Consider the following 72,089-nt stretch of genomic DNA (forward strand, 5'->3'; position numbering starts at 1 on the left):
GAGTGCAAACTAGATAAGACAAGTTAAACACTTTCCCCTAAGGCATTCAACGCAACAGAAAGAGGAGCTTACAAATCTATCTCTTAATGAGATATGAGTTATATTAGGAAAACCTAAATGGGATCAAGGGATGCCTATGTTAAATCCAAATCTCATCAAAAAAGTGTGCAAACAAGGCCTCTTTCATGCAATGTTTATCAACGTTAAGATTTGCAATATAACATAATTAAATTGAATTGACCAAATTGTTAAGGAATTCATATCTAATGCACATGTATAGTACAAATGAGACACATAATAATATCTAAAATACCAAAGAAAAAGGAAAGAATTGACTTATCTCAAAATGCAATGAGGAAATTGACTTTTATTTCCAAAAGCTGATGTTTTGTAACTACGATTATAATTTTTTAGCATGGATCTATCAACAAGATAGAGACCCATTAAACTCTATTTGTCACATATCTCTGGAAACATATTGAACTATAGGAAAAAAAAATTCAAATACTTTATGAGAATAGGTGGACCCACAATAATGGGTTAGACTTTTTTGCATAAACTGACACTAAACTATGAATTTTCAAGAAAACTTTCACATTCTAATACAAATTTTTGTTTAACCATTAGGAATTTTAAGATGTAGTAAGTTAGAGTCTTTTAAGATTTTTTGTGTAGATTCTAAATAATTTTTTGAATTGATTTGATTAAATTATTTTTTCTGCCATGAAAATTGGTAATTTTATCAAAAAACTAAATTTTAAAAAGCGATATTCAATTTGACACACAAATTTTTTCTACAATATATATATAAATGTGATTCTTTCAAATTTAATTTGTTAATATCCATACTGAAACCATGGAAGTGATCTGATGTCTTTATCCTAAGTATTTCATATTTATTGGAGTTTAAAGTTAGTCTAACACTAATATGGACATACATGGCTTTATATACTTACCCGATTTCAAAATTTCTTTTTTTATTGAAAAGGGACTCAAATATGGAGACCATATTTATTTTTCAAAATTTTTATTCTCTTATTTACTTATGAGCATCCAATATAGAGTTCTATTTTTTATGATGAACCTCTATTCAATTAATGTAAAAAAATATATAACTTAGAAAAGATTCAAAATATATCAAATCTATAGTCATTAGAAAGATCATTCCAAGTACATGTGTAATGAAAAATGAAATGTCTTTAGTGCTCCATCTAAACCTAGTGATAGAGCCTAGAAGCCATGAAAAGAATTGAAAATATTATAGAGTTTGTAAAAGCCATCTACTTTACCAGTTTTGATAGAAACTAACTTTCTATCGAAAGTTTTTTAATATTTTCAATTGAATCTATTTTTAGTTCTTTTCTATCAAAACTATTAAGGTCAGGTTATTTATGTTTAGTTAGTTTCGATATAAACTACTTGTTAGTTTCTATAGAAACTATTTAGTTTCCATCGAAACTATTTTTTAGTTTCTATAGAAATTATCCAATTTCTATCAAAACTATTTAGGTTGGATTTACTGACACTTTTATAGTTTCTATCGAAACTATGTGAGTAATTTCTATTGAATGTATTTGGCCCAAAAAATAATCTTCTGCATTTTTGGAGGAATTTCTTCCTCTAGAAAAGTGTAACCCACTATTTTGGGTTCACCCAAATATGGACATGTTCCCAAGGAACTGTAGAAAAATCAAGACAAGTTCTGCAGAAATATTTGAGTGAATTGATTTCAAATTTGAAGTCTCAATTTGGATAATGTACAAATATGTTATAGATTTTATGTGCGTGAGTGGATATATAGGAGTTTCCTTGGTTAACCCACTATTTTTTTGATTTTGACCTCTACAAATAGTTTTAGTTAAAAATTCAAGCATTTATATTGCGCAAATGTATCCTAGATTTTAGTTCTAGAATCTAAGAGGTAGAAAATGCTAAGAATCTACTCTATGAGTGAAACCTTTACATGTATATGTACATATAAGTTTAAATATATGCAAGATATGAAGATAAAAAGATAAAATATGAACATATAATAGAAAATATATTAAGGCCCCAAGGCTAAAGTGTTTTTCACATCTTCATGATGACATGTAGTGTTTGAATTCTTGAATTGGAAATTGTAGATGGAAAACTTCACTTGGAAATCAATGAATACGATCCAAACCTTATCTTCCACCTTCAAATTTATATATGTTATATTGGGATGTACATGTGTAGTTGGACATTACTTCCATTCATTCCAAATTATTAGATTGGTGTCTTTTTATAGTGGATTTCTTAGATTGCCCCTCCAAGAGTTGATTGCATTGAATATGAAACACTTGAAATTTGAAATAGGACTAGGGCCCAAAACCCAAATTATAGAGAAATGGTAAACTTGGGTTAACCTATTCTAGAATTCATTAAACTTATCTAAGATATTATGTCATAGGTTGACCTAGGTCAGCCTATTTCCTATGAGAATAGAATTCAAGGTTGTAACTTGGGATTACATGACTACAAAAGGTCTAGTTGTAATGTGCATTTGAAATTAATAAATCATTTAGAATCAAGAAATTGGACCTAGTTAGAGTATCATACCTATATATTAGGTCTTATATTAGTTGTAAAGTGAGAGAAAAGAGGTAAATCAAGGATGATGTGTTAGATCCTGCCTCAAATTTTCCTACAGGAAAGAAAGAGAAAATAAAAGTATGCATTCTGAGTGCAAGTGTACAATGCAAACACACTAAGGAGGAGATAACAAGTAATAATTCAAAATGTTTCTAATTTAAGATGGTCCATATAGAAAGGAAAAATAAATTACCTTGAAATATGCAAGGGAATATGTTTGTAGATCTAAAATTGAGGCTAGAGTTTTGACTGCGAATATGTGACCAAGATAGAAAACCCATAGAACCCTATTTTTTTCATATCTCCAAGAACACATCGACCTTGAGGAAAAATTTCCAGACACTTTACATGATGATGGAAATATTCGTAAGGGACTAGAACAAAATTGACCCAAGTTCTCTATAAACCTCCGGGTGAATAGTTGTCTAGTCTATAATCATAATCTATACATCTTTCTCTTACACACAAGAAAAAATGGTTTTATTTATTGGGAAAAGACTTGCCTTGGTAAATTCCTAGATTCAAGAATCAACCTTGGAATGAAATAAAATGTATAAAATAAAAGGAAATAAGAAAAATATAAAATATATCATCTTTCTTGATGAAAACTTTGTTAATAAGGATTTTGCAATCATGGAGTCATAGATGTAAATGTCAAAGAAGAAGAAGATGAATTATAAAATATAGATATCCTAGCTTGATGTCCAACAAAATGCTCATGAAGAGAAAATGTTCACAAAGGAGCCTTGAATCTTGAATGCTTGATGAATGTTTTGATAAATCTGCTATATCAAATGTCCTTATATGAGTAATAAATATCTTGTAAATTTCTAATGGATGATGTGTTGTATAAAATGAAGTGCCTAAGCTTCCTTTTATATTAGTTTTTGGGCACAAGAATAAAGAAAGTAAATAAGGTCACCCAAATTTCAATTTTGGAACCCTAAGAAAAAACTATCATCGGGAGTCAAAATCCATGGGGAATAAGTTGACCTGGGTCATCCTATTTTAGAATATGTAAACTTGGTTCAAATTATGTAGATGAAAGTGGAAGAAGCGGGACTAGATGGGAGAAATCATTTATTGAGAAAAAACCATCCATGGTTCGTAAGGTCACTAAAGGGTAAGAGATAAGAGGTCTAAAATGATGGGTGCTTCCATTTTAATACAAAACATTAACTATTTTAAGTTGTGCATCAATATTTAAAACATTAACTTTATAAAGCTTTGAAGTCTTAATTGGTTCATGACTAGAATAGAGATAATTAAAGATATTGATATTATCATTTTTTTCTAATGAATCCTTAAAATAGTACTTCCATTAATGCATCATCTCTAATACGAGTTAAAAATGAAGGAAAATTGGCATTAACAGAAAAATTATAACATCTTCCTATTTGCCTAAAATATCCTTAGGATGGGTGTATATTTTATGAGAAGGAGAAACATAGAGAATTTAATTTTGAAAATAAATGAAAGAGTATCAACTATTATATTATCTTTTTGGACTAAGTTTATTTCATGAGGAAGAGAGTTATCCATGTCATTTCCCAAGGGTTCATCCCAAAGAGGAGAATAATCAAAGGAAGGAATATCTCTATCAAGAAATCACAAGGGGAGAAAAATTGAAAGAAGGTATAGTGTCATCCTTAGCAAAAGTGTCCCCATAGATAAGGCTTATGTTAGGAGAAGAATTAACATCCTCCCTCAACACTCTTTAGAAAAGAGGAAGACCATTGAGAGAAAACTTTAAATCATCATCTTGGTCTAATAGTTCCTTATAAGGTGATATAAGAGAGAAAAGTAACATAACATATATATTAAAAATGACCCTATTTGGGGGGAACATATTATAAAGAAAATTTAGTAGGAGGATGTTGTTTTATCCCAAAGGTGATAGAATGGTGGTGGGAGAGTAATTTTAAAGTCTTTACAATACAAGGAAGAAAAAAGTGCATATAAAGTAGATCTAGACATATCAAAATACATACAAAAGAGAATCTAACCACTAATGCACATAAAAAATGATCTAACACAAAAATTTAAATAAGGTAATACAAGGAGGATATAAATACCTAATCAATAGATATATAGGGTAAAAGCTACGATTTTAGCAAAATAGAAGTAAACCAATGCATTCAACAATGACATAAAGTAGAGATTAGTTAAGAAAGGAATCTAACACCAGCTATGAGAATAGAGGGTAATAGATTGGGTTCACTAAAATGTAACATTAAAATTAGTAAGAATTCAATATTTGAGATAGGTAGTTAAGGCATCACATCAGGAAAAATAATAACCCTGAAGTATTAGATGTAAAGTTGATTATAACTACCCAAATGGATATAAGGGTACTAATTAGATATCTAATGACTTTCAAGGATGCGAATAAAGTGATGTATTCATATATGATGTTATTTCCCTTTATTTGTTATGAGTTTAGTTAATTAGATAATGTATGTGTAAAGTGCAAGAAGATTGAGCAATAGAAATGAAAGAGATAAAAAATTATGTATGAAAGAAAGGAACATGGAATAATAAGATCAAATACATAAATATGAATCATTTGAAATCCAAAAAAAACTAATAATTAAGGCCAATTAGGGAGGTCAACTTGGGTCTAAGAAATTGAAATCAAAATCTATTAGAGAAAGGAATTGTTTTAAATATGGAATCAAGGGGTCTAAATCTACAAAAGCCAAGAAATTTGAGGCCTACAGTCAAGAGTGACTTCCCAAGTTTAGGTCAAGATGGGATAAGAAATTAATTAGGTCAAGATAAAGGTTGACCTTAACCTTCTCTACAAAAATCCCAAAACCAAGAAGTCCAATAGAAAGAAAAAACCCTAGTTCTAAATTTAGCTTTATTGCTTTGAAAACCTATAGATCCACATCTAAATAGAAGGAAAATGGACATTTTTAGAAGGAGGGGCTTTCCTTTCTCAATACCTAGTTGAGGAATCAACCTTGAACTGAAATAACATTAAACTAAGGAATCCTAACATGTAGTAAAAGTAAATCTATTAATGGAGAATATCATATTAATGTAGATGTAATAACGTTGAATTAACATAAAAATACCATAATATAATTTAATATGAGTCTCCAATGTTCCCCAATGTGTATGGATTATTTCAATATGCCACAAAGATAGATAGGATAATTTGAATGCTATAAAGTCTTGAATGCTTCAATAAATGATAGGAATACCTCAGTTACTTGTGTTGAGAATAGATTGATATAAGTGTGATCAATATGCTTTAATCATGTTTTGTCACTGATATCAAACTAGCTATTTTCTAGTAAGGCAACTATTTATTTGATTGATGAAGAGGATTTGATCAAAAGATGTAACAATAGCACCTAGAGGAAAGGTTGAGTTATGATTATGAAAAGAAGTATAAGAATCAATTTAGACAATGATAGCATGATGCATTGATAATCTACTTAAGATTACAAAGGCTAGTTACACTAAGAAAGTTTAGAAGGACAAGTTATACAGAGTTTGTCTACCAAGCTTGACTAATTGGATAGTTGGAGTTGAGCAAAGTTAGTGCAAGCCGAGCATAAAATTAGCTAGAGTCAAGTAAAAGTCTATTTTAGTCTATGCTAAGAAAAATAGTGGATGCCGAGTAAAGTTTAGTTGATGTCGAGCACCAATAAACTTTAGTTCATGTTGAGTCATTTTATAGAGGATGAAGAGTAAAGTGGTATATGTTGAGCATCAAAAACTAGATAGTGTTGAGTGGTTGCATTATTTGAAAGATCGTAAATTCAATTGATTTGAGCTAACAAGTTTTTTTTCTTGAATTGTGTGAACCAAGTGGAAGATAAGATTGATGAGATGATGGCAAAAAATTCAAGGTCTAGAGGACATATGAGATATTGGGTAGATTAATTGTATCCTACCTAATCTGTCCTAACCATAAATTGGATGATGGAGAATGAGCAACAAAAGATCTTAATTTCCTATTTATAGGAATGGTTGGTTACAAGAAAAGGTTTTCATGTATGAGAACCTAAGGAATACAAGGAGTCAAGGGTTTTTCTTCATCAAGTGACCTAAGAGAAGAGTTTGCATTGGCATTTTAAGCAGGAAGGCTTAAGGATATGAATGTTTGAAGAGTGAACAAGCTATCAAAGCTGAAATGTATGAAGAATAAGCAAAATAAATTACTGAAATAGAGATCTATAATCTAGGAATGGAGTTGTAACTTGTTATCAGATCAAGGCTTACTATAACTCTTTAATAATTATATCAGTCTAGGGTAAATCCTTTGGATTAAGGTTGACCTAATAGTCATTTGTAAACTCTTTAACTAAGTGACATTCCAAGTGAATGGTCTAAAGTCCTCTAAAAAGGCTCACTCCTAATAGGGTGATTAAAATCATTTAACAAGGTATTGTAACCTTTAACAGGGTTGTCCTTTCATAGGGCATCACTTCAGAAGAGTGAAAAAGACTATCATGTTACAAGTGGTTTTTCCCATATTGGGTTTCCACATAAATCATTGTGTCAAATGTGTTGTTGAATCTTTTATGTTTCATGTTTACATTTTTGCAAGTTGATTTGATAGTAACCTACAAGTTTTTTAGTGATTTCATATCTTATGGATGCATGCATGATGATAAATGTTTTATTGCTTCACTAAGTTGTGAAAATTTTTAATTATACATTTGGACCTTGGATAACTAATTCACACCCCCCTCCTCCTCAAGTTATTCTAAAAGTATTCCAATAGCTTGATACTCCTTTAGTGAACTTTCTTGATTAAAATATCTTTCAACAAACCTTGAGAGAAAGATAATTGATAGATTCCATGAAAGTGGGATTCTCAAATGAGGGGACAAGGAAGGAATTACATTATATTTATTTCATAGAAAATCATGAGAAGCACCAATGTAGGAGAGCAAGAAAAGAAACATCTGACTTTAGGACCCTAATTTCTTTGAGAAAAATAGCGAGGTAAGGGACCAACTTGTCCTTTACTATTGCAATAAGACCCCTTACTTAAAGGTGGCAGGATCAAGAAATGGGCTCTCAATAAATATTGTAGGATCATAGAAACTATGACATATGTGGGGAAAATGGTAAAAAATGATTTGAATAATATTTTAAATGAACAATAAAATAAATGGGAGGAAAAGCATAGAAATTGGTGTCAACATAAAGTTTTGAGGAAAGTTGGAAGAAAAAAAGGACATTAATTTAACTAATTAAATGCTAAAAGACATCCTAGTATACCAAATCTAATGTAAACACATTAAGGACAATTCATAAATATGTAAAATTAGTCACCATTCCTTTATAAAATTACTATTTAGAGGAAAATCCTATTTCATCAAACTTCCAATCACAAATAAATTATTCACCACATTCTAATATTCTTCTTGTAGCAAGCTTTTGTAAACATTCAACTTTCAAATATCACAATCATTTTTTCTGAGAATATTGATTTTCTCTTATGAAACCAAACCAAATTAGAGGTGCAAATGCTTGAATCAACTCCAATGATAAACTCCAAAATCAGAATTTTACTTCCATAAGAAGCAGTTCCCAAAATAAATGTTTAATTCATCATATTTTAAACCATAAAAAAATCTTTAAATAAGACCAAAAATCTTCTTTATGATTTTTCAAAATAAAGCAATACCATTTCAGCCCATGCTTAAGCTGAATTTTCTTATGTGCATAAATCTCACACACATTAGTCTACTAGAAAATACCAAATTTGTATCCACATTAAAATAATTATTAAATTCCTCTTATGTAGCAACCACATACCTCCTTTCATACACCCATTTCCATGTATGAAACAAGATCTTTTGTACTTGTCGTAGGCAATATACTATTGCATTCAGTTGCTCCGATTTTCAATTAATTTGTACTAATCATGAATGAAATTTTTGAATGTAATTGAAATGTTTCTAAAGTTTTGTAATTTATTGATGAATTTTATATATTCTAAACAGTTGCCCAAGTGTCCTATGTTGTGATATTCCCCAATAGTATTTCTAATTTAGAACCCATCCATGCGTAGATAGATATCCATCCACTCACTTTACCACATAGACTGCCCATAGAATAGTAGGGTTGAACCAGGCTTGGTAGTATGCAATTTCATTCTATGTGACATGTCTCCTCCTCTAAAATCCTTGAGTTGTCCTAACCTATCCAATTAATCGACATTATCTTGGTACTATTCCTCCCACATATTGTCCCCAACCCACCCTGAATGGGAAAGGGTTCTACTGAATGGAATTTTCACGATTATGATTGGTTGTTTTGATTTTGTCTTATAGGAACCATTTGTTTGGAGATAGCTCCATAACTCATTTTCATCAGCATGATTTTAGGAATGAATTAGTAAACTATATTATGTTGACAACAAATAATTAAAGATAAACAGAAGGAGAGCTCTACTGACAAAGTGACAATGCAAAAATTGAGACTTGTCTATGCTAGATTTTGTGTAAATGTAGCATTGAATAGAACACTACCTACTGTGGTCACTTTAAAAACTAAATGGGGTGAGAGAGTTCAGCCCATAGAATATGAGAATGCAGGCTTGTTTTTCCAAAGATGTGGGCAATTTGGTCACCTTATCGTGGATTGCAAAGCTAAAATGCAAAAAGATAAATAGAAGGAGAGCTCTTCAGGGATAGTTATGGAGACCATTGGGGAACCTTCAGCACTATCTGAGAAGACAATAACAAAACCTTCTATGACCTTGCTCAATATGACCTCCATGCAGGATAACTATTTGAGTCCTAGGGGAAAGGATACTAAGGAAGATGAGAAGGAACCATAGGAATACCCTTTCAAAAGAGATTTGGAGGATCTTCTGGGCTCACCTTTGGTGAGGAATTTAGTAGAGGAGTGTTTGGAAGATGGAGAAATAGAAGGAACCAACACTCTATAGGATTTGATAACAATCTAGATTGGGGGGAGCAAGCTTGAAACCCCTTCCAAGGAGAAAAGGGTAACCCCCTCTATTATGGGCTCCTCAACAACACAGGGGGGGATCATAAGCCTAAGGAAGGTGATTTAAGGAAGTTAGTTTGCACCCTTGTGAGGATGGTCAAGGCCTCACAGGCTAAGATAGAAGTGAGAGTAATGGCAAGCATTGATAATATGGATAAGGAGATGAGCCCCTCTTTGCCTTAGGAGGAGGATAATGGTGAATGGGAAGTGCAAAAGAAGAAGAGAAGGGGGGGAGGAGAAAACTAGATATTGGAGTATCAGGAATAGCAGGAAGACCATCAAGCAAAGTTACCAGGACAAAGAAAATTGTTAGAGATGTAGCTAGTGGTAAACATCTTACACTGGAGATAGTAACAAAAGGTAATAAATGAAACTCCTTTCATGGAATATAAGGGGATTGAATAATCCCTAGAAGCAGTATGCTCTTAAGCAATTAATATGTTAGGAAAAAATATACTGTGTGTTAATTCAAGAGACAAAAATGTCTAGCTCAAATTTTGATAAAATTGCTAGCTATATCTGGCCAAGGGTGGGGTATTTACATAGGGATTTAGATGGAGCATCGGGGGAAGTTTCTACCATGTAGAGTCTAAACTCATTGAAGCGCTATGAGATCTAGAAGGAAAAAACTTTATAATTACTCATTTCCAATCGAATAGCCACAATTGGAAACTGATTAATATCTATGCACCTAATAGCAGATTAGGGAGGAAGGAAATCTATGAAAATTTGATAAGGATATCTAAAAATATGTTGGAAGAGCAATGGATGTGTATGGGTGATTTCAATACTCCTCTTTACCATTCAGAGAAGAGGGGAGGCAACATAGAATGTCAAGAGAGCTTACAAGACCTAAGTGAATTTATGAGGAAGTTGGACTTCATGGATGTGGAGCCAAGGGGTAACCCATACACCTGGACTAATAATAGGAAAGGTGAGGATCTCATTCAGGTTAGGTTGGACAGATTATTACTATCAGAGAATTGGAATAGCATGGGTAACTCCTACTTGGAGAATCTCAACAAAATGGTGTTTGACCACTCACCCATTTTACTCCATCAGGAGGATGGCTTTAAGGGGGGAAAGAAACCTTTCAGATATGAAATAATGTGGGAGTCACATCCGAAATTCAAACATAAGATTCAAGAGTGGTGGAATATAAGAATAGAAGGTACTGCAATGTACACACTTACCCAGAAACTTGATAATATTCGAAGAAATGTCAGAGCATGGGCTAAAAGTTCATTTGGGGACCTTTTTAAAAGAAAATGAGTGTAGACACTTAAATCTGATTACACCGCTTTGGTAATCCTATTTAGCTATCTGTAAAGGCATCATTAATTAAATTCTTACTTAATTAAAACTTTTCCATCCCCTAGCTGATTAATTTAATTAATAATCTATAGTCCTAATTGATAAATCAAATAACCCATTATTTATCAATTAATCCTATTCTCCTATCTAATTCCAAAAATCCCCATTTATTAAATAAATCTATTTAATAAATCTATCGCTCAAACCTAATAACCCCTAAGACTATCCCTAATCCCTCCATTAGCCTAATCCACCCCATCCACCCATACTAACCTAGCTTAGTCACTAACTCACCCACCCTCATGAATGGCATCCACTTGCCCATCCCTAATCTAATCCTAAATCAAGTCTAACCCATCCCCTAATCATTTCCACAATCCTAAATGAGCTTAAGACTTTCTTAAGCCAAGCCAAAGTCTATCCCCTCAAAATATCCCAACCACCAAGCCATAAAGGCTCCCACAAAGCCATAAATGACTCGTACAAGCCCATTTATTGCTCTTACAAGCCATTATGAGGGTCTTTATGAGCTTTGAGCCTCCTTTGTTGATTACTCAACCCCTCTTGCTATAACCAATGACCCTGTCCCTGATTGGCTATAAGGAAGCACAATCCATGTGTTGTCCTCTCATTCAATCTGAGCCCTCCATAAGCTTTCTCATTTCCTTCCATCCTAGCCATCAATCCCTCAAGCCCTTTTTCTATTTAAGGAATCCCCTCTCAAGCCAAAGAATAACAACCCATCAAGTAAAGTCATAATACCATTTTGAGAACAAGTTTTACATCTACATCCATTATCCACATCCAAAATACAAGAATCTCCATTGAAGAAAATTTGAGCACCAATCTTGAGCATACATTCCTAAAACACAAAACCTTAATTAGACATAGCTAATCAACAAAGAGCCATTCATATTGGGAGAGTCTTCCAATGGCTCATATTCCCAATTAGGAACCCTCTTTTGTCTATCTTGAAGTTTATGTTTGTTTTTAGTTTGTAGAAGCTTTATTTAAATTTGGTTTCTCCTAACATGCTAACAACTCACGCATACAAGGAGAAGTAGAGGAAAAGCTTAAAAAATTCCAAGGGGTTATTGCAAAAGGGAATAACTTAGAGGAGAATATTTAGGAAGAGGAGAAACTTAGAAGGATGTGGAAAGAGATCCTCCAAAAGGAGGAAATTTTCTGGAAACAAAGATCTAGAATTCAATGGATGAAGGAAGGGGACAAAAACACCACTTTCTTTCATAGATCTGCTTCTAACCACACAAGAAGAAACACTATCTCAAAACTAAATGAAGAAGGGGGAAGGGTGTTGAAAGAGTAGGAGGAAATGGGGAAACTTGTGGTAGACCACTTCAGTAAGGCGCTTAAGAAAGATAACTTCGCTAGGAACCAGGTGATCAGGAGAAGTCTGATTAATTCAATCCCAAGGAGTATAAGAGAAGAGGAAAATGATCTGGTCCTTGGTAAGATCATGAAAGAGGAAGTGAAAAAGGTAGTGTTCTCAATGAAAGCTTTCAAGGCCCCGAGCCCTGATGGTTTCCCACTTGCTTTCTTTCAGTATTTTTGGGAGGTGATCAAATCAGAGGTAATTTGGGTGACTAGGGATTTTTTTAGAACAAGTAAACTACTACGGAGCATAAATAAGACGTTTATTTCCCTTGTTCCAAAAAATTCCAATCCTCTAAATTTGAATGAGTTTAGACCTATAAGTCTACATAATACTATCTACAAGGTCTTTGCCAAGGTTTTAGTGAATAGATTAAAGCCTCTCTTGGAAAAAATTATTGGTAGTCCTCAAAAGGGGTTTGTGCTAGGGAGGCAGATCCTTGATGTGGCTATTACAACCCATGAGGTTATCCATTCAATGGAAAAGAGTAGGCAACCAGGAATGGCATTCAAGTTGGATATTTCCAAAGCTTATGATAAGGTCAATTGGGACTTCCTTCAGGATGTACTAGAAAGAATTGGATTTAACAATAGGATTATAAACCTGATCATGTTGATGGTGAGCTCAGTGTAGTACTCTATCCTACTAAATGGGTCCCAATGGGGTAATATAATGGCAGGAAAAGGCTTAAGACATGGTCACCCACTCTCACCTTACTTGTTTATCATGGTAGCAAAAGTCTTGGGAAGGTCATTTTGTAAATTAGTAGATTCGAGCTGCATTAAAGGTGTTAAACTAGCCACTAATGCTAAAGCTGAGGTTATACAACAATTTGTGGATGATACCTTCCTATTTGGGGAATCTTCAATCATGAAGGCTAAAGCCTGGAAAATGATTTTACATAATTATGGAGAAAGCTTAGGGCAATGGGTGAAATACCATAAAAGCAAGATTTATTTCTTTAACACTGATTCTTCACTTCAAAGAAGGATTAGGAAAATCTTGGATTGTCAATCCACTTGCATCCCAGACACTTATTTAGGCCTTACCCTCACTACCAAGGAGGTTTCTAATGAATTTTGGGATACAATAGTGGAGAGAATTCAAAAGAATCTTGTAGGGTGGAAAGGGAAGATATTAAGCAATGCCAAAAAACTACAACTGATTGCTGCTACTCTTCAGGGAATCACTATTTATTTCTTATCCATATTTAAGATTAATCTGAACATGGCTGAGAAAATTGAGAGAATTCAAAGGAATTTCCCATCGTCAAGGACTGAAGAGAAAAATAAATTGAATTTGGTCAACTGGGAGGAGGTGTGTAAACCAAAAGCTAAAGGGGGGCTTGGGATTAGAAGAATGAAAGACCTTAATAAAGCTCTTCTCACAAAAATTGGATGGAGACTGGAAAAAGGAAACATGGGATGGGGAAATATTATGAAAGCTAAATATTTGTCTAATACCTCCTTTTGGTGGAACCTATATAATAATGACCTCCCGAGAGGTTCAAAGATCTGGTAGAACATTGTTAGAAATAGAGGGCTACTAAGAGAAGGATTAAGGTAGATTGTGGGCAATGGCTTCAATATAAGGTTTTGGGAAGATAGGTGGATGGATGAGAAACCACTAGCCTTAAGTAAATATAGTGGTTTAAATGAACTCCTTAAGGAGGACATAGGCATTAAAGTGGGAGACTACATTGATCAGGGGAGGAGATGGAAGAAGCTGTATAAGGAGGACTATCCATGTGAGATAGTTATTCTCATTGAGGAATTGGAAGAACTAATAAAGGAACATAGACTCCCATTATTTCCACAGAAGGATATCATGGCTTGGGATTTAACTCTGAATGGGAACTTCACTGTCAAATCTGCTTATACCTTAATGTTCAATAAGGAACTATGCCCAACTATGTGGAGCAAGGTATGGATCAGTAACCTTATACATAAGATTAATTTCTTTTGGTGGATAGTTCATCATGGAAAATTTTTTACAATTGATAATTTGAAAAAAAGGGGATTCTACATAACAAACTATTGCTGCCTTTGTGAACAAAAAGAAGAAAGCATTTACTACTTTTTCATTGAATGTCAGTTTGCGGTTGATATCTGGACTAAGGTTTGGGAAAGATTGGGGGTGGCTTGGGTCATGAAAGATAACTTGGGATAGTTTGTGGACAATTGGGATTGCCGATTCCATCATCCAAGACTAATCCTTTTATGGAAGATTATCCCACCATATGTATGTTGGCACATATGGAAAGAAACTAATAACATGATATTCAGGGAGGAAAAAAGGATGGTTGAAGTGGTTTTTGGAGTGATGAACAAACTATTGAAGGAAAATCTAAGGGTAACTAAATACAAGATGCCAAAGGAGGAACCCAGAAGACTTGAAGGCATTGTGGCTGAGAATTGGGGTTTTCAAGAGGATTTCTTCCTTTTTTATAACTTCACTAGGAGGAGGAGACAATAGACAATATGGAGACCACCCACCATCACACAGTATAAACTAAATTTTGACGGAGCTACGAAAGGAGGACAGGGAGCGGCTGGAGGTGTGCTGAGAGACATGAATGGTGATGTGCTATTGTTTTATGAAGGCCAGGTGGGGATTGGTAGCAATAATGTGGCAAAAGCTATGATATCATTATGGGGTCTTCAACTCTATAGGGAAAGAAACATTTTAGAGTTAACTATAGAAGGGGACTCCAAACTAGTGATCGATTGGGTAAAGGGGGAGGCAAAATTGGGATGGAAGATTAGAAATATCATCCTGGATATTAAAAATATATTGGAGGAAATGAGAATGGTCCACCTATAGCATATCTACTGGGAGCGTAATCAAGTGGTAGATGCTGTGGCTTCCATGGGGTTTAACATTAGGGCAATCACGTGCTAGGAAAATTTAGTTGATATCAACGAAAATCTAAGGATGTTGATATCAAAGGAAAAAGGCAACAAAATTCAAAATGGTGATCACTAAATTTAAAAGTAAGGCCAAATTTGGCAAGATGGAGAACTTTTTTGCTAAATTAAACTTTAGCATTTTGGAAATAAGAGACAAACGTGGTTGTACAAACGACAAGTGGAGTAATTATGAATTAAGGAAATTGTCTTTTCGTAATTATGGAAACTCACTACAAGCTTCAAATCACTCTCCAAAAGGAAGTATGATAGATATTATGGATTAGGATGTCAGAAATTGATGGGGAGAGAAAAGTAGGTTTTTTAATACCCATGAATCTCATAATAAGATGTTATGGGATTCTAGAGCACATCATACATGGGTCTATAATTTTAATCCCTATTTCCTCAAAGGATTTAAGCAAGAGAGTAGCCATAGAGAATTTGAAAGTGATAAAGTTTTGATGCTCATTTTTAAGGAAGAGAGGTCAGATAGTGGAGGAATTGAAATGGGAGGTGATCTAAATCAGTTGGAACCAACGAGAGTAGAGAACTTCAAGGACAAAATGGTGACCTGGTATCTTCTAAAAGAAGGGCATTTTTTGCCCTACATGATGTCCATGGCTGGGTACAATGAAAATTGTGCATTACAATTTGTGAATAACTGGAGTGATAGGAAGGTTACAATCAACAAGATTACTTTTCAAGTCATGGAGGAGGTAATTGCCATGGCAACAAGACTCACAGTGAAGGGAAAAAAATGGAAGAAAGTCACTAAAGTCTCGAATGAGGCTAGCATGAATAACTTCTTTGCGAAGAATGAGGAGCCTATTTGCTACAGAGGAGGGTTTAAAAGGGATAAGTTACCTCAGCCTTGGGATGATGTGTGTCTGGTCCTGATGAAGTATCTCACTCTAGAAGGAAGGTTTGGAGTGTGCTATTATTATCATTTTCCTTTGTTGAATCACTTTAGAAATAGGGATTTCATTTCCATTCCATTTTTCCTTCTGCATTTGCTTGAGGATATGATTAATGATAGAAGGGAAAAAGAGAGTAAAGGCTTAAACTTCACAATTATTCATTAGGGGTTAATTTTCCATCTGTATCAGTTCCACTTTGCTTTATGTCCCACCAGAGACATTGTAGTGGAAAACCCCCACCATAGTCTGAGTTCCCCCCCTAGCTCCAATATGAGGGCAAAAATCTATACTCCTAGGCCATCTCCTAGCAAGGATACTAAGAAAAAGAAAAAACCTGACATAGCCCTAGAACAAAAGGGAAACAAGAAAATTAAAGTTGATAAGGTGGTTGAGGTTGTTGGAGAGGATTCTAGTGAGGATATTGGTGGAAAAGCAAGAAGAAGGTCTAGTAGGTTAGCTTGGTCCTAGGCTAGGGTTAAGCAGAAGTCCATCAAATACCATGTTGAGGAAGTTGAAGAAGATAGCTTAGGTAATAATAGTGACAGAAGGGAGGAGGAAAATATTTCCAACTCCAAAAAGGATGAAGATAATGAGGAGGGGGAAAAAAGTTTCAATTCTGGGAACATTTTAATGGATGATACTCAAACTCAAGTGTCGAAAGACAAAGAAAGGAATACTGAGACAACCCATGTTTAAGCCAGCTTCTCACTTAAACCTATTACTTTTTGTGATGAGATGAGAAAAAAAGATAATTCCCCAATTACCATTTCTTCCCCTGTTAAGGAAAATTTGAAGATCTCCTCTAACCCACGGGTGCTGCAGGATAAACCATAGGGACAAAAAATGGAGGTTGCTATAAAGAAGGTCAAGGAGCATAAAGAGGAGACTGAGGCAATGGAGGAGCACTACATGAACCTAGAGGAAAGGGTCAAAGCTTTAGAGGAGGGGTTTTTCACCTTCTCCAAGTTTGGACTTAAAGTTACTCATGCGGCTACCACTACACTCCAATTGCTGGCACAGGAGAAGGAGGAAGTTGGTTTGGACATGGAGGACAAAAAATTACTCTTCAAGTTTCTTGCTAATGACTGGGCCTAGATTCTACTTCATACAAGGGGAAAAGGGAAAAAAGAAATATAAGTCTTTTTTAGTTTTGTTTAGTTATGGGGTTCTAATTATCCAAAGACTTTATATACTTTTATGGTAGTTATGGTTTTTCTGGTTATCAGCTATATTTAAGTTTTTATTAGGTCTAGGTGCCTTTTTCGACTATGTGGTTAGTAGCTAGGTTGTTTCCTTTCTGGTTCTAGCTTTCTGGTTTATGGTTTAAGTCTCGACCTGCTGGTACTCTTGTTTTGTTTGTTAGTTTTTGTTACTAGCTGGTAATGTGTTGGTTACGAACCTTTTGATTGTTAAGGGCCGACCCCCTTGTTTTTGGTCGATTTTAAATTCAAAAACAAATAATTAAAGATATTAAGTATTTAATTTTTTAAAAATAATTATTCATTTATTTTTTACAAATGCAATCATATTCTTTTAAATTTAATTTTGACACATTTTATTTTATTATTTAAAATTCATCAACCTTGAGTTTTAGAAACTAAATTTTATATTGAAACCTACTCAATCATCATTAATAAAAGAAATATTATAGAATCATTATTTTTTATTTATTTTTTGATCGGTAAATGTCCAACGCCTTGATAATTTTTATTAAATCAAATCAATAAGTTACAATAGCTTTCTCTGTTAAAACGGGTAGTGGTAGGAAAGAACAAAGAAGAAAGCCTCCAGTCTAGCCTAGGACAAATGTCCTTTTATTATTACAGTTTAAAAGGGGCATACCCTAGTCTACTCATATCATATTTAATTACATCATAAAAGGGGCATACCTTAGTCAAATTTCATCATATTGGATTACATCTTATCAACACACTTGCTAGGAGCTAGTATGCCTATTTAAAAAAGAGTCAAGTGTTGCCTTGCACTGCCATTCTGAAATGTCCCCTTTTCTAATTTGATATGGTATTTCACACCTCTAATCAGATTTTCAAAATCAAACAACTGATATCACAAAGATCCTCCAAATTTCTCAAGAAACCCCAAATCGGGTATGCCAGAAATTGTGCCAAAAGCTTCACAGCTTCACCAATTATTAATAAATCTGAAAGTGGACATTTTTACAGAAATTTTAGCAGCATAACAGCCTACAAAATGAAATTTCCAGATCCGTATAACCTTTACACAACAGTTCTCAAATGTAGGACAAAAACTATGCTCATCGGGCTCCCGAAATTAACACAAAAATGCCCGGAAACACCACACAACACTAATAAACTATCTCAAAAGTTTAATCACGTCCCAATACATATATTCAGCTCTATTTTAACAGCTTAAAGTCTGAAATATAGCAGCAACCAAAACTGATATGAAATGCTCAACTGAAAACACCAAACTCATGCAAAAAACACACCCAAAAACCCAGAAATCTACACTGTTCAGCACAAAGGCAAACTCTGTATGAGCATGCACATGGAATGGCTTCAAACTCCCATCCTTAGCCTTCCTGGAAACCTACAAAATCCCATTCTTGGGTCTCCCTGGAAACCTACAAACTCCCGTTCTTGGGTCTCCTTCTCCACAGGTTTGGCAGCCTCTGAAGAATAACAAAGAATGAGCAAAAATCAAGTCTGGAATTAGCCCAAAATGCCTCCAAACCCCTTAAAAGAGGGCATAACTGTAACTCACATCCAAGAGAGGTTAATGAAACATATTTTAATAATAATTTTCATTTATTAGTCCAACAGTTTCCAAAGATTAACCCCCTTTTTCCGAAACTTCACTTTCTTGGGCCTGCCTGCCTTAGCAAAGATTATTATTTTTTAATTATTTGAAAAGGGGACATGACAAGTCCTCCCCTCCCAAAAATTGCTTGTCCTCAAGCAATGGTTGAACAATAAACCAATCAATCCACTTGGATCCCAAATGTAGTCATGAACTATACTACTACCAATTAACACAGGCTCCTGCAATATCCTCTGCAATATGACCAAGAGGAATCCATAATCAAACTGACAATTATAGCTCAACCAAACTCCGAAATCACCACTACCACAATCAAAAACCCATGAGGCACAAACTCTTAGAACATCAGAACCCAAGCAAAGTGGACAAATCAAGCTACCAACACAGTAAATACCATCAACGCATCCCACTGGCCTATACGGAATGCACAATCCAACTCTGCAACAATGGTGAATGCTATCGAATGAAACTGTACCAAGTATGGAGAATCCACACACTGTACAACTCCTGCAATCAACACAACTTTGCAAATCATTGGCCACTATCTCATAACCATAACTACCATGCACCCCTGATGGTGAAAAGCCATCACAAGATAAATAGCAAGAATTGGAACCCAAACCAAATCTTCCTGCCATCAACTCCTCAACACAAGGATCAAATGCTAACTGATGTACATACCTTGCAATATAATGTTGATAAAAAAAACCAACCTTAGTCAACAACTCACCATGAACAAGTGATACAACCCACTGTGACTGATCACCAGCTAAGTCAGGAGATGTCATAGCCAAAGGAGTAGAATCAATAACAACACCCACTGAAGCATCACTCTGAAACTCCTGCTCTAAGTCATGTATTATCAAGCTGTCAACTGTAGAACCTATCACCATGTCATGCCCATCACAACTCTCATCTTGAGGCATCAAATTGTCCCATAACTGATGATAAGCACTAGGAACCAAAGTACATCTCTGTATCATTATCTCATCAACATGGTCATCAAAGGTAAATTGATGAGCATACCTCACAGTGTAATGTCGATAGAATGCACCAATCTCAGTCAGTGGCTCAGACTATAATCTAGATGAAACTAACTACAATTGATCATTAACCATGTTGGAACTAACTACTACCTCTGAAGATATCACCAAGGGAGTAGTGTTACTAGTAGGAACCATGCCAACTGCCAACTCACCAACATCACACATGATCTTTGATAAATCTCTAGTCTCTGTGCCTTCAGTACTAGAGGCCACCACCCTGTCAGGCATACAATAATCTGCTACAATACCCAACTCAACTAAACCTGACTCTAGTGGGAATGAACCTGATATGCCAATGTTAGTATCAATGATGGATGCATCCCCATCTCCACTGTCTCTGACAATCTCAGCCATGGACATCCTCGAATCACCAAACACCATAGCTTGTGACTGTATAGAATTAGATAAAGAATATAGTCACTCTAACTCCATGGTCACCTTAGCCAAATGAAACTATGACTCCTTGAAAGCCAACTGTGTACTCTCAAGAATCTCAGAAGTCACCTCAAGCTGCTCAGTAAGCTCACTCACCTCATCTTCCTTGGCCAACAATGCATCATATGCTGTACTACCCCACTCCATAAGATAATCTCTGTCAGCTACCAACTACATTTAATTCTGTCTCAAAATCCGAATAGCCTCCCATAAAGAGTGGATCTCTGTCAAGGAAAGATAACTTCCTTCCTGCTCATCACTAGTAGGAGAACCCCATCCATAATCTGCTAACAACTGATGAGCAGCATCAAAATGTTGGCAAGTGATAGCAATGTCTCGGTCACTAACTCTCAACTGATTAGACACATGATGGTACTGGCTTGACTGTCTCCTACAAACCTCCTCTGATGCACTGTCTAAAGGAGTATCCTCAAAGTTACTAGTCTCTAGAGTATTACCATCCATGTCCTGTGAATCAACTCTAAAGCTCATATCAACATACGGAGTATCAAAAACTGTAGCACTGCTGTCCAACTCCTCTGTACCTAAAGAAACTAAGTCTTCAAAATTGCCCACTGCATCCTCCTGGATGTCATCAATGCCAATATGATCCTGGGACTCATCTGTACACACTGCCAAATATGAAAGATCATCAACACATTCCAACAAGTATGGTTGACTGGATATATGAACAAAGCCCAACATCGATGTATAAAAACTAATACCAACATCAGACAAGCTGCTAGCACAAGAAAAGACAACACCATGCAATCTTCTAATCAAATCCATGATAGCACCCAAACAAACATTGCTACCAAAAAGTGTTAAAGATCTCCTGTCAACTGAATCCCAAATGCCAATATAAAAATCTTGAGTCCATATTTGTAAACTAGAATCAGCTGGTAACTCAAGAAAAATCCTCACTTGAGTAATATGACCAATACCAACTAACTCCACATACCTATCATGATGAGATAATGAATTCAAAATACTATCTTCACTCACCTTCAGCTGGCGGGATAAATCATGTGAAGTACTACTTGCCTCAACCTCATGTGATGAAGCATCTAACTGCGCCTGGTACTCTTTCTCAGCAAAGTCATGAATGCTCAATGTCTGCTCATCTCTACTAGGTATCTCACCATCCTGCACAACAACATCCTCATAATCATCATCTGAACCCACTACACTGTAGTCACTGCTTGTTGTAACTATACCATCCTGAATACCTGTGGCATCACCCTTTGACAACCTGTAAACAATTGTCTTAATTTGAGTATCAAGTTGACCGTTACTATCAATCTATGTAATATCCTTTCCCACCAGCTCCTGTGGCAAAGTAGAATCTGAGACCTCTACCTAGCTATCAGCTAGTTTCTCAAACTCCTCATGCAAGTTCTTGGGAATTGTGTCATCTGTCCTGTGAGAAAATCTGCCAAATAGAAATCCAGTCAACTTATCCACCTTAGCTGGGTCAGATAACATGTCATTCATTATACGATGGTGCTCAACCAACTATTTAGACATGTCATGGCTTATTTTCATAAGTTTATCTCGAATGTCTAAATAACCATCCTTTCTACTATTTTGACTCTGGCTATCAATTGTCCAAGATCGTTCCCTCTGAGACTCTGTACTATACCTGTCCATTCTGGATAAAGTAGAGTGTAACCCCAATAGGATATAACTTCTTCAAACACCAAGAACTAACATGAAAATGATTAGAAGTAGCATGCAACCATAGATTTGGACATGCAACTGATTAGAAGCAATATGCAACCACCAAATTATGACATGCAAGATCTGGGTAGTTGTCAAAACTGACATGCAAACTTCTACAACCACCAAATTCACCAAGAACTGACATGCAAATGATTAGTAGTAGCATGAAACCATAGATTTGGACATGCAACTGATTAGAAGCAACATGCAACCACCAAATTATGACATGCAAGATCTGGGTAGTTGTCAAAACTGACATGCAAGATCTGGGTACTTGTCAAAACTGAAATGCAAACTTCTACAACCACCAAATTCACCAAGAACTAACATGAAAATTATTATAATTAACATGCAACCATAAATTTTGACATGCAGCTGATTAGAAGCAACATGCAATCATAAATTATGACATGCAAGATTTGGGTAGTTCTCAAAACTGAAATGCAAGATCTGGGTAGTTGTCAAAACTGACCTACAACTTCTACAAACCCTCAGGCTGGCAAGATCATGGATATGATACCACTGAAATTTCCCCTTTCTTTTCATGTCCCCTTTTCAAATAATTAAAAAATAATAATCTTTGCTAAGGCAGGCAGGCCCAAGAAAGTGAAGTTTCAGAAAAAGGGGGTTAATCTTTGGAAACCGTTGGACTAATAAATGAAAATTATTATTAAAATATGTTTCATTAACCTCTCTTGGATGTGAGTTACAGTTATGCCCTCTTTTAAGGGGTTTGGAGGCATTTTGGGCTGATTCTAGACTTGATTTTCGCTCATTCTTTGTTATTCTTCAGAGGCTGCCAAACCTGTGGAGAAGGAGACCCAAGAACGGGAGTTTGCAGGTTTCCAGGGAGACCCAAGAATGGGAGTTTGCAAGTTTCTAGGAAGGCTAAGGACAAGAGTTTGAAGCCATTCCATGTGCATTCTCATACAGAGTTTGCCTTTGTGCTGAACAGTGTAGATTTGTGGGTTTTTGGGTGTGTGTTTTGCATGAGTTTGGTGTTTTCAGTTGAGCATTTCATATCAATTTTGGTTGCTATTGTATTTCAGACTTTAAGCTGTTAAAATAGAGCTGAATATATGTATTGGGACATGATTAAACTTTTGAGATAGTTTATTAGTGTTGTGTGGTGTTTCCGGGCATTTTTGTGTTAATTTCGGGAGCCCGATGAGCATAGTTTTTGTCCTACATTTGAGAACTGTTGTGTAAAGGTTATATGGATCTGGAAATTTCATTTTGTAGGATTTTATGCTGCTGAAATTTCTGTAAAAATTTCCACTTTCAGATTTATTAATAATTGGTGAAGCTGTGAAGCTTTTGGCACAAGTTCTGGCATACCCGATTTGGGGTTTCTTGAGAAATTTGGAGGATCTTTGTGATATCAGTTGTTTGATTTTGAAAATCTGATTATAGGCGTGAAATACCATATCAAATCAGAAAAGGGGACATTTCACATTCCTCCCAATCTAAGCAAAAGCACTCATCCCTCCTTAGCTTATCAATCAGCATGGTTAGTGAAAATTCTAAACATCCGAACAAATTTATGGCAGTCTCGTGAAATTATCAAAAGATACAGTTCTTTCTATAATAAATGAATTATATCTTCTAATATTATTAATATCAAAATACTACAACTAACTGATTAGAGAGCCATGCATTAATAGGATAACCCTTGATCATTACCCACCCCCGAAAATAGAAGAAGTGCTCTAAACAAAAAGAAGCCAATGATCACCCGATGAGTTAATCAAGATGATCATAAAAACTAGAAATATTCTACCAGGAGACGATGATCTCCAACACATACTATACAAAAATCAAGTCATATACTATGCTCATAATCAATTCAATCTGAATATAGAAGGAGAAACCCTTGAAAACATGCACATTCAAATAAGCAAGAATAGTCATACTCTATGTAGAAACAAAGGGTAACATTAGTTGCACTCCACCGAAGAAACATGTGTAATTAAAATTGAAAATTGTTACTAGATATCAAATCATCTCTACTATACTCAATACCATAGGCTAGCTAGTTATTGCCTCTATTTTAGGACTAACAAAGTAAAAAGTTCAAACCTAGTCCATCCTGCTAGGGGTTTGAAAATAGAGTACTTACTACACAACATCTATCATTGGCCTAGAAGAAATTGATAACAAAGAAAAGAGATGAAAGCTCATATCTAGCATACCAAATACTAAAATAGAAATCAAATTAACTCAATTAGAGTGATAAACCATGAAGAAGAAAGGAATAACTGAGAAGTAGAATCAAACTCTAGATAGAGCTATCAAAAAAATTATGACACTAGTTAGATCGATTCATAATATACGTACTACTTCAAAAACGTTCACCTGAACATCTTATATGAAGAGGTCCATAATATCCATCAATTTGATATTACACTTTCCCATATGCCACCAATACTAAAAGCATATGTAGTCAAACAAAATAATCAGAAAGAGGACAAAATTAACTATATCCAGCCCAACTAAGCTCTATATCACATACAAAATAATTCCATCACACCTTGCCTAAAATGCATACAATCTCATAACTAGTTGATCACAATATAAGATAACTATGGAAGAGAAAGGTAGAAATAGGAAACAACATTATATATTTGAAACCAAAAAACACATAAATAGAAACCAGTCATATTATGTCTATAATCATATTAATTGATAAACATGAAGAGATTTACAACAGTCTTTCCTATTTCACAGTAAAGAGTTGCCTTATCTTAATAAGTCTAGACCAATTGTACATAACTACAAAAGCCTAAACCATAATATAATATTGATGAACCTGACACCCTAGATTCTGAGACATATACATTATAGTCTCAGAAGAAAATAAAACACTACCTCTAAAAACCTAGAAATAACAAAAACTACCTAAATATAGGGTTTATTATGATAAGAAAGACCAAAATACAACTAACCCCATAACTCTGATATTGTATGAGCTAGTTGCCAGAAAGCTGATCTAAAGAAAAAACCCGTCTACTTCTGCACCAACACTTACTTCTTCCAAATAATCATGATGACCTTGACTACATCACTGGGATTTTCAGCCTTGAAGAAAGGAGGAAACTTGAAAGTAGATTTCTCTCTACTGGTTTTCTCAATTTTTGGAGTACAAAAGACTAGGTTATCAATGTTATCAAAAAGAAGACTAGGGTGAATGTTATCAAAAAATTCTATCTTGGGCCATTCCATAATAAATGCAACTCTATCCCTGATAATTAGGGTAGGGTGTCTAGGGATATTGGCTATGATAAGACTCCCTGAGGGATGCTCCATATACATATAAGGAAGGGTTAAACATAAATTTTCATCTAAACCTATGATTTCTTCCTCAATGCCTCTACTCCAAGTGGATTGATAGATATTAAGGTATAATCCACACATGGCCCATTCTTTGAAACCAATTTTTGCCATGCACCCTATGAAGGTGCCTATAACATGAATGTTCATCCTCCATGAATGATCATACTTAAACACACCTTCACCAATCACTTTACTCATAGCAATTCTAGTCATGTCATCGGCTGCCCTAAGAATATTATTCCACCTTTCTGATTTAACATTCCTCAAAAATGTCATAATCTACACTTCAGAGGTGTGAAAGGCATAGACATTAGTGTTCATTTCTAGGTTCTAAAAGTCCCTCCTTATAATGAAAAAGAATTAGAATAAAGGATAATCAAACCTAATTTGATAAATCTCAAAGATCGTTGAAGCCTAAACTAACTGATGATCTGTCCAACAACAGATCATAATAATTGGACAAACTGATGGCACATTACTAAGATAATAATTACTTATCTCCTAGAAAATAGTTTAGATCTAATTCACAGGGCTCAAACCACCTTAAGAATTAATGATAGTGAGCCAAACCCCATGATCAATAATATAACAACAATGAACCACTAATGAAACCCTAAATGTCTGACAGACTCATCTCTAATCCAATGCACATGATAATTAATAAGTGTTAATACCCTAAGACTAATTAACCAAATAACTAAGCCAAAATAATACCTTATACTTACCTATTCCTTAATATCAATCATAATAACTAAAAATAATTTTTTTATAAAAATAAAAAAATAACAGTGCAATCAAATCCCTAGACACAATTTCAGAAAATTAGCGCCATTCACCCCAGCATTTGCTAATGAGTTTTCCTTGGTATTACCTTCTCTATAAATATAAAATATCCTTGTATCCTCAAACTTATTGAGTAAATGAATGACTTCTTCTAATTTTGAATTGAGTATCCAATTAGGAGTTGATCTATTCCTAATAGCATTTAAAATAATTTGAGAATCACCCTCAATTATAAGTTTAGATATGCCTAATTGATGACATATTCTAAGACCTTCTTCCAATGCTATGAACTTAGCTAGATTTTTAGAAGTAGGATTAATAGACATAGCATTTTTAGCTAATCACTTTCCTGAGTCATAAATGACAATACATCTAATACGTACTACCCCTAAATTGCCTCTAGCCACTCCATTGAAATTAAGCTTAGCCCAGCCCTTCAATGGGGGAGACCATTTACAATTTTTCCTTGCCTCCTTATTTTTCTTAGCATAAAAGAGCAAGGGATTGATAAACTTGGGCCAAATATTTTTTATTAGACCATCCCATAATGAGAAGGTGCCTTCTTCCATACAAGATTTCCTAAGATAGGAATTAACATTTTCCACAATACTCACCTCAATTTTTAGAATCACCTCTTCAACTTTCATCTCTCTATCACAAAAAATCCTCATGTTTCTATCTTTTTGAATCTCCCACATGAGAATAGAAGGGCTAATGTTCTAGAGTTTAATGTCCTTACAAAGGTAAGTTGGCCATCCAATGAGAAAATCCTTAAGACTTTTAGAAAATGGAGAATGCCACCCAAAATTATGAAGGAACCATTCCCAACACCTACGAGTGTAAGGACAATTGTAAAGGAGATGATCAACATTTTCAAAATCATTCTTATAGAGAGCATATCTTGATGGTCCTACCAGACCAATTTTACTAAGCCTATCTACCATCAAAATCATGTTTTGAAAAGCTAACCTTAAGAAAAATCCAACTTTCGGTAGACAAGTAGGGTCCCAACATAGATTAAGAGGGATTGTAACTTCTTCCCATATTTTGGAATTTTTCAGAGCTTTATATCCATTTTTAACACTATATTTTCCATCATTTGAAGCTACCTAGATCAATTTGTCCTTCCTCTCCGTCTGTTTGACTTTTCTGGAGGAATTATCTTTTTTTAAGCCATAATCTCATTAGGATGTAGGTCTATATCTTCCAAGGATTTCCAAATCCATAATGAATGATTATTTGTATTAGTCTTAATTTTATAGTCATTGACTTTCCTCCCCTATCAAGTGATAAGTTTTTCTTTGAGAGTGGTTGAGACAAGGTTGTTATCTATCGGTGCATGTCCATCCCATGAATCTTCCCAAAAAAGAGCATCTTCACCGTTGCCAACATCCCAAGTAAGAAATTTGCTTAATAGATGATGACATTTAACCATAAAATTCTAGCTTTCTAATCCCTTTCGAAGAGTCTTCATTCTAAAAATTGAACTCAAATCTTCTATGATGAGGTACTTATTGTACAAAATATTGGCCCATTTTTTCTCTCTTTCTGAGTATAGGCATCAAATCAATTTAGCCCCTAATGCTTTGTTCTGCCATAGGAGATTCTTGATACCTAACCCACTAAACTCCTTAGGTTTACAAATATTATCCCATTTAATGAGAGCCAATTTTTTAGATTCCTCACAATCATTCAATAGGAAGTTTCTAAGCTTGACTTTGAACTTATGGAGGAGATGTTTAGGGAGAGGAAGACAAGAGAGAGGGTAAGTTGGAATGGAAGATAAGACCAATCTTATCTTAAAGCTCTTACCTACTTTTTTGAGCCACTTATCTTTCCAACTACCAATCCTAACTTCCATTTTTTCCAAAGTGTTATTCCAAACCTTACCTGATTTAGTGCTTTTTTCTAACTCTATACTAAGATACTTGCATGGGAATACACCTTTTTATATCCCATAGTTTGATAGATTTGATTTTCCACCTTGGTTTCTGTGTTAATAAAAAATATTTCCAATTTGGCTTCATTTACATTTTTCCCAAAGGCTTTCATGTATTTCTCAATGATTAAATTTAAATTTACTACCTCTTGAGAGCTCTCTCCTAGGAAGATCATGTTATCTTCATATTGTTGATGAGTGATGTTAGGGATGTTCTTGGTAATAGTTATTCCCTTAATTTCTTTATTGTTATATGCTCTCATTATAGCTCTCCCAAAAGCTTCTACCATAATGATAAGTAAAAATGAGGATAACTGATCCCCTTGTCTTATTCCCCTTGATATCTTAAAAAAACCTCCAGGTGACCCATTGATAAGGACTAAAATTTTGGAAGTAGAAATAAACTTGAAAATGAGATTAATCCATTGATGAGAGAAACCAAATACTTCTAGGGTTTTGTAGAAAAAATGCCAATCTACCATATCGTATGCTTTCTAAATATCCAATTTCATAAACATACAAGCCTCTTTATTCTTAAGGACCGAGTGAATAGCTTCCTATATGATTATGATGCCATCCAAAATGGATCTATTCGGCATGAAACCCGTTTGCTCCTCTGAAATAATTTTGGGAAGAATTAATTTTGGTTTGTTGGTTAAAATTTTAGAAAAGATTTTATAAATAGTATTACATAAAGTGATAGGCCTATAATCACTTGGGTTCTTAGGCTCACGCTTCTTAGGAATTAAGGTGAGAAATGAATGATTAATTTTTGACAATAGTGAGCCATCCCTCCTCAAGGCTTTGATCGCCTCCCAAAGATCATTAGCAATTATATCCTAACATTTTTTTATAAAAGAAGGCTTGAAAACCATTTGGAACTAGAGATTTATCTAGATTCATGTTAAAGACCACCTTCCTGACTTCTTCTATTGAGATTGATTTGTTTAAAACTTTATTATCTTCTAGAGAAACCAATTTAGGTATAACTTCAAGCATTTCATCTTTTTCTATTCTATTTGATCCTTCCAAATTATTTAATATTTTTTGGAAGTGGTCCACAAAAGTCTCTGGTATTTCATTAGGTTTATTTGTCACTATCCCTTCATGATTTTTGATCCTTGTTATAGTACTTTTAGCTCTATTGTAGAGAGTCAAAATATGGAAATATTTAGTATTCTGGTCTCCCTCCTCTAGCCACCTTTCTCGAGACTTTTGTCTCCAAAAAATTTCTTCCTTGGTCAAGATGTCTTCTTGTTTAGCCAACAAATATTTTTCTAACTTATAGCTATCATTATTCATTCTGAATTTGATGACTTCTAAATTTAATTCTTTTAATCTATCTTCGATTTCTAAATCTTTCTTTGAAAATATTATTGAAATGATTTTTGATCCACCTAAGAATATTTTCTTTGAGCATCTTCATTTCTGAAATTAAAATAAACATTTTTGAAACTTCAAAATCACCTTGAGACCACCATTCTATGATATTTTCTAAGAAACTAAAATCCAAAAACCATATCTTTTTCCCATTTAAATAAATTTTTGCTAGGTTTGTGAGGTTCAAACAGCTCCAATCAAATGATCCGATCCAACAATTAGAAGAATGAAAGATTGAATAATTAGATTGTTTACTTCTAAATCTCCCTTGATAAAAAACCTATCTAATTTCTCTGCAATATATGCAAAATCCTTCGATTTGTTATTCCATGTATAGATCCCATTACTACAAGGAATATCAATTAAATTATGACCTTCACACCATTCTTTGAAATCCATCATGGATTGGGAGATCTATTGAACTCCCCCAGTTTTCTCATTCATATTTAGTATTGTGTTGAAATCTCCTCCTAATATTAATAAAAAAATGTTTTAACTCAAATTATTTTTATCAAACTTATGTACTACAACTTTACTTAAACCATTCTTATTAAAATAGACATAAGTAAATAAAAATCTATAACATTTTATTTCACTATCATTTCTAACATCTCCAACTAAATGTTAAAACAATATCAATAGAGTGATCTAATACTTTTTTTTGCATGTATCTACTGTTTAATCTACTTAATCCAATATTAATTAACTACAATTATCCTACTCATAACTATTTATTATTATATATATTTTAATCTACTATATTACAAAATTAACAATCTATTAATTCAAATAATCTTATTACTATTCACAGGAAGCACTTGCCACTATGTGGCACTTGTTAAATTCAGAATTTGATAAAGAAAATGGGCTCTAGCTTTGCTGATTCAAATCAATGCCATAATGCATATAATTAATTTTTTTTTACCTAACTAAAAATGCATCAGGTTTCCTTGCATTCTATAGCTAGATTCATAGCCATGAATTTGGGACTTTAACTCATTATCATTCGTATTTCTCCAATTGGTTTTTAGTATCATAACCAATTCTTGAACAAATAATAAAAGACTCAATTACATGCACATGGAATTTGAACTAAATAATGATAAAGGGGAATAAACAAATATGATTTCAAATGCAACAAGAAATAGAAAATCAATACTTTTATTAAATAAAACAATTAAATCATTCACATGTCTATCAACAATTGGGGGAATTTAATGAATTACATTTTTCCACTCCTTTCTATTTTACATAGTCCCCATTATAAATGGAGAGAGCATTTTCTATATCTGTTATCTCTTCTACGGTCAAATTTTTAATCTATATACAAAATAGATTTAAAATGAAAACCCCCCACTCAAAAACTACATAACTAAAAATCTACTTGCAAACTAATTTAACTAATCCATAACACTTAACTATTTAATTAGCCCATAAAATGATATTTATAATATTATTATATTGTTCATGGTGACAAAATTCTACATTTCTAACATAACTACATTTAAATTGACCAAATACATTAACAATAATTTAATCATTAATCACATGACCCATATAAATGTGTTTGAAAATAAACAAATGTAAAACACTTCAAACTATTCATAATTCTTCATTTTCATTGTCCTCTTAGAGGTCCTATGTCAAAATCACATGAAAGAGAACTAAAAGGTCTTAAATTAAAGAGATTACACTTCAAAATGGTTCAAAGGTCACATGTCATATCTACTCCAAGGCTAGGGTTTGGTTGTAGAAACAAATAGGAAGGAAAAAAGGTTCCTAGAGAACTTGTTTACTCTAACAATTATGAAAACAGCTTCAAAGAACCACTCATACTTTGTTGTATGAGTCTTTAACTAGAGTATCTAGTTTGGAATGAAACATGGAGGATTTTTAATATCTAAACCCTTGAAATAATACACAATTAGTACCAATAAATCCCATGAGATCTCATAGAATTCATAGCTTGTTGATAGTAGATGGGTTCACATTGTAACTAGAAGATTTCTCACTTCTTCATCCTTCATTCCCACCCTCATGTGTCATTCAAATAACATTGACATATTTTGGTACATAAACATGTACATAAATAATGGTATATGCTAAAAAACTATATCTTGGTCAAGTAGGAGGAGTTGGGAGCCAATGATTTTAGATAAATCATTTGCAAAATCAAAGGTAAAAGGCCCCTTATGTTTGCAGATTTGAAGAAAAAATCCACCTACTGTAGGTAAACATCATATTTATCCAAATTTCCATTGATGATGGATACAATCAAACAAACATCTTGCATATTTTCCTATTGTATGTCTCTAATTCCAAAAGGGATTTTAGGAAACATGTTGTGTTGGCTTCTAATTTGACAAAATTGAAACAACCTATTGAAAAGGAAAATACCTAGGCATTAACTAAACACCATAATAGACAACTCAACACAAATCAAAAGGACAAACTGATAAGACCCTACAATATTTTCTTCTCTTTGAACTCTACAAAATTTAGGTAGGTATACTTATGGATTAATATCTCTTTCTCTATATTTCTCAATTTTTACAATAATATCCCCTATAGTAGATAATTGGCCTTAATTATTCTGATTCTAGGAATCTAAGAGAGATGATAAATAGCTAATCCATCAAACCCTTAAACTCCATGAATCAAGTACAAGCTCACTCATCAAATCTTCAACAATAAAACTTAAAAGGTTGATTTATAAAAGATAATACCATATAGACATTCCAAACTATATCAACTTTAATGGATGGCTAGTGTCTTATCTATTAGGCTATTATCTCATAGGAACATGACATTTACTATGAGATCTGTCTTAACACTTTTTGAAAAGAATATCAATATTTTGTTCTAGATCTCATTCTTATCAAAATATTCATTGAAAACCAAGGAATTCTTCCAACTTACATCAAGCTTTTACATAACCAATTTAGATCAGTAGAAAAGTGTAAACTAAAATATAATTCAAAATGAATTACAATTGAGATTTAATAAAATTTTCTATTAACTCTCAAAGGATTAAGTGGTAAAAAAAGAATCTAGGCAAGATCTAAAATGTATAGCCAACTTTAGGCATCTTTGTATTACTTTCTTTGACAATATACTATTCAATGTCAACTCCTATAAGAGAAAAACTCAATTTGATAATAAAATGTTAAATCTTACATTCTATCTTTTGGAAAAAATATATACAGTATACATGGATGGACTAAAAAATGAACAAAACTTAGACCAACCAAATAACTGTAGGACCATTCTCTAACCTTGGGAACTCATTTATATAGTATGAGTTGCAACAAGCTTTAGGCCTAGAGCGAAAAGGACAACTGCCCTTTTGATAGAAAGGTTAAACAAGAGGCAAAAATTTCTTTATCCCCATAGCACAAGAAAACTAAAAAATATTCATGGCATTTTTGCTTGACAAAAGAGTAGTGTTTTCATCAACTACTTTGTGATGGAGCAAGGGATTATTTTGTTTTGTCTACTTCTTGTTTGTCCAAAATTACTGATGATTTGTCTTCTAACTCTTGATCTCCTTTAGAAAGAAATGCCATCTATTTCTCTTTTGTTCTATCCTAGATTGATTCTCTGACCTCTTTAGTTGATTAATGAATATCCTTTTCCTCAAGTATTTCTGATGTTTTACCTTCAACTTCAAGTGTTACTTGTGAATCTACCCCATATATTTATGCTATAGTTAACTAAAAATCCTTTTTCAACCAATTATTTCTCCTTAGTAGTCATCAATTTGTCTATTGATTCCCTCTCAAATTCACTTGCAATATTGATGAGGTAGAAGGCTATTCTACAATCCATTTATTGAAAATAGTGTCATCTGGCAAATTGAATTTAATAATTTCTTTTCCTTTGCTAATAATATCCTTTTCCATTCTCTTTATTTATTTAAAATCTTGTTGGAAAGAATCAAAGAATATCTAGAAATTTACCAATTCCTCCATAGTTCTTGCAAATAAGATATAATTTTCTTTGTTAACAACATCATTCATCCTTACACTCATGATTTCTTTTAATTTATTTCTCCATTCTTCTTTACTTTGAATGTCACCAAGGCCCTTTAGCACATGAAGAAAGAGATCAAAATTACTATTAAGATATTTAGAGAAACATGTTGTCATCTTCCTTTGCAACATATCTCTTTTAAAATCAAAATCCAGTAGGTCACTTTCTTGGTCATATGTTTTCTCATTTTGATCATCAATTTTGTCAATAATAGTAAAATATAGAGAAATGATATCATCTTCTCTAGTCAAAGTAACATCATTATTCTCCAATCCCATCCAAATGTCTACCAACTTTGAAATTTTTAAATAACACATAGGCCGATTTATTCTATCAACTAGAAACGAGATTGTAAGCCTAACCTTATCCTCATACTGCACTTACAACTGTACTTGAGCTACCCCAAGTTTATCCTTTTCTTCATTTCACTTCTCTGTAGTATAGAACTCTTAATGCTGAGGTATATCTAAGATCTCAAAAATAGGCCCAATGAGAGGAGGTGGAACAAGGGAGGTTGCAATCATGAGTTGCTAGACCCTACCTCCACTTTACTATTTCCTTATTGCTTTTACAAATTTGAGATAATATTTTCCATTTCATTTATTTTCCTTCCTCTCTCATCATAGGCTTCTAACACTTTTTAAAACTTAGTGTTTGTCTCAATAAAAAAATTATTAATTTGGTATCTACTACATTGAATTCAACCACCTCTTTATTCACGAGTGCAGTTTTTCACTATCTACATCTACCACTCGATATACCACTAGGATGTTGGAAATATAAAAGGAGAAATTAAGAAGGGAGGGGTGAATTAGTTACCACTAAAATAATTCCAAACCCCTTAGATGCAAATACAAACTTCCTTTCAACTCATAACTTGGTTACAACTAGATATTCACTATAACTTAGTTAACAAAGCAATTTTAAGATAATGATGTGTATTAACCTTTAGTAACTTAGTTGTGACAAGATAAAACAATAAGAAAATAACATGAACACATGAGACACCAATATTTAACATGGAAACCCAATTTGGGAAAACCACCAATGCAACTAGTTACAACTTTTCACTCCTCTAAAGTGAGTTATATTAGGAGCCAACCCTATTCAAGGTTACAAAAGACATTGTTATGTGTGACCTTGTTAAAGGATGTGTATTACCCAATTACGAGTGGCCTTGTTAGAGGTCTTAAGACACTTCAATCTAGAAATGCCTCCTTGTCAGAGGATTTACAAAATGACTATTAATTGAACTCTATTAAGAGATTTCTTCACTACTACAGTTTTTACAAAGTAATAATAATTAACCTGATTGAAAAAGAAACTAAATTATAGATTCAAATCATTGCTCTGACTTATCCTCTGGATCCTCCTTGATCATAATATTCTTTGTAGCTCCTTGGATACTCTTCTCTAAATCAGATATCTTTCTTTATTCACATCTTATCTTCTCCACTTTCTCATATTTCAATCCACATCATGAGTTTTCATATATATAAAACCCAATGTCAAGTCAGCTTGAATACTCTTTAAAATAAAAAAATAAAATCCACTAAGTTGGCTTGAATAAACCAACTAATAAATAAAACTAATTTTCTATAGGTTAGCTAAAATTGAAAACTGGGTCACTCGGTTAACATTGGGTTCCTCGGTAATTGACCTAACTTGGTTTATATTGAACTCCATTGGAAACCAACTTGATTCAGTTTACATAGGAATCCCTAAACATTGCTCCTTCTAAAATCATGCTCGAATGATACTAGGGTCTTTGAAACTCAGTTCCAATTGGCAATGCTCAGTTAGATCAATATAACATTTGTGTAACATCAATGACAATATACAATTGAATAATTGTTATCAACAAATGCTTTTTGTATATTTAGGATGAAAAAAATTCTGAAGTCTGAATTCATTCTTTCTCTAAATTGACTACATAACTAGGACTTTGTGAACCTCATTTTATTTTATCCCTCTATGGGATTCCTTGACTTCTACTTCAGTATTTAATTTGGTATCCTTTTCTTTTTTGATGGCATCAAAAATCATTGCATTAGTAATGTCCCATTTAGGCAATATAAGAACACCTGCATCCTTGAGTAACTATTTCCCCCACCTTAGGGGTTACTTGATCAAAATTATGCATAATCTCATCCTTGATCTCTTCTTCAATCTCAAAGTCTTGCCTATTAGGTTACTCTAACTTTATCTTTTTACATTTGGCCTCAAAATTGGGAATGTTGGTTTTCCACAAGAAATGAATGAATACCTAGATTTTACAAAACCATTGCTAGTCACAAATTTTATCGCATCCTTCTCTGTGACATGATCCATCTCTCTCCCTTTATAATCTTCCATTTTAAGGTCTCATAGTGCCAGAGGAGGTTCTTGAGGCACTCTCTCATCAATGTCTGATGTTGTTATTAAAACATCATCCTAGTTACCCATTTTTTTTAATTTGTTCCATAAGGAGTCTTCATTATCAAAATGTATGGGGGTTTGAGAAGGAGATTATTCTTCCATCCTTGATCAAATATCCCTTTTCTAACCCGTGCTTCTTAATTGGTACCTTTGGTAAACTGGCATAGGATGTGCTCCCGCATTTCTAGCAACTACATGTCCATTCATTCTCTGTAGCATGTATTGTCTTGCATTGATGACAATTCTACTTATTAGTCTTCTCTCCATCTCCTTGGCTTGGTCTGGATATGCCATTATTAATGCCTCCTTTTTCTCATTCAAGGTTTACATAATCTTAGCAAAATGTGTCATTAACTTATTTACTTTATCTCCCCAAAATTTTATATGACCCAAAGGATCATATTTTCTATCTAATGTATTAATGAGTTCAAGAACTCTACTAAAGACCCTCCATTTTTCTTTCTTTTCCTCTTGTTCTTACAAAAATAAATAATTTCTAATTATATCCTTAGGAAAGTAAAATATGTGATTATAAGTTTTAGCTCTAGCTCTTTCCTTTAAAATTTCATAAAATCCTTCCAGATCTAGAAATCTAGGATGAGATTGGGTCATTGGATACTTATCTAGGAACTTACCCAAGTGTCTCCATCCTCCCTTACTTATCAAAAAATTGTGGGAAACTATGAAATTTGGGAAAAATTCCCCCCTTGATCTTCCCACCAATTTTCTCTCTTCAAGCCCTCTAATTTGCCATAAACATTCAACAACTCCTACCTTTAAGGGTACTCTATAGGGTAGGACATGGGGCTTCTCTTAGAATTTGTACACTCTAAAGATAATAGGGATAGAATATGGGATGATATCTCCCCAATTATGTTTGACCTTCAAATATTTATAGTATTCTCTTTAGGACTGATCAACTCCAGTAGGGGCTTAGGAATTCGATGGTTGTCTTGAACTAACAATGCCCTCATCTTTGATGAAAAGTATCTATCAAATCAAATAAAACTAGCATCAGTAAATTTCCAAGTCATGTCTATGCTCCATAATTAAACTAGTAATTTCTCTCCAACTCTTTCCCATTCCATTTCATGTCCTTTCTAAAGATAGAAACACCTTTGAACAAATACTTGTATATGAGAAAAGAGTACCAGTTGAATTGTTTGTCTACTTTACCCTTGCTAATACCAATCAAACCATTGTGCATCTTGTTGGCCAAATGAGAATCAAAATCAAATATCGAACTCATTCCATATTGCAATATTTGTACCATCATGAAAACTAGGGGTGCTAGAAGATGTTCTTGTTCATCCATGTCAAAAAATTTATAGAGGGAAACATATAAAGCTTGTACCCTAGGGTTTAAATCATTTTTCAAGAGGGTCTTGGGGGTAGAGGGTGTTACTAATGTAAGATGACCTATCTTAACAAAATGATCTATTGATCTCATTTTTTTTTTGGAAAGACAGTGAAAAAACTCTTAGTCATTATCTAGTCAAGTTCATAGTGTACGCTAAGTGATTAAATCATGCCAAGCATAAGTTTCCAAATAATACATGCTGAGTAATATGACTAGTTAGTGCTAAGCATTAGTATGTGTCGAGCAGATAGTATGTCCAGAGTCACTTTAGTGTCGAGCAGTTTATACATGTCGAGTGATTTAGGTGTTGACTAATAGTAAATCTTGATTTCTACAAAAGTTGAGTTACAACATTTAGAGCATAGTGAAGGTTGAGCATCCAAACCTTTGGATGCCAAGTGAATAGTCTGGTATAGTTTCTCATTATGGAACAAACTCCTATTTAAAACATTTTTGGCCATAATAATCATAAATTTATGATTATAAGAGATAAGTATGGGGTCATATTATGAATCCCTATGCAATAAATGCAACCAATTAGATTAAGGGAAACATTAGGAAGCAATAAGGATCAACCATAATCATTGATTCTAACCTAATCTATCTCCACCAATGTTTATTTAAGAAAGATAAATCCTAGAGATTTAATATCATTGTGAGAGGATATAAACATTAAGATTTTAGAAGGCATTCATGGTGGATATGATGTCTATGAGAGAGTTATGCAAAGTAGAATCAGTTTAGAGGATTAGAGAAAAGAAATAAGAGGATTATAAAGGATAGATTTGATTAGAAGGGTCAAGATGCAATTAGTAACAAGGATATGTAATATCAAGCTTAGGTGTTGAATCATTATAATAGGTGATTTAGTGTAAATCTTTTAACTGGGTAGTCCTAACAAGTTGATGTAAATATCTTAATTGATTGTTTACTTAATTGTGAGTTGAAATCCTTTAGCAAGGTGAGACCTAACAATCTTTGTAAGTCTTTAATAGGGTGGACTCCTCATAGGGTAGATCACAACTTCAACACTTTGTAGCTATAATTAGTCACATTTTACAACTATAGTAGTGAAGATTTGTGGGTGTCACCCCCACCCCAATTTTACCTTCTCATTGGAGGGTTTATGGGTAACTAATTTATTGTGTTATAGTTATTTACTTTATGCTATCGATATGATGCATGCTAAATTATTTCAATTTATATGTTAAGTTATGAGATGGATGTTGGTGATTTGTTTTAGAAGAAAAAAATTTAGGTGTTGATTTACCCCCCACCCTCTAGGAACTTACGTTCCCTTTGTTATTTCCAATAGCTCTTGCAGTGGCCCTGATCATATATATACCCTTTGTGTATCATACTTGGCCTGCAAATTGTTAAGGTCAATCTTCTCATGCACAACAATGATGGGGTTCAGAATCAAAAATTCCTTAATTTCTTTTGCTATAATCTTGAAAAAATCATCCCCAAAGTAGTTCTTGCAGGAAATTTAAGAGGAGTAACTTAGAGGGAAGAGGTGAATTAGTTACCAATAATTTTTAAATCCTAGATCCCTTATATGCTAGCACAAAACATAAACTCTACAAAAATATTGTAGCTCAACAAACACATAGGAACTTAGTTAATACTGATAATATGTTGTAACTTGGTAATCACTAAAATGACAACTGTAACTCAGCAATTGCTAAACATGAAAATATTAGGATATTATTTGTGATTAACCTTAATTAATTTATTTGCATACACATGAAAGAAATAGCATGAACATAAGTGATACCAAGTTTTAATGTGGAAACCCAATTTGGGAAAACCACCAATTGCAACTAGTTACTATTTTTCACTCTTCTGAAGTGAGCTCTATTAGGAGTCAACTTTGTTAAAGGTTAGAAAACACACTGTTAGGTGTGACCCTATTAGATTATTTAATCACCATGTTAGGAGTGGCCTTGTTAGAGGTATTTAGACTCTTCAATCGAGAAATGTCACCTTGTTAGAGGACTTACAAATAGCTATTAAGCCAACTCTGTTAAGAGATTTAGATCACTACTACAATGGTGAGAAAGTAAAAATGAGATGACATAATTTATAATGCAACTATATTGCTGATTTCATATCTCAAATTTGGCTTGAATACTTGATCATTTTTGATTGAATGTATCTTTACAACTCTTCAAGGATATAATTCATATCCTTCTAATTTTCTTCCTCTAAGCATCTTATATTTTTCCATATAATTTAACACTTTTAATCCTCAATTCTACCTCATACTTATATCATACACATTGTCAAGTTAGCTTGAATACATCTTAGAATATTTAATATTCATCTCCTTAGTTAGCTAGAAACAATAAACAAATTCATTAAACTCAATATGCCAAAAAAAAAAAATCCTTTGTTAATTGACCGTACTTGGTAGATACTAACTCAGAAATGATTTTCCTATGTTAAGAAAGTGAACTTGGTTAACACTAAATCTTCACAAACTTTCCCCATTAGCCAAGTTAGCTTATTCAACATTGGTTCCATCACACTTTCCTTTTCTACTTGAGTGAACTTGGTTAACACTAAACTTCTATAAACTTCTCTTCGATGCCTAAGTGAATGCAACATACACTAACTTCTAAACTTGGCAAGAAGTGAAATACTTGGTCGACATAAGAATTTGTCTTTATTTCTCGAGTGATCTCAAAATACACTAACTAGTATAGATATGACATTTTGTGCAACATCAAAGACAATATACAATTGATCAATTGCTTTCAAAAATCTCCCTCTTTGGCATTGATGGTAACACACCATGTCATGATACAATGAAATTCTAAAGAAAAATAATAGAAAGGAAAATATCCTTAGTTTCATTCCACTTCTCATCCATGAGAACTCTCTCTGCCTTCAATTTATCCCTTTGGCTTCAACAAACTATGTCTTCAACATCTTCTTCTAATAGAAAAATCTCCCTCTTTGATATCATCTTTGAATATTTTAGACCAAGTTCTTTCCTTTTCACATATCTTCAAATTCTCCCTCATCGTAGAACTCTCCCTCTTTATAAAATTTCTTGTGAATATGACAAAAATCTCTCCCTCTTTGACATCTTATGCCAATGAATATATTTAGTGAATATTAATGTACCTCATGTACTGATTCATATGCAATCTACCCTTTTCAATACTACATCAATTGTTGATCAAATAAGTAAGATTAACAAATGAGTGTCAACACACTTAACCATCTTCACTATACATGTCGAGTATACAATGGAAGCTGAGCCAGAACTCTAATGCATGCTGAGTTATAGATAGTACAAAGTGATTCAAGAATTAGTAGAAGCTGAGAAATGCAAAAAATTAATAGGTGCCCAGTAACACAAGAAGTTAATAGATGCCGAGTAACACATGAATTCTGTAGGTGCTGAGTGACACAGTAATTGTATAGGAGCCAAGTAACTTAGGATCCAATAGGAGATGAGCAATATAGGAAAGCTTTAGGTGTCGAGTAAAGCAAAAATGTAGTAGATGTTAAGCAATCCAGATAGATGGTGCCGAGCATCAGTATTACTTCATGTGTTGAGCAACGGAGCATTAGCATAAGAGTTTGTGCAATCGCAAGCCAAGATGTAAAATGGTTATGCATGACTCATTACTTAATAAGGAGATAAGATCAAATCCTCACAAGCACCTATGCAATCTTCATGCAGCCAATTAAAAAATTAGAGACTGCATGCAACCAATCAGAAATTTGTTGACTGCATGTAGCCAATGGATAAATTTCAAGGGTTTGAGCGGGAACACTTGAATCAAGGATGCATAACAAACCACTAATCTTTATAAGGGAGTCTTGATGCTATTGAAAAAGTAGAGAAAAGTGTAGAGAGGAAAGAAGAAGGAAAAGCAGAACCTATTATTAAGGTCATTGCAAAACAAATTGGTGTCAAAGATTTAGTGGAAAGGATGACATTTACACATCTAGTTGATCAAAACAGAACAAGGAACACAATCAGTAGATCAGATCTAGTAGAGATCAATTATTGAAGAATAGATCAAGAGACTAAGATCAACATTAGAGATTGCATTAGAATAGATGTATTATTCTAATACTCTCTCACAATTGTATTAGGAATTTGGAAATCCTATTGAGTTAGGTGGGTTTAATAGCTCTATGTAAATCCTTTAATAGGGTGGCATTCTAAGTTGAATGTTCTTAAGTCCTCTAACAGGGCACACTCCTAACAGGGTGTAGAAATCCTTTAACAGGGTCACATTTAACAGTGTGTTGTAACCCTTAATTGGGCATGCCTTTAACAGGGCAAACCATCATAAGTGGTTGTAATCAATTGCTGCAGTAATTTTGTGAGTGTCATTCCCACCCTAGTTTTACATTCTTATTCCTAGAGGGTTTTTGGGTCACCAAAATCTCAAGTATTATGTGGTGATGCATGTTTGCTTCTCCTAATTGTTTAATGTTTGTATGCATGCATGTTAATTTTACTTATATGTTATTAAGGAAATAAAAAAAATAAAAAGGTTAGTACTTCTGATTCACCCCCCCACCCTCTCTGAAGCACTCTTCCCATTAAGACATTCCAAAAATTGCTATCAGAGCCTAATTCTCTTAACAAGAAGCCTAACATCTTGGAGGAAAAGATCTGAAGATGGAAGTCTTCAAACTTTGGAAGATCATTGAGAACCAGGTGATATATGTGTATCTCGCTCTACACAAGGTAGAAGAAGCTAGAGAGAAATTAAGAAAATCCTTAAAAAGAAGGAAGGAAATAGCTATAGCTGAAAATGATATTCACTACAAGGATATTGAAACCGCACAAGTATTTTCCAAAGGAGATTCCAAATAATTTGATGCAACAATAGCAGAACTGATGGAGAAAAACAAAGTTAAAGTAAAAGAGATAAGAAATCTTAAGATGGAGCATGAATTACAGGCCATGATGCTATGTGAAATCACTAGGAAAAAGAAAAGAGTAGTTGAGGATAGAATCATGACGGAAGATGAAAAATAAAATCTTGCAAATGTACTTGAAGAAAAATATATTGAATTAACAAGGATCTCAAACATGCAGGTGGATACACTTGGCCAACTGATGAATCTTCATCATGAACTCAATATGAAAGATATTGAGATCTCTACTTTGAGGATGCAGAATGAACAGCTGTAGATTGAATTGAAGAGAGAAAATAAATAGCAGAGAATCTCAACAAGTCAAGTGAAGCTATCAAGTACTTTGAACAATTGTTTGAAATCCCCAAGATCAGCCCATGATACATCAGGACTTGGATACACCAGCACTGAAGTTGGTGAATCATCAAAGAGTGCTGAGAAAAGGGGTAACAAAAGGTAAGGATAATAAACCCACTTATCATTACTATAATAAAAAGGGGCATGCTATTAATGTTTGTAGAAGTAGAAGGATCAATTAGCCAAACACACCCAAAAGCAAGGGTTATTGTCACAAGTGCAACATGCAAGGTCATATGACACAAGATTGCAGGTCTAAAGTCACAAGGACACAAAGATTTGATGGACATTGCCACAATTGCAAGAAGTATGGACATAGAGCCTTTGAGTGTAGATCAAAGCCTATGTGGACACCAAGTTAGCATGTAAGGAGGGACAACTATGTACATCATTACAATTGGGACTACAATACAAGGAAAAGCTGTCACTATTGTCAAGAGTATGGACATATACCCTAGAATTTCATCAGAACACATTTCAAGGGGAACTATAAAAGATGGTTGAACCAAACTACTTGTTTTAGTTGCTTCAAAATTGGACATGTCAGCAAGAATTGTCCAACAAAGGCCAAGGCACCCAAGGCTGAAGTAAATAAGGGCAAAGAAAAAGTTGATGAGGCACACAATAGAATAGACATGAAGAAGACATGGCAAAAAAAAGGTGGACCAAGTACATCCAATGGAAGGGTCACTTCACCCAAGAGGTCAAGTGATCATATCTCATCCAACTAATCACAAAATGGGTCTATGGGGCTGATACATATAAGGAAGTATCATACATTAGCCCTAAATAAAGAAGAAGCACTACAAAGTATAAATCTACATAAGATAAGATGCCAAGAGAAAATTTGAATGATGATGCTGAGCTATCTTTAGTTGCCGAGTGAAACTGCTTTGAAAGCCGAGCAAATCCTATAAGTGGTTGCTGAGTTATTAACAAAGTTAGTAGATGTCGAGTGAGACTAGTTGCCGAGTAAAATGGAGTGGATGCCTAGTTGAGAACCTTTGGAAGTTGAGTGATAGGTGAAGGTACAAGAATACATTAAATGCAAGGTTTTTGAAGCTGCTTAAAGGTGAAAATTGACTCATTTTGAGCCATTCAAATGAAGAAAAATTATCAAGAGCACGACTGAGTGATTTTTTGAGTGTTCAACTAGAGATTTGCAACAATTTAGCATCAACCCAAGAGATTCCAAGCATTTAACTAGGTATTTCCTTTAGGTGCCAAATTGTACAGTTTGTGAAGTTTACTTTAAATGTAAAACCCTAGTTCGATTAAAATGGCATCTAGTTCAAAGTCCACCAAAGGGAAGGAAAGCCATGAGATTCAGTTGGTTAATAATGAGGTTAAACAACCAGAGTTTAGGCCCATACCATAGGTAGCATACAAAAATGATCCCACAGGTGCATTGTCTATGATTCCAGAAAAAGTTATGGTTCAAGATGTGCGTAAATGTTACAACTGCAAGATTGGAGCCATAGGAGACCTAGAAATCTTCAATTCCTATGATAAACTCTATGATAATGGTATCTTAAAGGATGAATTTTCAATTATAGAGAAGAAAGGTTTAACCAAAGCCCTAGTTTTTTCAATTGTATTAAAAATTGAGTGGATACGCATAGTACTTAGCAGAATCAATGATGGATCATTTTGGTTAGAGAAAGGACCAGTTAAAATTCCTCAGAAGATGGTTCATAGGGTCATAGGTTTTCTAACCCTAGATCAGCCTAGGACACTCAGAAGTGATAAGAAGGAAACAACTGAGAAAAACACAGGAGCAAAGTGGAACAATAGAAGCATGACCATAAACACCATAACTAATCCCCTTCTAGACTTTCCTATAAGGATCATATCACATAAGTTTTATCAATCCAACATGTTGAATAGTGTACCCTGCATAGTACTAGATGTGGCATATAAGGTTGTAAAGAAAGACCACACCTATGACCTTGCAGAGCTCATATTGCAGTAGATAAATGAAAATCTTGGAGCAATAAGAAAGTCCGAGGGAGCAGAATGCAATTTTTGGTCAGCATTGGTATGCATGTTCTTTTATGTGATGAAGGAATTCCCTTCATTTGGAAAAGTCAATTGGACTTAGAATAAAACAATTATTGATCAAATAAATGATTTTATTGCACAAATGGGAGATAGCTTTGATGATCAAATGACTATCTATTTTGATGATTTCAAGAATGCAATGAAGAAAAGAATGAGGACACCAGTCTTATTGGTGAATCAACATGAGAATGACATATGCTTTCTTGTTGAAATTGATTATACTTACATTCAAGCAGTCCTTCCAAGAGTAAGATGGCTTAGACCATTGGGATATGAGCTTGATGTTGATCAAGCTTCCATAGCTATTATAGAATTACTTGTAGAGGAAATGGACAAAACTACCAAGGCATTTGGAACTTATGACACTGTCAGATCAAGAGTTGTTGCAGAACTCTAAACAACCACAACAATGAAGGAGAAGGACAAACTGGTAAAGAAAATAATCAAGAAATTTGGTGTTGAAGAAATGAGTGCAGTAGGAGAAACAAAAGAAATTAGTGAAGATGAAGAAGAAGGTGATGATGAGAAAGATGAAGATGAGCCAGAACAAGGCCACTTGAATTGACCCAAGGCCAAGGTGAAGACAAAGATGAGGATGCTAAGGAAAAAGAAGCCAAGGAAGCACCCATCAAAGGCAAGGCTATCAAAAGGAAGGCAAAGAAACCTCCTGCTTCTTAGCCTACATCAAAGAAAGCTACCATGCAAACACCCAAGAAGCCAACAACTAGAGCTACAACATAGGCCTCCAAACAAAAAGCCAAAGAGGAAGCTACAAAGATGAAGAAGACAACCAAGAAGGCATAGGAAGAGCCAAGAAAAAGGAAAAGATATGTGGGTCAACCTAATATTGATGAGGAAGATCAGACTGAAAAGGTAAGTCATCCTCCTAAGTCTTCAATTGATAGATTATGTGAAAAGATTAGGAATGGAGACTTAAGTGACATAGAAAAGATTGATTTCAATAAGTTCATTAAAGAGGAACAAAATAAGATAGAAGAATTAGTCTATGCAATGATGGCACAGTTCAAGTATACACCTCTTGAACTAGATGGACAATTGCCAAAGGAATTGTCTAAAATTGTAGAGGATAGATGGCATTTTTGTTTGAAAATGGAGAAGGAGATGAGAGAATCAACCTTAACAAACATACTACCTGATTTGACAAGGGCACAAATAACAAAAGTAGTCAAAAGGCATAATAAAAGGTTTACACCTAAGTATAGGTCATTTTCCATACTTCAAAATAAAATAGAAGAAGTTGTACAAAGAACCACAAGATCATGGAAGAATTTATATAAGAAAACTGAAGATGTCCTTGAAGAGGAATACAAAGAAGAAGCTACTGCCAAGCCAAAAGAGAGAAGAAAGAGGAGAGAAGAGAAAACAAAAGTAGAGAAAAAGGTTGAAGAAGAGGAAAACAAGGAAGAAAAAGAGGAGGAAGGAAAAGATGAAGATGAGGATACAGATGGGCGATAGGACCAAAGTGTGCAAGACACACAACTACCACCTCCTATTCCTCCTCACTCTACCACACCTGAAAAAACCATAAAGATTAAGGATGTTGTTGACACCTCAAATCAAAACATCAATCCACTAACTACAAAGAATCTCACTAAGATCCTTGACCAAGCAACTCTTCAAGCACAATTTTGTACAAGTCCCATATTGGTCAGTGTAGATGATCTCCAAAAGTCAGTAGATAAACTCAAAGAAGCCAATGTGTCACCACAAGAACCACCTCAAATCACTCAAATTACTAGACTTTCATCACCACCAAGAATAGCCATGCAAGCTCATCAGGAGCTAAGTGTAATAGTAAAGGAAGACATAGGTACATTAGTACAGATCACAAGTACATCCCCAGTAGTAGTGGCACAAGAAGAAGATAAGGAAGAAACACAGGATAAGGAGGAGTCTACAATGCAAACTTTGGTTGAATTGCCAAAAACAGGAACTCCTACCAAACTTGTTTAGAAGTAGAGTACTGACATGTTGACTGTACAAGTCAGGACACCAAGCTCAAGTTCTACTAGGGTAGCCAGGACCATTCATTATGTTATTCTTGAGCTTGATGAAGAAATTCAAATACCATATTATGATTCAAGCACTTTAACTAAGGAAAAGATGAATGAGATACAAAGTACATTAGACAAGAGAAGGAGGCAAGAGGCATTGAGGAAATAGTTCAAATACAATCAGGCAATGAATGAGATCAAAGAGATATTCATGGATGCCTTCAGCCTACAACCTCAAAATTCAAGCAGGTCAATCCTTAAGCAACTATTTGATATAGTTCACCAAGTAAAGAATGAAGACCATGGTACAAATGTAAAACTCATGGAATGATCAAAAAAGAAGTTTCTAGGCAAGTTCAACCAAAAGATAGCTAATGGAATTATTTTGGGATAGGATGACCTAGCCAAGAAATTGGATAAGGTAAAGATTGTACTAAGGAACATCTTTTTCCTTTATAGCAAATTGTGTGATTTTTCCAGGTTCACACAAGAAATAAATCCTAAAATTCTGAACCTTGAGAGAAAACTAAAGCTCTCCAGTATGAAACTACCCTAAAATCCTACACATAGTGAGAAGCATTTTACTCAAACGCTTCACACTCAGAGGGAATTAGCTGCATTATCAGTAGAAGAGGCCACTATTAAAGAAAAACTAATACAAATTCAAGCCTCAATTACTCCTCATTTGGAGGTATTACACAAGGAGCAAATGTATGTTGAAATAGTCCTCAAGAAGGATCCAAATATTTCTACACATGAAGGACTTGTTGATCTAGCAGTAGAGCTTGCAATCCAACACAAGTCATTGGACATTACATTGAATAACTAGGATCCAGCTCTCAAATAACTCCTTGAGCTAAACAAGACATTTTTTGCCAAGCATGGCATTACTATTTAGAACCCTTTGACATCAGTATCAAAAAGAGGGAGATAATGAAGGAGATAATATTCTAAGAGGGAGATATATTAAAGGAGGAGAAATGCATATAGCAAGAAGATAAGAAGATAATAGGGTCAGAAGGCAAAGATAGGATAGAAACATAGAAGATCAGGCACAATGGCACAAGATATCAGAATTCATGACATGATAAGGCATAATCAACTCAGGGGGAGTCATAAGGTATATTGATTGTTTACAATATCTTTTTGAAATTTGTATGTAAGTTAAGCAAGTGAAGAATGTACACATAAGGATTAGATAATGAATGATCAGTTAAGTGTTTTTGACACTCATGTCAAAGTAGGAGATTATTGATCAAATAAGTAAGATTGACAAATGAGTGTCAACACAGTTAAACATCTTCACTATACATGTCGAGTCTACAATGGAAGTCGAGCCAGAACTCTAATGTATGTCGAGTTATAGATAGTTCTAAGTGATTAAGGAATCAGTAGAAGCTGAGTAATTTAGAAAACTAATAGGTGCCAAGTAACATAGGAAGTTAATAGGTGCTTAGTAACACAGGAATTCTATAGGTGCCAAGTGACAGTAATTCAATAGGAGCCGAGTAACTAAGGATCCAACAAGAGCTAAGCAATATAGGAAAGCTTCAGGTGCCAAGTAAAGTAGAAACCCAGTGGATGTTGAACAATCCAGAATAGATGGTGTCGATCATTAGTATTACTTCATGTGCTTAGCAACGTAGGATTAGCATAAGAGTTTGTGCAATCGCAAGCCAAGATGTAAAATAGTTATGGATGACTCATTACTTAATAAGGAGATAAGATCAAATCCTAACAACCACCTATGCAATCTTTATGCAACCAATCAAAAAATTGGAGATTGCATGCAGCCAAAGGATGAATTTCAAGGGCTTGAGCGGGAACACTTGAATCAAGGATGCATAATGAACCACTAATCTTTATAAAGGAGTCTTGACACCATTAAACAAGTAGAGAGAAGTGTAGAGATGAAAGAAGAAGGAAAGGTAGAGCCTATTATTAAGGTCATTGTAGAACATTGGTGTCAAAAATTAGTGGAAAGGATGGTATTTACACATCTAGTTGATCAAAAAAAAACAAGGAACACAATCAGTAGATTAGATCTAGTAGAGATCAATTATTGAAGAGCAAATCAAAAGCCTCAGATCAGCATTAGAGATTGCATTAGATTAGGTGTATTATTCTAATACTCTCTCACAATTGTATTAGGAATTTGGAAATCCTATTGAATTAGGTGGGTTTAACAGCTGTATGTAAATTTGTTAATAGGGTGGCATTCTAAGTTGAATGTTCTTAAGTCCTCTAATAGGGCACACTCCTAACAGGGTGTAGAAATCCTTTAACAGGGTCACATTTAATAATGTGTTGTAACCTTTAACAAGGTAGGCCTTTAACAAGGGAAACCATCATAAGTGGTTGAAATCAATTGCTACAGTAATTTTGTGGGCATCATTTCGACCCCAAACTTACCTTCTTATTCTTGGAGGGTTTTTGGGTCACCAAAATCTCAAAGCATTATGTGGTGATGTGTGTTTGCTTCTCATGATTGTTTAATGTTTGTATGCATGCATGTTAATTTTAGTTATATGTTATTAAGGAAATAAAAAAAATAAAAAGGCTAGTACTTCTAATTCACCACCCCCCCCCCTCTCAGAAGCACTTTTCCCATTAAGACATTCCAACATGAACTTGACTGATCTTCAACATGCACTAGTTGATGCATCACTGAACTTCATTTAGTGAGCTTCAGATAGGGCAATAACCCCTAACTTAACTCTTAGATACAAAAATACATCCTTAGGTAATGGCTTACTGAATATGTCTGTAATTTGTTCTTTAGTATTCACATATTCCATTATTACCTCTTTATCTTTCACCAATTCTCTTAGAAAATGATATATTATTGCAATGTGTTTAGTCTTGGCATGCATCACAAGATTCTTTGATATGTTAATTGTACTAGTATTATCACAGAAGATAACCATTGGATCCTTGATTTCTACCTTCATATCTGGCAATAATTTCTTGAACCAAAAAATATTGTAACAATTAATTTTTGCTACAACATACTCTACTTCTATTGTAGACTAAGAAATATAATTATGCTAATTGCTTGGCCAAGACACTAGTCTTTTACCAAGAAAGAACACTCTACCACTGGTGCTCTTCCTTTCATCAACACTTCCTACCCAATCAACATTAGTAAAGACTTTCAAATCTGAAGTGCCTCCTTTCTTGTACCATAATCCATAGTCTTCAATACCCTTTTGATACATCATGATTCTCTCGATTTCCATCATATGATTTTCTATAGGATTTGTTGAGAATCTTGCCACCATACCAACTACTAATGTAATATCACACCTTGTATGCACTACATATTGTAGTTTTCCAATAATTAATGTGTATATGGTCCGATCTACTTCCTTGGAATCATTATTCTTGGAAATCTTATGTCTAGTAGACCTAGGTGTTCCAACTGGTCCTGATTCTTGCATTCCAAATTTCTTTAGTATCTCCTTTATAAATTTGGATTGAGTAATGTAGATACCATCTTTCTTATTTTAAATTTTTAATCCATCAAAGAATTTTATCTCTCTAAACATGGACATCTCAAATTCCTTACTCATTTCCTCTAAAAAATCTTTGCACAAGTCATCATTTTTAGTAAATAGTGTGTCATCCACAAATATTTCTACAAAGTCAATCTTCTTGCCTAGTACTTCTTTGATATAAAAGTTGTTGTTACAATTTTTCCTTTGAAAACTAGTCTTCATCAAATAGTTATGAAGACTTTCATACAAAGCTTTGGGAGATCTCTTGAGACCATACAATGCTATGTGCAATTTACAAACCATATCCCTTTTGCTAGAAACTACAAAACCTTTAGGTTTTTCTCACTAATACATTAGGGGTGAATTTGCAATGGCAGCCAAATGTAATGTATTTTTGGCATTTTTTTTTTCAATTTTAGCCCAATGATGTCGCAATTGTGATGCTAACACCAATAAATTTGGAGTGGAATTGCGATGAAACTTTGCGACGGTAGAAAATGTTATGTGTTTTTGGGATTTTATTTCAATAATAACTTGGAAACATTGCAATTGTGATGCTAATGGGATGTAAGAGAAAAAAAAAAAAACCAAAAAACATTGCTCATTTGAAATCGACATAGGGATCTCTGTCGTGAAAGGGCCAATGCAACATTCAGAGGAGGATGATGGCAAGGTGCAAAACAAACAAACCCATTACTCTTAGAATCCTTTTCTCTCCAATCATTATTATTATTCCATGATCAATGAAATCCATGCCCCTCATCTCCAGACATTGGCAGTTTTAAGGGCTTTTGCGAATCAGATGGAATCTTTGTTTTTTAAGAAAGCTCTTTGGCTTTGTGCTACGTAGGGCATCAATGCGAGAAGAGTTTAAAGCCACGTAGTTTATTCAAGTATAGAAATGTATGAAGAATTTCATGCCATGCAACTTATTGGTGCACAAATTATGTGAGAAAAGTTTTGTGCCACGTTGCCTATTCCTTCCTGAAAAATAACCCAACATTACTATAGGTAAAAGTAAACTTTTCAGCTTATGTATAAATGGTCCAATCACTCCACACCAAAACGGAAATGTATCAATTTTTTCTGTGGATTAATGTCTATATGAGTGTTGATTTGAGGGTGCAAGTGAATGGGTCCAAAACAAAAGCAAGTTTTTGACATGTAAAGATTGTAATATGCTTTCTCCAAAGATTCACACATTCATTGCTTGTTTAATTTGGATGAAGCATCCGCATAAGATATATCTCATTTTAGTTTTTTTTTCATAAGAATCATAGAAAAGTCTTATGAGAAGTCATATATTATTTCAGCTTTCTTAACCTCTTTAATTTTTGAGCTCGATCTACTAGGTTTTAGAGCTTGTGTTCTTTGATCTTTCATGATTCAATTTCTTGTGTTGCAAATTTGATTGAATTTTATATCCTAATATAATACATAATTTGAGTGTAGATTCACTTCTCAATTTAAAGATGATTACAAGCTACCCTGTGGCATAAAAATAGATATATCTAGGCTCCCTGGTCATATCCTACAGACAAAGAGTAAGTGATATATGTACTTCTTCAATGCATTATTGTGGTTATTTTTCTCAGTATGAAGATTAACATTGAGCAAGAACATAGTGATGCATGTTGTGGAATCAACTTATAGGATAGGAAATGAAGATAAAGTTGTCCATCTTTTTATGTACTTATTTTACATTTAAGCTTCTATCTACAAGGTTATGTATTAAAATGTGGCAGGAAGGTTCTACAGTTATATGCAGCATCGCTTTTAGATTTACCCTTCTTTTCAAAATATGATTCGTTTGAGTCCTTGAATGGAATTTAGTTTAGTTCATTAAGATTCTAAATCTATCCAAGCAATAGTTATTTTTATTTGACTATTTATGGCATGCTATGTTTATTTTTTTGGATTGCAACTGCTCATACTGTTTTGCATTTTCTTTAAGAGAATTTTGAATTGGCCTTTTCCTCTAATATCTTGGAAATAATATGTTTGATCTTAGTAAATTAAGAATATGAAAATATAAAATTTTGGAAGACAAATAATACATGGAATATTCTTAGACATATCAATTCTGGACAGATTGCATTTGATCTCTTCAATTTTTATATATAATTTTTATATGTAATTCAAATAATCTAAGGCAAATCTAGTCTTAATTTAAAAATTGTTTCTCATTTTGTGTTGCAGACGTGGATACTATTCCATTGAGACTATTTCATTGCTGGTTGCCTTAAAAGTGCATTATAGAGATATAATTACAATATTAGGAGGGAATCATTAGAGCTATCAAATCACCCAAGTGTAAGATATCAATGCATTAACTACTTGTCTCATGATTTGCAAGGAATTTGAATGTTTGACTCCAATATTTGAATTGCATAATTTTTTACTTAAAAGTAATTTTCAGGAACACATATCTTTTTGTCTATGTAATAAAAGAAGATAATATGTTTCCTCAAAAATTTGGAGTGCTAGTGTTAGGGTCATAAAAGTTGCTTTCTTTCTAATGCTAAGCAATTGCAATATTCAATAAGTGGGATTCTTTGCTATGATTTCTTGTGTGTCTAAGAAGGCCATGATTAGATTGGAAATGAGGAGTAAAGTGGGAATTAGAATTAAGTTTAGAAGACATTCATGCTCATGCTTAAAATAGACACGTACATTGTTTGCCATTTGAGGCTATATCTAAATTATGGGAGGAAAAATATTTATACCTCAATGGGGAGATTAGAAAGGGGACCAAAATTTGTCAATCTATTTGTAAGTTATCTAAATTTTTTGACAGTGTTCAAGAATTATTTTTTTTCTTGCAATTTCAGGTATGGATTTTATAATGAATGTCTGAGAAAATATGGAAATGCAAATGTATGGAAGTATTTTACAAATCTCTTTGATTACTTGCCACTGATAGGCCTTATTGAAAGCCAAGTAAAGAAAAAGATATTATACACTATTTTTTTGGTACCCTATACAGCACAACAAACTTGTTCTTACTATAAGAAAAAATTCTTTTCTTTTATTTCATTGTAGATCTTCTGCTTGCACGGAGGTCTCTCCCCATCATTGGACACACTTGATAACATACAAGGTTTGGATCGCATATAGGAAGTGTGTCTATACACATAAGTATAATGTTTTGTGTTGCATAGATTTGAAAAGAAGATCACAACCATAACATTCAGTTCTATGCATGATAGTGTCTTAGATCTTGTTCTATGTAGTGTTCTCTATTAGAAGAATTTTCTGTCCTAGTTACTAAATAGTTTCTATTTGAAAGTATTTTGGTTGTACTGGCTACGTAGTGCCCTACCAAGGAACCCTTGGAACTAAGCATAAAACATGCAGGGGATTTTTTTAAAGCAATTGCATCATTACACACTTAAATTAGGACAACAATGCTAACAACATGAACAAAAATGAATAAAAAATCACTATCACTTTGTTCTTGTGCACAAATAGTTGTAAACACTAGCGTCTACATGTGAAAATCTATGATCTCACTTGTTGCCTATTAGACGAGCCTCCTATAAATTCACCATACCCTTGATGGTGCGTTAAATTTTTTGCAATGATGATGAAATCCCTAGAAAAAAAAAGCTGAAATAGTGGCCTAGAGATGATATGTAAATCTTTGGGTCATGCAATAATAAATGTGGCATGGATGAGCGTCAATTTTTCTTCGACTTCATGCCAACCACATAAAGGAAAATTTTCTTGGAGCCTTCAAGTTGAATCTAGTAGTTGTAGGGTCAAATCAAACTATCAATGAAGCTCTAAGTTGTTTAAGAGGATAGGTGGGACCTGTGGTGAAAAATGTCACAATTCAAGGTACATTGGTGCATTTGGGAACTTTCTCCATGTTGAAATGAAGACTTGAGGGATTTTGGAGTACATTTAGACCTTTGTGTGTGAACATAATATAGACATCAAAACCAATCAATATAATCAAATGAACCTCAGATGCAATCGATGAATAATGCAGATGTTGAAGTTCTAAACCATCCAAATAGCCCTAATAATTGTTGGACCTAATTTATTACCAACCACTATAGTGTTTAGCATTTAAGGTTTGATTCTTCACAAATGGCCATTCACATCAATGCATTTTAAAATATATATCACGCCTCCAAGAGTCTACCTTCGATAAAATGTGACTGAAATGTTTCTCCAAATAATAGTATCTCGAATGTTGTCAGACATTGAATATAATTTTAGGCTACTAAAGTTATCAACTTGCATAAATGTCGAACATTGGAAGTATGGGGACAATATAACATATCAAACCTTAATTCCTTGCCCCATGCAAAAAAATCTAATAATGGACCCTTCTACCGTCTCTTGTCTAATGTATTTTGAGTTCCATGGAAAATCAGTTGCATACATATCATTGAAGGAAAAGAGATTCTAGAAGTCTTTTCACTGCCTACTCTAAGGAGCATGCTCAACATGTTGAACAGTCTCAAACTCTAAGAAGTCACCATCGCCTTTACCATTGTTAACATTTATGCCACCAAATATGAAAAGAACATTGTCGGAATCCCTTCAAGTATGCTAAAACCGTCACATGCCTAAATAGTTCTAAAAATTTTTGGAAAAAAGAAAGTTGTCAAGTGAAGAATCTAAATGGTGAATCAGTGGAAAATATTATGGATTCATCTAAACATGGTTAAGTCACTCCTATCAAAGGAAAATATTCTTGGACCAGTAAAGATCTGGCAAGCAATTCATTGCCAAAAGACTTGATAGATTTGTGCTTGCTGAAAATCTCACCTTCTTCCCAAACCTATTCTCTAAAACTCATACAAATCCATCTCTTTTGTTATTGAACAACTTTGTCCCATCTCTTTCAAATTTTGTCTCTATTGGTGCTCTTGGAATAAATTGTGCCCATCCCTTGTGTTATAACATGTGTAAAAGGGAAAGCTAACATTCTCAAGACTCAAAATTAGATATATTTTATTAGCTCAATCAACATAATCACGACCAATCTGAGAAGAGGAAGACTCTCATGAAAATGGAGAATGCTAAGTCAACAATTGACCATACTACAAGGAGATGGAACAAAACCACATTAATAGTTGTATAAATATTCAAACCTAACTACACATCAGTATACATGGCTCACCATTGTTGAAGATGTGGAACAAGCTTCGGTGATGATGAAAGAACAATATTGAGGAGACTATAGAGCATGGATTGGAGAAAATATAATACAAGGATACAAATAAGAGATTAAGTCAAAAATAAATGATGGACCCCTAAATCGGGTTCATTACAATTGCTAAAGCAATTGCATCATTACATTCTTAAATTAGGACAACAATGCTAACAACATGAACAAAAATGAACAAAAAATCACTATCACTTTGTGCTTGTGCATTACAACCAAGGACCCCTAATTCCCTTGTTTTGCCTGACACAAATGGCCTATTCTCAAACCAGTAGGGATGAAGGTGCCAATTACCAGTTGGAGGCACTGATTAATGTATGTGTTGAAATATTGGTGGAGACATTAATCTAGCAAACTTTCCCACAAGCTAAGTTAATATTCATGCAAGATTGTGCTAACTCAAACATATGGCTGAATACATAACATCCTCTTCAGTTAGGGTCCAATAACATGATTTTCAAGGCCAAATCACTTTAGTATAACAACATACATATACATCCATCTGCTACATTACAATATCCATGAATACATGCATGACTCTTACTAAAATTGGAAGAGAGAGAGAGAGAGAGAGAGAGAGAGAGAGAGAGAGAGAGAGAGAGAGAGAGAGGTGTAGAAGGAACTCATGTAGGTGGCACTAAATTTGATTTTATACTTTTACACCGATCCCCAACAATGCCTTGACCAATCAATGTATATAGAGTGCAAATAAATCATAGGGTTATTTAAGAGAAAACATGGAGCAACACAACATGAAGCAATGGCCACAATGCAATATTTAAACACACTCAATCAACCAATACCCAAGAGGTTCTATTCATACTACTAGGAATTCGGTGGTTGAGTACAGTGCATAGGGAATGTCATCACATGCCTATACATGTGTCAACTATCCTCACAATTCACCCATTGCCTTGAGGAAGTGCTCATGGTATTATGCTCATGGATTCAATCGTGAAACTACCCTCACAAGTCACCCATTGCCTTGAGGTAGCACTCTTGGTATTCTTGGGGATTTAATTGTGAAACTACCCTCATAATTCAGCCATAGCCTTGAGAAATTGCTTATGCTGTGCTCAGGGATTCTATTATGCATACATCCCTCAAAAGTCACCCACAACCTTGTAAAAGCACATATGGCATGCTTGGGGATTCTATTATGCGTACTATCCTCACAAGTCACCCACATCCTAGAGAAACTGCCCACGGCATGCTCGTAGATTCAATCGTATAGCTACCCTCACAAGTCATCATAGCCTTGTGAAAGTGCTAATGTGCTCATGGATTCTAATATTTTCCATACCTAGTCAAAGCACCTAATCCTATGGCTTTTACTTTTCAAAGAAGGTAACAATATAAACTCAAAAATTTGACTGCTCTTCACCAAGAGTGCAGGTCCCAAGATGATCACACAATATAATAAGATGACTCCATTGGCCAACATGCCAAGAGGGTGGATCTCAATAAGATCTCACATTACAAGGAAATATCCCAATATATTAATATACCAAATCACAATATCCACAACATTGCATAGATCCCCTTTTACAAGAAAAGGCAATGTGCAGCAAGCATACTCAGTTGGCATCTCAGCCAAGAGTATGAATCCCTAAGTGATCCAAAGTACATTTCACATCACATAGCCATATAATAGCACATGTAAAGTTTAAGTGTATTACCACAAAGAATATAACCTCAAAATGACAAATGTCCAATCATGCACATATGCACACTCAATTGACCTCTATACCGAGAGTTCAGATCCCAATGCACCTGAAATGAAAATTCCACAACAATTATACCCAATGCTCCACATGGGGATAACATATCACAATGTACAAAATCCAATGTTAATAAAATGTCATTCATTGCCTAAAACTAGTTTTAGAAATTAATAAAACCAATCTAGACTGTACCTATATACAGTAATCAGAGGTGCAATTAGTTAAACAAAGATACATTGACCCAAACAGAAATGATAATAGCTATAGATTATGAAAGGCCAATGTGACTATCTCCTCTAACCACTATCGGGGATATAGACACAGGTAGACTTGTGAAGATAGTTGGAGTTTATGTCAGGTACCTACCATCACTACAACACACATTAAGTGTAGCTTCTCACCAATTAAACAATTTTTAACCAATGATTTAGCTATAGGCAACTAGAAATTAATTTCTTATCATAGATAATGAAGATTTTGTTTCAATATAAATGCTGATCAAATCCAACTTCTTTCTTAAGCACTAATACAAATAGTCATCTAGTAACAATTAAATTCTTAGCTCATAAAAGCTCTGTTTATATCAGTACACCCTGATGAAGGTGATTTCTGTTAAGGGCTAATGGTGTTGTGAATCATTGCTGTCAAAAAATAGATTGATTTTGGGTTGCATTATGAACAATATGGCAGATTAAGGGTGCAACACTTTCCTTCGAGAAGACTCCAACAATTAGCAGACAGCCTTAAACCCTTCTATAAAATTTCAACTTTCACCTTGGGAAGGTTGTCTGGGTCTCTCCTAGAATAATTCACTGACCTTTAAATTTTGTGGCTACTAGGGCTACATCCAGGCAGCTCACATAGGTTTCATTTTGTGACAGACTGAAAATCATAGAGAACTCAATTATTGGTGAAGAGAAAATAACATTAATGATCAATGAATAAGTCTTTTAAGGCATCAACATTTATTATAATAACCCCATCCCTTCCAAAAAGTTTAAATTCTTCTGGATTATTCATAATGGCAACTAGGCATAATTCCCAAGGTTCAATTACATATTTATTAATTACTGTGGCCTCATCATTAGACATAATGAATAACTAGCAGTTGCATGCTTTTGTGCATGCAATGAGTTCACTGATACGAGAACTTTGGTCATCTTATGGTGGACTCTTGTCTACATAGAGAAAAATTATAGTATTAATTATAATATTAATACTGCATGTAGTAGACAAAAGACATACTCAAGTTTAACCATGCATTAAATTTAATCAATTTAGCGACATCCACAACAAGCATGGTGACGGCGGCTAGCATTGCCGCCACAGTGACCCCATTGCAGTTCTTGTGGGGGAGATTGCAATTGCAACATCTGCAACAAGCATGGTGACGGTAGCTGGTAGCGTCGTCACCGTGACCCCATTGCAATGCTTGTTACAGATGTCGCAATTAAAATGTCTAGCACAAGCATTAGGACAGGGTTCATGTCACAATAAAGTGGTTGCATAGTGACAGATAGTCATCATAATTGTGACAGCATAGGATAGATGTCATAATTTGCAACTAAAAAAACAATGACGTCTATTACTATCGCAGTGGTGACACATTACAGTCGTAATTGTGACACCTAGCCATCACAAATTGATGCCAAATGTATTAGTGTCTATGTAAACTTCCTCTTCAAGAGCTCCATTAAAAAATGTAGATTTCACATCCACTTGATAAACTTTAAATCCTTTATATTGATCATAAGCAAGTAAAGTCCTAACACCTTCTAATCTTGCAATATGAGTAGAAGTTTCACCATAATTAATGCATTCTTCTTGAGAATAACCTTTGCATACTATTTTTGGTTTTTTTCTAGAAACTTCTCCATCTTCATTCTGATTATTTCTAAAAACCCACTTTGTGCCAAATATATTTTTATCCTTAGGTCTAGGAACAGGAGTCTAGGTCTGATTCCTTTCTATCTTTTCTATCTCTTCATTTATATCTTTAATCCAACTTTCATTAACCAAAGCATCTATAACTAAGCTAGGTTCAAATTTAGTAAGAAAACATGTACCTTTTAAATTGTTTCTTGTCATTGCACCATCTAACTTATCTCCAATGATTTTCTCAGGTGCATGGTGCATTCTAACATATCTTGCCAATATAGGTACTTTGGATCTACAAAATTGCTCCACTAGCCTCACCATGATCTTCTATATCAAGCTCGGGTCCCACTATCTATGACTCAGGTCCTCCAAATTTGGTTTTCTTTAGATTTAACTCAGTGGCTTCAAACTACTACTCAAGTCCTTTGGACTATGACTTGGATTGCACTGGATGCAACTCATGTGTTTCTAGAGATTTTGGGGACTTAGGAGGTGAAGTTTGCTGATTTCCAATTGGATTTGGAAAAGTATCATGTTCAAAGTAGATAAACTTTTTGTAATCCTCAAGTTCTTTTCTGCTCTCTTCTTCAATCTTTTTCTCCAAACTCATCAATTCTCCCATGTGAACTTTCTATGATCTTATGAGTAGACGAATTCAAACATTTATATGCTTTACTTCTACTAGAGTATCCTAGGAATATGCCTTCAACACCTTTGACATCAAATTTACCTTTCCTTGTCTATTTTAGAATATAACATTTTCTACCAAATACTTTCAAGTAACATACACTAGGTTTGTAGCTATACCATAGTTTATAAGGAGTTTGATTTGAGTCTTTCTTTAGATGTACTCTATTCAAGGTATGTACTGTAGTACTAATTTCTTTCTTCTAGTATTTGATTACAACATTCTTTTCTATCATCAAATTTCTTGGACAATCCATGATGGAACTATTCCTTCTTTTAGCTATATCATTTTTTTGTGGTGGACCAAGGCTTGATACTTGCCTTTTGATTCCTCTTTTAGTGTAGAATTTATTGAATTTATTGGAAATCAATTGACCACCTCTATCTCATCTCAAACACTTTAGCTTCTTTCCCATTTCCTTCTCTACTCTTACAAGATACCATTTGAACTTTTGAAACACTTCTAACTTATCTTTTAGTACATTAGAATAATCATTCTATAATAATCATCAATAAAAAGAGTAAAGTACTTATCTCCACTATATCTCTCAATTCCAATAGATCCACATAATTTAGAATGAACTAGCTCCAAGACTTCTTCAGAATTATAGTTATTGCTTTTGAAACTTATCTTGCCCATCTTACCAATTTGACAATTTTGCATATGTCCTTATCAAGTTTCCTTAAACAAGGAATACCTCTCACTCTTTTTTTTTCTTATCTTGATCTGATTATCAAAGTTCACATGACACAACCTTTTATGCCATAACCAACTTTCTTCTACTTGAGCAATGAAACATGAACTTTTAGTAAGATCTAGGTAGAATAAGTAACCTTTTGTTTGGTTACTAGACCCAACTAGAATTCTACCTTGAATCCAATTTTATTCAATTGTGCCACACTCAGTAGATTATGCTTTAATCCTTCAGCCCAATAATAATTATCAAATATAAGTTCATTGGTTAGTGAGATACAACCTTTTGTCTTTATGCAACATGGTTCATTATTTCCAAATCTTACACTTCCACCATCATAATATTACAAATGTTCAAACTTTGTCGTATCACTAGTCATATGATATGAGCAACCAATATCGATAATCCATGTATAATTTTTGCTAACATGAGAGATAAGTGCAATTTTATCTTCTTCATCATTAGATTCATCTTTTATAGCAATATAGATAATTTCATCATCATCACTACTATCTAAGTCTTTGGCCATAAAACAAGACTTCTTACCTTTTTCTTTGTAGTCCTTAAAGTTATTGAAACCCTTCTTACCTTTATATTTGATGTGCTTCTTTTCATCTTTGTCTTCTCTATTTGGACACCTTGTAGCAATGTGATCAACTTCTTCACAAGAAAAATAGATTAGAAGAATTTTACCTTTATACTTTCATTTGTCTTTGGGATACTTTCTTGCAAGTAATGCTTCAATGGCTTCAAGATCACTATTAGAACTATCTTCCTCTTCACTTTCAGATTATTTTCTTTTGTAATTTTTAGCTTTCTTCTTGAGTGATAACTTGGCTTCAAATGAAGACTCAAGATTTCTAGAAGCAGTAGTATAATTATTATAGTTATCTAGCTCAAATGTTTTCAATCTTCCAACTAGAGCATCCAAATTTATCTTGTTATTTGGATCACATCTCATCACTTGAATAGCATAAATTTTGATTACATAAATAGGAAGAAGGGTTCTACATACCTTTCTTACCATTTTTACATCTTCACTTGTCCCTCTAGAGTCTTTTATTGTACTGACACTAACTTTGATTCTCTAAACATATTTTGCAATGTTTTCATCCTTTCTCATCTTTATCTAATTAAACTGACCTCTAAAGCTTTCTGCTTTGGCTCTTTTCACATTATCATCACCTCCATAGATATCAATCAATCTTCTCCACATGTCATGAGTAGTAGCACATCCTTTGACCTGATTAAATTCATCATAGTTAAGAGATGATGCAATTTCAATCATCATGATCTTATGATTTTTCTTTTTAGTAATCTCTTTCATAGTCAATGTTCCAGTAGGAGCCTTGTAAGAATTTTCAAAACATTTCAAACCTAAATCATTGATGGTTTATAGGTGCAACTTCATAAGTTCTTGCCATGCCTCAGAGTTATCTTTATTTAGCTTCAGAATCTCTCTTCTGTAAGATATCCTAATCTTTAGCTTGGGTCTTCGAAACCTATTCTACAAGCACCAAAAGAATTGATACCAATTGTTGTAAATATAAGAGGAGTAACTGAGAGGGGGGGGGGATGAATCAATTATCACTAATTTTTAAATCTCAGATCCCTTAGATGTTAGTACATAACATAAGTTTACAAGAATATTACAGCTTAGTGAATACATAGGCACTTGGTTAATACAGATAATATGTTGTAGCTCGGTAACCACTGAAATAACAACTATAACTTGACAAATACTTAACATGAAAATATTAGTATATTATCTATAATTAACCTTAATTAGCTTAGTTACATATACATGATAGAAATAGCATGAACACAAGTGACACCAAGATTTAACATGGAAACCCAATTTAGTAAAAAACACCAATTGCAACTAGTTATTATTTCTCACTCTTTTGAAGTGAGCCTTGTTAGAAGCCAACCCTATTAAAGGTTACAAAACACACTATTAGTTGTGACCACTATTAGAGGATTTAATCACCCTGTTAGGAGTGGCTTTTTTAGAGGTCTTTAGACCATTCAATCTAGAAATGCCACCTTGTTAGAGGATTTACAAATACTTGTTTAGCCAACTCTATTAAGAGATTTAGATCACTACTACAATGGTTCCAAAGTAAAAATGAGATGAACTAATTTGTAATGCAACTGTATTACTATTTTTAGATCTCAATTTTGGCTCAAATACTTGATCCTTTCTAATTGAATGAATCTTTGTAGCTCCTCAAGGATATTCTGCTAATACTTCTAATTGGCTTCCTCCAAGTATCTTCTATTCTTCCATTTACTTTCACACTTTCAATCATCAATTTGACCTTATACAATACACATTGTCAAGTCAACTTGAATACATCTTAGAATAATTAATATTCATCTCCTTAGTTGTCTAGAACCAATAAATAAATTCATTAAAATCAATATGCCAAAACAAGAAAATCCTTCGTTAGTCAATCTTTCTTGCTAGACACTAACACACAAATGATTTTCCTGTGTTAACCACGTGAAATTGGTTAAGACTGCATCTTCACAAAATTTCCTTAGTAATCGAGCGAGCTCAGATAACACTAGGTCCATCCAACTTTCCTTTGTTACCTGAGTGAAATTGGTTAACACTCACCTTATATGAACTTCCCTTTAACTCCTAAGTGAACTCAGAATACACTAACTTCTAAGCTTGGAAAGCACTAGAATTCTCAAAAGACATAGGAATCTGTCTTCATTTCCCAAGTGAGCTTGGCATACACTAACTAGTAAAGATATGACATTTTGCATAACATCAAAGACAATATACAATTGATCAATTATTATCAACAGTTCTTCACTATCTACAAAATAGGGTCATATCTTTTGGCCACTATGGTCAATATGTCAACATCTATGAAAATCCCCAACACAACTCATTTTCCAACATTAAACTCCCAAATGTTGTTAAGTGATGTATCATGGTTTCTCTACAAAAACCATATTTTAAACAATTGTAACCCTCTTGTAGATGTTTATGCATCTCTTAATAAATTACCTCTTTCTTAGAAACCATCCTCAATTTTTAGCCTAGGGCTTTACGACACTAGTTTCTTTCCTTTTGTAGTTTCATTTGTAGAGGTGGGTAGTTGCTCAAGAAAATCATCAAGAACATTCCTGTGTTGGTAGTCTATTTTTTCAAAGAAAACCCTTCGTGGAGGAATTTAATCTATTTAGAAAACTTTAATAAAAAATTCCTCCACATAAATATTCAAATACCTACCAATGCTCCTTGCATAATTCTAATTTTGACAGAATCCACTTTAGTCACAACACTTGCTATCTAAAAATTCAAGAATTCAAGCTTTGTCTTCTTTGTTTTATATTGTTCCAAATATGGAATAAACTACACACTTTATGCTTAATATATTTAGATTAGGGTTATCTTAATTCACCATTAATATCCTTAATAGTTGAATTGTGTGTTGATCTGAAAGGAATCTAACAATTGTGATTCAAATTTGATACCACATCATCTTTCCATCTAGTGGGACACATGACTTCTCCTCATTTTGTCACTTTTGCTAAATCCTACACATCTTGAATTAGAAAGATAGCAACCACTATTTATCATATATATATCAAATGATTAGGAATTATTGTAGCTTCTTATTATTTCTTTGAAAAAATGGGCCCACTAAGGACACATGTCACTTTCTTGCATTTTCTATTTTTTTAATCACCCTCCATGTTTCTTTTGTGATTATGCGACATCCATTGATCTATTAAATATTAAACAATTAAGATTTATGTTTATTGATATGTCACAATGTTGGCCCATAGGGACATGTAGTGATTGCTTGCCTTGTTACAAGTCTTAAAACTTGAGCTTCTCTTCATAATGACATGGCGACATTTGTTGATCACCTTTTGATATGATAGTTGGGAATAACTCCTTAATACTTCATGTAGAAAATTGACAAAAAAATAGGGTATGCCACCTAGTGCTTTATGATGACATCATTTCTTTTGAAGATTTCAATAAACTTGCTCCCACTACATCCATGTGTAATCATTTCACATAATTTCTTTTATTAAATACCTTTCACTTTCCTTTAGAAATTTAACAACTACCATCAATCCCTCTTTGATTTAATGACTGGTGCTCTATACCAATATTATTTTACTTAGGTGGTCACATGATACACAGGTCAAAAGTTTTCTTTGTCACACCTTTTAAATATAATGTAGTTTAAAGTCACAATAATGCGATGATTGTTGATCTTGTTTCTGAGAAAGGGTCAAAGATTTTGCATAATTTTAAATCCTTGTAGGACCCATAGGAACATGTGGCAACTCATTGCATTATGAAATTTCTTAAAGCATGAGAAGTTCCCAATAGTGAGAACATAACATCATTTGATCTTCAATTTGATCAATGATCAAGAAATTACTAGGAAATATGCTTGGCTTGAGTTTAGAACTAATCGTGGCATGACAAATGGCATATGATGATGAGACATATATACAAACCTTAACTACTTCTCATTGAAAAAGGAAATACTTCTTAGGAGAAGTACCTTTTCAAGAACTATCCATGAACTGGCAATTCTAGAATATCTCCACTAAGTCCTTTTACGATATATGAATCTTCACCCTATGTGGATTCTATCAAGTATAGGCCAAGCTATATAGCATCAAACTTACCATGATTGCCTCTATCTTCAATTCTTACATTCCACATTAATACTAGGTCCTTAGGCTCAAATTTTCTATCTATAGCTTTCTTATTGAACACATATTTTATTTATAGTTGCAACTTGGCATTTTGGGTAGAGGCTTCTGCTCTCTATTCACTCAACCCAATGAGTGCATACATTCTTTCTTGCATATCATCCATGGCATCTTCATCATATTTTTGGACATAATTGTATAAACCAATTAGGTATTTTTAAGGAATTCTTGCTAAAATCCCATATACCAAATCAAATGGTGACAAACCTATTACTTTCTTGAGTGTTACTCTGTCCACCCAAATTGCCAAAAGTCATTTTGAATCACATGCCTTTTTGTTGTCATCTAGAGTTCTTTTGATAATCTTCAACATACTTTTATTGGTAGATTTAGCTTGCCCATTTCCTTGTGGATGATATAGAGATGATGTTGACCTCATGATGTCATAGTTTTGTAGAATTGCATGGAATTATTAGTTACAATTCATTCTACACATCCAAATCTAGTGATTATATTATTTAACAGGAATTTATTCACAACTTTTCTAGTTGCCTTTCTAGTGAGAATGACTTCTATAGATTTTGCAAAATAGTTAGTTGCTACAAGAATCCACGAATTGCCAATGCTAGAATTTCTTTTGATCTCTCCTATGAAATCCATTCCTCACTACTAGAAAGGTGCTTGAACTTCTACTGGCTTCAAAGGGGTATTCCTAGAAAATTTTAGCCAAAGACCAAACCTCTAACAAGCATCACATTTTTTGACCAAACAACGAGCATCCTTGAATTAGCATGGCCACCAAAAACTATCTCTCATCACCTTGTGGGAAGTCAATTGGTCATAATGACCTCCATATACTCTTGAATGCATATAAATAAGTATTTTAGTGAATCCTTCATGATTAACACATTTCAATAGTACTTCTTCAAAAAAATTCCACCAAAGCCTCCCATCAATGATAATATAGTTTATTGTGTTAGAGTAAATAATTAATTATTATTTATTTATTTACTTAAGCTTACTTAGGTTAATGCATATTTAGTATCTAGTTATTTTAGTAATGAGTTGTTGACAACACGAGAGTTTGTTCCCTTCTAGCATGTTCCACCTTTTTGTAGAAGAGTGCTTAGTTGTCAACCTTATCTTCTACCACTTTTTAGCTTGTTCTACAAGCTTCCATGAGGCCTTTATATTCAGGCTCTCTCTTTGTATTTTCACAATACATCTCATTTTCATTGTAAAGGCATTTTCATTGTTTTGCAATATGTTCTCTCATGTCTATTTAGGGTTTTTTCAAGCTCCATCTCTTCCTTCTTCATTTCTCTTCGATAGGTTATTTGCATATAGGTGATCTTGGTGAGCTATGGAGTTAGATTTCATCAACTCCTACATGGTATCATAGCTGCCCTATTGCTGCTTCATTGAAGGATTTTTGAAGCTGTGATTCAGAGACACAAACCCTAGTTTGTTTGTGCATTTTTCTTCAATTGGTGGGAAGATATTTTTTTTGGAGCACATTTGGCCCAAATGGACACTACCATTGGATTTGAAAATCCTTTTATAGTCAAGATCCATATAAAATTTATCAATTTTGGAGACAGAGCTCTGAGAGGCAAAATTGTTTTGGTCAGGAGGCACCATACGGACTATACAGATGATTTTTTGTGAAATAAATAAAAAAATTTAGTGCAAAGTGTGCCATTGTGGCTCCACCCAATGGCCACTACATGGCTGTCCATGCTCGACCCATGCCTTGCCATAGTCTAGCAGTGCCCCACTTCTACAGGCGGTGCCCCCTGCTCTACACCACATCTACCGTGATCCAGCCACTCTGCCAGGCTTCCCACCGCTCCACTCTGCCATTTAGCTTCCAGTCTACGTGGAGTTATATTTTTATACCATGTGTACATCTTCTGCATAGTCAGTACCACCCGTGGACACATCAACACCTACATGGAGGTTTGGTATGCCCAGTCTATGTGTGACATATGGCATGGGTGCCATGTGGACCCTGCCATGCCATCTGAACTTACCATGTGGCATCCATGTGGCCCTTTTTTTTGTCACAATGGCCTCCAAGCTATCAAATTTAATCTTATGATTTGCTAACATCAACATGATGTCAGCACTACATCAACACACCTCCTGCACCTCTCTAGGGTCCTTTTTGACATACTAGCAATTTTTTGGCCATAACTTGAGCATACAAAGGTATTTTTCTTATTCAAAAGAAGTGCTAGAAAGATGGTTCTGAGATGGAGACATTGGTGTAGGTATTTTTAGGTTTTGATGTAGTTTTGTTGCCTATTTTTTCCGTTGAAGTTCAAAGTTTGTTTTTTTCACTCTGGCATGTATATTTTTTGCATCCCATGTCAATTTTTTGAAAATGTTATATTTTTGGAAAGCTGGTCTTGTCACCTTTTCAAAAATGTGGTCTTTTTCCTTAGATTCTAGCCCATGCTATTTCTATCATGTTTTTGGAATTTTTTCTCTATGGTGGATATCTTGGGTATTTCAGGTCTAAGGATCATTTTCCTTGCATGGTTTCTTTTGTTTTGGGTTGAACTACCTTTTGTGTCAACATTTTTTCTTTTCTGATCATTGTAGCATCATTTGTAAGCACTTTTATGTATGCACACTTAGATAAAGTGCCACTTTTTCATTTTGGGTTCATGAACATTGTTTTGAGACAGTTGTACTTCCACTCTTTTTATAAAGCACCATGGGGGGGATAGTTGTTTGTTTTTTTAGGCCTTCTTCCTTTTGTTTTCCCATGTAGCATCAGTGTGACTATGTCTTTATAAGTATTTGTACCTCTTCCTCTCTTGTCATTCTTGGTTCTATCTATAGAGGATTTTGGCCCACCTTCTTAGGTGCCTATCATCTCACCCCATCTGCATTAAGGGGGATTATGCTATTGTTCTAATGCATCCTTGGTTTGATGGTTCGATAGTGTGAGCTATGTATTTGGTGGTTGGTCCTATATATGAGGTGATTATTGTGGCTAGCTACCTATGCATTTCAATGAGATTGATCATCTACAATATAAACACACTCGATTCATGCCTTCTTCTTCCTTGGAGGTTCTTTAGATAAGCAGTTTCTTGTGATGGCAGATTTTTGCGGTTTTTTCATGCTTCAATGATGCTCTTCATGATCATTTTTTGTAAATGTTTTAGGGGAAATTCTCCTAGTTGGAGGCTTCTTTAGTTCTTCACTAGGTTACCTTTTTTTTTGGGGGGGGGGGGGGGAGGGGGGGGGGGGGGCTTTTCCCATGTGGTTTTCTCTCTTTCCCCATTTTTTAGAGGTTGCATCTCTTTGCATTGTACATGGGTACCTAACATGGCCTTATTGTTGGAACCCATTCTGCATTTCATCTTAGTTTTGTGAACTTAAGGCATTCCCCTAAGTTGTACTTAAGGGGGGGTGTTAGAGTAAATAATTAATTAATTATTATTTATTTACTTAAGCTTACTTAGGTTAATGCATATTTAGTATTTAGTTGTTGTAGTGATGAGTTGTTGAAAACATGAGAGTTTGTTCCCTTCTAGCATGTTCCACCTTTTTGTGGAAGATTGCTTAGTTGTCAACCTTATCTTCTACCACTTTCTAGCTTGTTCTACAAGCTTCCATGAGGCTTTTATATTCAAGCTCTCTCTTTGTATTTTCACAAGACATCTCATTTTTATTAGATTACAATATGTTCTCTGTGATGTCTATTTAGGGTTTTTTTAAGCTCCACCTCTTCCTTCTTGGTTTCTCTTCGATAGGTTATTTGCATGCAGGTGATCTTGGTGAGCTATGGAGTTGGATTTCATCAACTCCAACATATTGCTTATTACTTTACAAATCTTTTTTCTTTATTAGTCAAATAGGGTGGAGCCTCCGTGTGTTGTAAATAGTAGATGATACTTTTATACCATTCAAAGTCATCCATATCACATGTATAGGGCCAGTGATCTTCATCAATTAAGTTTATTTGATTGGCATCCAGGTTAGATTGACCCATCAACTTTGCTAGCCCATGTTCTCTTACTAGTTTTGTAATTGATATCCATGTTGAACTCTTGAATCTAGTTAATCCACCTACATATTCTCCTAGATACTTCTTGTTGGGAAGAAATGTCCTTCATAGCAACACTAGGAAGAAATGTTACAAAGTTGTGCCAACTAGATAGTATCTAAAATATTTGATCTCTTTTACAAGAGAATATGCATGCTTCTCATTTATGTTATATTTTAGCTCTATTTCTTGCAAATATTTTCCAATTCGTTGTTCAAAACCCTCTTAATTCTTCTAGAGAAAGACTATTGCAATGGTGTGGAAAGAAACAAATGAAATGTAGGGATCTATGGCAGTCACTAAATTGCTAAATGAAAGTGAAATGTATTTAATGAAAGCAATTATGTGACATGATGACACATGCTATTGGTGGGACCAACTATATTGCAAGCTTCAAAAGAAATGATGTCATCATAAAGCACTAAGTGGAACACCCTAATTTTCTTTCAATCCACTGCATAGTAATATTAAGGTGTTATTCCCAACCTTTAGATCAAAAGTTGATCAACAATGTTTCCATGTCACTCTTAAGAGATGCTCAAGTTTTAAGACTTTTGATAAAGGAAGGAATCTCCACATGTCCCTCTACGCCAATATTGTGAAACATTAATAGGAAAAGATCTTGACCATCCAATATTCAACATATCAATGGATGTTGCATAATCACAATAGAAACATGGAGGGTAATTAACCAAAGAAAAAATGTGATAAAGTGACATGTGTCCTTAGCAGGCCCATTTTCTAAAAGAAATACCAAGAAGCTATAGTTATTCCTGGGTGTTTGATGAATAGACAATCAATGATGGTCATTATCTCAGTGTTTGATGAATAGAAAATCAATGATGGTCATTATCTCACTATTTCAAGATGCACAAGATTTAGCAAAAGAGACAAAGTGAGGAGCTACCATTTGTCACACCAAATGGAAAGATGATGTAGTATAAAATTTGAACCACAAGTGTTAGATTTCTTTTAGATCAATGACCAATTTAACAAATTTATTGTATTGCATACACAATTCAATTATTGAAGATATTAATGGTGAATTATGACAACCCTCATGCTAAAGAATTCAACATAAATTATGTAGTTTATTCTACGTTTGGTACAAAGTAGCACATAGTAGACAGAGCTTGAATTCTTGAAATTTTAGATTGCAAGTGTTGTGACTAAAGTCACTTTTTTCAAAATCAAAATTGTGCAAGGAGTGCTAGTAGGTAGTTGAATAGTGGTGTGGAGGAATTTTCTATCATAGTTTTCTCAATAGATAAAATACCTCTAGGAAGGGATTACTCTGTTGAAATTTTATTGGAAAAGAGGGAAATTGTTGAAGAAGATTATGTGTTTCAATCATTGTTTTCTCACTAATGTCAAACCTGCTATTTTATAGTAAGACAATTGCTTATATGATTCAAGTACTATCACTTAGTTGATTGATGAGGAGGATTTGATCAATAAGATGTAACAAAAGAACCTAGAGGAAAGGTTGTGTTATGATTATGTAATAAAGTACAAGGATTAGTTAAGACAATGTTGACACATGATGTATTGATGATTTACTTAAGGTTACAAAATGGCTGGCTTCACTTAGAAAGTTTAGAAGAATAAGTTAAAAAAAAAATTTCTTCCAAGCTTGACTGAGTGGATAGTACATGCTGAGCAAGGTTAGTGCATGCCAAGAAGAAAGTTAGTTGGAGCCAAGTGAAAGAAAATTTTAGTGGATGCTGAGAAAAATAGGTGATGTCGAGTAAAGTTTAGTTGATACCAAGTAACGTAGTATGTGTGGAGCATCAGATGGTTGATAATGTCAAGCTGCTACATTACGATGAAGATTGAAGATTCATCGAATCTAAGGCAACAAGTTTGTTTTCTTGAAACTTGTGAATGAGGAGAAAGATAAGATTGATGAGCTAGTGGCACTGAATTTGATATTAACCATTTTTACATAAATTCAAATGGATTCTAAGAGAAGTTTCTACAAAAAATAAGAGATGGGGTAGATACATTGTATCCTACCTAATCCATCCTAAACCCTAATTTAAATGATGGACAATGAGCGAGAAAATATTCTAATTTCCTATTTATAGGAATGTCTGGTCATGAAGCAAACATTTTAGAGAGGTTGGTGTCATGTGTGAAAACCTAAGGAGGAGAAGGAATTAACGGGTTTTGCTTCATCAAGTGACCCAAGAAAAGAGTTTACAATGACATATTAAGCAAGAAGGCTTAAGGAGATGAATGCTTGAAGGCTGAAAAAGCTATCAGAGCTATAAAGTATGAAAGCCAAGTAGAATTGAGTACTGAACAGAGATCTGTAACCTACAAGTGAAGTTGTAAGTTGTATCAGATCAGATCTCTACTATTACTCTCTAACAATTGTATCAATCTAGGGTAAATACTTTGGATTAAGGTTGACCTAATAGTCATTGGAAAATCCTTTAATAGGGTGGCATTCCAATCCTCTACCAAGGCTCACTTTTAATAGGGTGATTGAAATCCCTTACCTAGGTCACATTTAATAGTTTGTATTGTAACCTTTAATAGGGTTAGACTTTCACATGGCATCACTTTAGAAGAGTGAAAAAGGAGTAGGATGTTACTAGTGATTTTTCCAAGATTGGGTTTCCACATAAATCATTGTGTCAAGTGTGCTGATGAATGTGTAGTGTTTCATGCTTTACATTTCTGCAAATTGATTTGACAGTAACATACAAGTTTTAGTAAACACACAATGGATGCATGCATGCATATGAATGTTTTATGGGTTCACTAAATTGTGAAAAAGTTTTATTTATACATTTGTACCTTGAATAACTAATTCACCCCCTGTTAGTTATTCTAAAGTAATTCCAACAATTGATATCAAAGCCATCTACTTAAGAGGACTAGTTTTAAGGTGCTAGAAGCACAAATATCAAGATTTCTAAAAGAGAAGTATCCAAGCTCAACAGAGATA

This window comes from Cupressus sempervirens, chromosome 10 (assembly GCF_028749045.1).
Source record: "Cupressus sempervirens isolate cs-2001-9-10 chromosome 10, ASM2874904v1, whole genome shotgun sequence".
In the NCBI taxonomy this organism is placed as follows: domain Eukaryota; kingdom Viridiplantae; phylum Streptophyta; class Pinopsida; order Cupressales; family Cupressaceae; genus Cupressus; species Cupressus sempervirens.